This window comes from Zootoca vivipara, chromosome 13 (assembly GCF_965207765.1).
Source record: "Zootoca vivipara chromosome 13, rZooViv2.hap1.1, whole genome shotgun sequence".
Taxonomy (NCBI): domain Eukaryota; kingdom Metazoa; phylum Chordata; class Lepidosauria; order Squamata; family Lacertidae; genus Zootoca; species Zootoca vivipara.
The window spans coordinates 52826959-52887906 of record NC_142596.1 but is presented as its reverse complement, the minus strand read 5'-3'; the positions used below and the strand labels follow the sequence as shown (position 1 = coordinate 52887906).

The 60948-nt window shown below is 49.3% G+C and overlaps 1 protein-coding gene across 2 annotated transcripts; it reads right to left on the bottom strand.

Annotated features, from left to right (window-relative positions):
* Positions 1-261: 261 nt before the first annotated feature.
* FSCN1 (fascin actin-bundling protein 1) lies at positions 262-42746 on the bottom strand. 2 transcript variants are annotated; one of them, XM_035131927.3, is made up of 5 exons: positions 41631-42746; positions 7581-7737; positions 4821-4945; positions 4062-4229; positions 262-3334 (listed from the first exon to the last, which is right to left on the bottom strand). In XM_035131927.3, exons 1-5 carry the CDS (start codon positions 42454-42456, stop codon positions 3132-3134), a joined length of 1479 nt encoding a protein of 492 aa, XP_034987818.1. In that variant the 5' UTR covers positions 42457-42746; the 3' UTR covers positions 262-3131. The 2 variants fall into 2 exon arrangements, with proteins under 2 accessions (XP_034987818.1, XP_034987819.1); XM_035131928.3 differs by having other exon boundaries at positions 4821-4942.
* Positions 42747-60948: the final 18202 nt, after the last annotated feature.

Below are 60948 nucleotides of genomic sequence, written 5' to 3'. Positions count from 1 at the left end.
CTGTCTACACCAGCAGTTGTTGGAATACAACTCCCATCAGCCCTAGCTAGCAAGACCAGTCTGGGTCAGAGATGATGGGAATTGTAGTCCAAAAGCAGTTGAAGTCCAAAGTTTGGGAAACCCTGGTCTGCACTGAGCAGCAGCAGCTTTGAATGATTTCTGAGGTGTGCTTAGTCAAACCAGAAACACTTATGGTATATATTGGAGGAGTTTTCTTTGGCAGGGGGAGGGGGGAAGAGAAGAGAAGAGAAATGACACGTGTTTGTTCCTTATCTGAATGCAGGTTTTTAATTTTGTCACTTCTCCATTTGAAGCTTGTTATACAAATGGCACTTACAAAAAAAAATCAAGGAGGGAAAAACTTGAACCAAATATACCAGAACGCGAGTTGTTGTTTTCTCAGAGCCACAACAGCCAAGGAAGGAAGGCAAGGAGGATTCTCGGCTTTTAAAAAATCGTTACATGGGAGAAGCCAGCTGGGGTTACAAGTTTCCAACAGTCATCCATGATATAAGGGGTTTTGGGGTAGGGGCACAGCATGAAGTGTGAAGGCCAGCAAGTGTTGAAGGTTTTTTTTTTGGGGGGGGGGTGGCAGATACTCCGCCCCCCGGCAGCCACCCCTGTTCCCAAAGCTCTGTGTGTTTCCCTTGAGAATTCCCTGGACTTCACCACTCCCAAAATGTCCTGATAAATCCACGTAGAGCTCCTGGGCCAACCCAGAAGGGACCCTCCTTTCCTCATAAGGCAAATCATTCCAGTTGCTTCAGAATTTAGCACCAAGCGCAGAAAAGGCCCCTGAAGGTGGCAAAGGGTGCAGGGCACGTTTAAGGCAGGTAGCGTCCTCCCGCCTTGAGCAAAAGGAGGGCTGGTGCTTTGAATTTTGGCAACAGGAAAACCCAAGCGGGCTCCAGGGGTGCTGATGGTGAGGTGGAGCTTAGTCACAAAGGGAATCTTTTCCTCCCTCTGCATTGCATGGGAAATTGGGGGGCTGGAACAGGCAGAGGCTGCCCAAGCAAAGAGCCGCAACTGGCACCATCCAGATGTTTTTGGACCACTTGCCCCGGCCAACGTGGTCGAATGACGTCGCAGCAGGTGATAGCTGGGGTGCCAGACCTCTGGAGGGCCCCGGGTTGGCCGGGGCCAAGGGAAAGGAAGGGACCCCCCAAAAAGGCAGCCAAGAAGAACAAACCAAGGTACACAAGACTTTTCCCAAACTCCCGAAAAGGAGTTTAAGCAAAGCGCTACAAATGGATGATACAATACTGCAAATCTAGTAGAGACAGTGGAGGTCGGCTCCTCGGAGAGAGCATATATAAATAGACAAGAAACACGCTGTTTGGTCACTTGGGTTGCCCCAGGAACCCCACAAGCAGAGCAATCGGCTGGGGGGGCAAGAGGGGGTTCAGAGCAGCCTTGGGGGGGGAAAACCCTGGAAGAGGCACGCGAGGGGCTGGGGGAGCAGAGAAGAGGTAGCCCCCCAAGCCGGGAGAGCGATGCCTCCATTCTGAAAAACCGCTTGAAGAGCGCTTAAGGGGTAGGGCAGATATTCCAGTTATATTGAGGGGGGGGGAGGAAATGTGCTGTGCTATTACTGTGCAAAGACTGCTAATTTTTTAAAAAGGCTGTCTGTTTCTGTGAATCGAGCGGCAACTCGCTTCCCCCACACGGTCCAGGAAGCGGTTGGAAAGCGTAGAGAGCCCCCTGCTCAAAGACCTCTGCAACGTGGGTGTCACCCCCCCCCCCATTTCACCACCTTTCCAGGCCTCTTCCTCTCCCCTCCTCAGCCCAAAGCTCCGCTTCTGCACCCACACAAACACGACTGAGATAAAGACTCTCCTTTGAGGCACAAAGTCCCAGCCAGGAGAGGGTCACTTAGGAAGAGGGAAACGACACCGTCCGTCCGTGGCTCTCAGGCCAACCACTCCTTTTTGTGAGGCACAGAGGAGTTAAATAAAGGTCTTTCACAGCCCCCACCCCCTATCAGAGGCAGGGAAGAGGGACAGGGGCAAGATCAGGTGTGCAGTTTGACATCTATCAGATGCTGTCATGGACAGGCAATAATTTCACAGGTAGCTGTGATTCCCTTCTATTATTATTATTATTATTATTTCGAGATATCAAAGACAGTAATATAAAAGAGGGGAGGAAAGGGGCTCTAACAACAACTTGCGGCTCCCGAGGGACGCGGAGAGGGAGAGTAAGGCAGTGGCACAGCTTGGCAGTGCGGGTGTTTGAAGCCTTTTTACTCAAGAGATGCTCCCTGGGCACTTAAGCGCAACAGAGGGCGAGCTCTTCCTCAAGCTCAGCCCCCGACGAGATGAATGACTTAATAGTGGTCCACCAAAAGCAGCTCGCTAATTTTTAAAAACGGGGGCAAAGCTTCTAGTCCTCATTAACTGTACTTAACTCGCTGGCCAAAGTCGGTCTCTAAACTAACCCTCTTGACTTATCCCACACACACCATCCATCTCTCTGTTCCCCCCAACACTTCATGGGGGGGGACAAGGTGTGCCAGAAGACGACCTCTCTGCCTGAGTAAGGAAAAGGGAGTATTTATGAAAAAGTCAAGGAGGAAAGAGAGATGGACAGATCCTGACTGGCTACAGAAGAAAGGAGACCCCCTCCCCCTTTTTCAGGCTCATCCACATGGCCAGCATTGAACCAAGAAAGCAGAAACAGCAGAGGCTTCGCTAAACTAGCTTCTTGGCCAATTCAACACTAGAATGGCCCCAGATCAATGGCATCAGGGGAGATGCCAATAGAGGGGGTGGCAAGGGCTGCTCTACTTTAGGGATTTATTCCCTTTTAAATTCAGAGGACCAGGTTTGGTGTTCCAGCAAAGCAACACATACACATACACACACACACCCCGCAAGTAGTGCCCTGTTTTCTGCAGGTTAATCACATTTTTCCAGTTTCAAAGAGACAAGATCAACCCAAAACTTCGACGGCGGGAGAGAAGCAGCAGGACAGCCGGGGAAGGGAGCCTCTCTGTTTTAGGAACAGAGGCAACCGAACAGGAAAAACAGCAGAAATTGGCAACTGAAAGTGAAGAGGAGAGACACAGAGAGGGAAGGAGGGAGGGAGGGAGGGAGAGCTTGGAACCAAGAGAGGGAGGTGCTAAAGTGCATTTAATACTCCCAGAGAGTGGAGGGGTCGATTGTGTCGGCAGAGGCTTTGAGGACGCCGGCATGGTCGCCCTTCAAGTATTTCCCGTTGACTCTGATGGCCACCTTGTTGTAGTCGCAGAACTCGAAAAAGAAGTCCACCGGCGTGTCGCTGCTGCTGGAGACGGAGGACTCGTTGCCGACCGTCCAGTACTTCCCAGTGGAATCTGGAAGCAGAGAAGGGAAAGGGGGTCACGCTGCTCCGCGGGGGAAGAACCTTCCTGAAACACGGTGCTAACATGGCAGCCCCCCTGCAGAGGGGGCTGGGGGGAACTCCAGTGCCCAGCAGGGCCAAGGGTCAGGTTGCTGGGAGTTGTAGTCCAGGAACAGGTACCAGAGGTGCCTTGGGGGACACGGAGGGCTGGAAATGCGGCTCCTCTTTTCAGAAGGAAAGCAGACGTTCTCGGGGAACGTCAATGCAGCCTTGCCTACAACCCAGAGTTTCCCAAACATGGGTCTCCAGCTCTTTTTCGACTACAACTCCCATCATCCCTAGCTAACAGTGTGGTGAGCCAGTGTGGTGTAGTGGTTAAGAGCGGTAGACTCATAATCTGGGGAAACCGGGTTCGCGTCTCCGCTCCTCCACATGCAGCTTGCTGGGTGACCCTGGGCTAGTCACACTTCTCTGAAGTCTCTCAGCCTCACTCACCTCACAGAGTGTTTGTTGTGGGGGAGGAAGGGAAAGGAGAATGTTAGCCACTTTGAGACTCCTTCAGGTAGTGATAAAGCAGGATATCAAATCCAAACTCCTCTTCTTCTTCTAACAGGACCAGTGGTCAGGGATGATGGCAATTGTAGTCCAAAAACAGCTGGAGACCCAAGTTTGGGAAACCCCGGGCTAGCAGAACCAAAGCCAAGCCCCCCCCCTCCACCAAGGAGGAAGGAGTTCCCTACCTTTGATGTTGTAGGCCCCGTCGTTGAACTCCAGCTGGAAGACATCGTAGGAGGAGCGGTTTGAATCCAGGGTTCCTGTCACTTTCCGGCAGCCGATGAAGCCATGCTCCCCCCGCAGAACAATGATGGGCCGGTTGATCAGCTTCATGAGAAAGTGCTCCGTCTCACCTATCCGTCAGGGAAGAAGACAGAAGGAGGGTCATGGGCCAGGAGATGGGTTCAAATTGCAACCAAGGAGATTCCAACTAAAGAGCAGGAAGGACTTCCTGGCAACAAAAGATCTTTGACAGTGGTGAACTCTCCTTCCTTGGAGGTTTTTAAGCAGAGGTTGGGTGCTCATCTGTCCAGGATGCTCGAGTTGCAATTCCTACACTGCAGGGGGGTTGGACTAGATGACCCACAGGGTCCCTTCCAACTCTACAACTCTATAGAGCTTTTTAAAAACAATACTGTACTACTCAAGTACAGTACGCCTGGAAGATCGCAGGCGTAGCTTTCGAGGGAGAGCATGCAAGGCTGATGGTAAACCTCACCTGCTTCAGGGAGGGGCACCTGGAGGTGGGGGCTCTTGTTGCTGGGCCCCCAACCCCCTCGGCTCCAGGTAGCGTGGGCCAATGGTCAGGGATGATGGGAGTGGGGGGGGTCCATCCTCATTTGGAGGAGTCCTGCAGGCTCCCCATCTCTGGTGCTGCTCTTGTCTGCCACTCACCCTGGGCACCCCATGACCGAAGGTCCCCCCCCACGCCACAGCATCCTTACTGGCTGTCTCCACCGTGGCGGCCAGCTGCCCATTCTTCTTTGCCGTGACATATTTGCCGTTTGCCGCTTTCAGGGTGATACGCCGATCGCACCACTCGATGTCGAAGTAACAGTTGGCATTCCTGCTGTGGCAGAGAGAGTGCGTGAACGTGAGAAGCAACAGCCGGCCATCAAGGTTTTATTCTTTTGGGGTGGGGAAGTGTCTGCACATGGCTTGGACCCCCTGACTCAGCTGCTCTGGGGTTCACTTTCCATACAGGGAGTGTGGGGTGTGATACATAAGTAGCACTCAAGTACAACATTCCTTGTTTTCCTAGAGTGGACATGCAGGGGAATGTTTGGTCCAGCCAGTCGAAAACTTCCTGTTTCCTCCTGGCTGGGACATACTTCCTTTGCATGTGACTAGAGGTGGATGTGACTTTACCTTTCCAGGTAACAAAAGGATAAGTCACGCAGCACACCCTCTCTCTTTTGACTTCCTCCATCGTTGGAGCACTTTTTAACTAGAAATGCTCTGTTGGCTTTCAGCCAACAGAGGGCACTGGGATTATCCCCACATGGGATAGATCCACACACATACATCTGTAAGTGCAGTGGTACCTCTACTTACGAATAACTCTACTTACGAATGGAGCTCCATCCGCCATCTTGGATGCAGTTTACCGGTAGATAGGGTTGCTTCGACTTACGAATTTTTTCTCCCAATGCATTCCTATGGGATTCGACTTACAATTTTTTTCGACTTACAAATGTGCGTTTGGAACGCATTAAATTCGTAAGTAGAAGTACCATTGTAAGTCTGCCTTCAGGGATCTAACTGTGAACTGAATGTGAGTAAACTTCTTTTATATACTTTAATCAAGATTGTGGCGTGTTTATTCTTTTAAGGGAGATATAAGGGAACTTACCAGGAACCTAATATTGAGAGGCTTACACAAGCCTGCAACCAGCTACCCACCGTGCATTTAAAAGGGCAATGTAAAACTCTTGTAAGGAACTTGCTAGCGCAAGTTAGGAAGGATATTAATAAACAATATATCCTCTCATGCCTCCCTTAACATTTCCTCGGGGAGAAGTGGGATTCTCTGTGCAGCAGTATGCAGCCAACCTCGATCTCCTCAGAGGAAAGCAAGTGCTTGGTCTGCACACGGACAAGACAGCGTTGTATGGCAGCAGCTGGAATTTTACACGCCACCTGGATCTTCCCTGGTGATCAGGTTTCCAGACTCAGGTGACAATTCCAAGGAAGCTTAGATTTCTCTTTCCAAAGAGGTAACCCTCATTAGTAGGGACGCGGGTGGCGCTGTGGTCTGAACCACTGAGCCTAGGGCTTGCCGATCAGAAGGTCGGCGGTTCAAATCCTTGTGACGGGGTGAGCTCCCGTTGCTCGGTCCCTGCTCCTGCCAACCTAGCAGTTCAAAAGCACGTCAGAGTGCAAGTAGATAAATAGGTACCGCTACAGCGGGAAGGTAAACGGCGTTTCCGTGTGCTGCTCTGGTTTCGCCAGAAGCGGCTTAGTCATGCTGGCTGCATGACCCGGAAAAACTGTCTGCGGACAAACATCAGCTCCCTTGGCCAGTAAACAGAGATGAGCGCCACAACCCCAGAGTCGTTTGCGACCGGACTTAACTGTCAGGGGTCCTTTACCTTTACCCCTCATTAGCCTCTCGCAGCGATGACACCAGCAAGAGTTTTATGGCATCTTCAAATACTAACTTATTATGGCATATCCTTTCATGGACTTTGCTTTTGTTTATTTGCATTTGGTGAAGGAGACTGTAATCAAGAAAAGATTATGCCATAAGGATGATAATTCTCTAAGGTGCCACAGGAAGACTGTGTGTGTGTGAGAGAGAGTGAGAGTGAGAGTGAGAGTGAGAGTGAGAGAGAGAGAGAGAGAGAGAGAGACCCACATTCCCTATTCATAAATTGGGAAAGGGATTGAATTCAAAGGCTCTCCTAGTCCCGTGGTTTGTCTTATGCCCATCGAGACCAGGGCTTTTAGTGTGGTGGTACCTTGCCCCCTTGGAATGCGCTTCCAGCAAACACCAGACAGGAACCTACCGTATCACTTGAAATTCACCTGCTCACTCAGTCTTCCCTGGAAGAATGATGAGATTCTCTGATGCCCTGCTCTCCTCTATGGATTCATGATGCATTTCGCATTTGTTTTATTGACATAATGCTGTGGTTGGTTTTGTGTTGTTCACTACTACCACAATTTATTTTCTTTTTAAAAAAGACATGGGGTATAGAAATTATGGCACTCAATAAGTAAGTAAAACAGCAACGACAGCACATCACCTCCTTTAAAGGTAAAGGGACCCCTGACCATTAGGTCGTCGTGACCGACTCTGGGGTTGCACGCTCATCTCGCATTATTGGCCAAGGGAGCCGGCGTACAGCTTCCAGGTCATGTGGCCAGCATGACAAAGCCACCTCTGGCGAAATCAGAGCAGCGCACGGAAACGCCATTTAGCTTCCTGCTGTAGCGGTTCCTATTTATCTACTTGCACTTTGAGGTGCTTTCGAACTGCTAGGTTGGCAGGAGCTGGGACCAAGCAACGGGAGCTCACCCCGTCGCGGGGATTCGAACCGCCGACCTTCTGATCAGCAAGCCCTAGACTCAGTGGTTTCACCCACAGCGCCACCTGGGTCCCATCACCTCCTTTAAAAAACCCCAAAAACCTCATATCCTAAACTATTCACAGGGATGCCCCAAAATCTCATTCAGACACATGTGCCTAAAAGAGGACTCACTTAGTGGAGGCTGTGGATTGCACCCCCCCATTGGAGGTCAGTGTCCAGTATTTCCCAGTATAGGTCCGGAAGGTGCATTTCTTAGTATCTTTGTTGATTTCCAGTTGGAAGGTTTCCTGGTCGCTCTCCTCATCCTGATTGGCAGAAAGGTCCATTCCTGAGAAAGGAGGGAAGGGGATAATGTTTAATGTTTCAGGGAGGCGTTTAATGTTTAATAGATTACTGTGTTTTATTTTTCTGTTGGAAGCCGCCCAGAGTGGCTGGGAAAACCCAGCCAGATGGGTGGGGTATAAATAAATTATTATTATTATTATTAGACAGAAAGAAAGACAGAGAGAAATGGCCTCCGTCAACCATCAAACCTATCGGGAGGCCTAGATCCCTATACGCTGCTTCTTGTACCAAGTAGAACTGTGCACACTTGCTTCCGAATTGTGGTATGCCCAGGCGCAACTATAGCTTGCTGTAAAGACTCACAGAAGTGTAGAGCTGGAAGGGACACCCAAGAGTCATCTAGGCCAACCCTCTGCAATGTCGGAATCACAGCTGAAAAATCCCCAACTCAAGCCAGTCAGTCTCTTGCCAACCGCTGCAGGGCAAAGAGGATTTAAGAGGAGCCTGGAGCCGCCTAAAGGATGCCTTGCAAAATGAAACCTCAGCAGTTATTTTCAGCGTTCTCTTACCACCCACTTTGGGCTGTGTTTGCAACCAAGCTGACTCAGAGAAGACCTGGTCTGGGAGCACCAGGGGCCTCAAAAGTAAAAAGATACATACAAATTAAGACACCGGCCTAGAGGGGGCCCCCCACCCCACCCCAGAGCGTGAGACTTCAGCCAGCAGCTGCCTCTGGTTTTCCAAAAATCCAAGTCCTTGGCGCAATCTTGGAGGTTCTTGTTTGCTGCGAGAGCTAGACATAACAAGCAGGGCTCCCAGGAGAGAGGAAGCCAAGGCAAAAATTTGCTTCGTCAGCAGATGCAGGCTCCAAAAAAAAAAGGAAAAGAAAAGGAGAGAGAGAAAGCAGCTTTCCAGAGCCGGGAAAGTCTCCACCTCCACACGTTTTCCAGAGTTGCAATGCAAACCCCCCTGTTCTAGAGCACTTGCAGTGAAGACAAGCGTCAGAAAATTCTGTGGAACTCCCACCCACAGGAACCAACCTTCTTGGGGCCCCTGGGATTTCTGAGTGAGGAAAAAGGCAACCCCCCCACCTGACCAAGGGGTGGGGGTTGTGCAAGCATCAGAGGAAGACCTTGGGGTAGCAGTGTGCCCCTGGGCGCCACGCTGACAGCCCCTGCTGTGGAGCCTTCTGGGACTCCACTGGCCCTGGAACTTTCAAGCACAGGATCCAGTTCCCTCTCATTCCTTGCTGTTAAGTCATTGGTGACGCAGATTCACATCAGGCCAAACGCCATACTGGTTCTTTGCCCCATTCCCACCCCGAACCACCACACCTCCACAAACACAAGCCTGGAATTAATTTTGGGAGCCATCCTGCTGCTTTGGAAGTCAGCAAAACCACAAAGTTTCACACTGAAAGTCCAGAGCCTCATTTGGGAAGCAGGGAGAAAGCAACGGAACAGGACAGCAACTGTGAAAATCTGTTTTGTGGCTGAGAATGCAACCCTGAAAGAAGTGGAGTCAGTGGTGCAGGGTTGCCAGGCAAGGAGCATCCTAGCCCCTGAGATTTTTAGGCCCAAACCTGATACCTAGGAGTGGCCCCAAGTGATGTCACAGGACGGACCCTGGAGACGGAGGTTAATTGGGAGAAGGAAGCAGAGGAGGGCCGATCTCGCTGAGTGTTGTGATGCCTGCATTGCAAGGGGTTAGACCAGGCATCCCCAACCTTCGGCCCTCCAGATGTTTTGGCCTACAACTCCCATGATCCCTAGCTAACAGGACCAGTGGTCGGGGAAGATGGAAATTGTAGTCCAAAACATCTGGAGGGCCAAAGGTTGGGGGTGCCTGGGTTAGACTAGATGACTCAAGGGGGCCCTTCCAACTCTGAATCTATGCTTCTACGCTAGAATTTGCAGCCAGCTCCTGATCTGAAGGCTTGCAAGCTGCAATGCACAGTCTTCTTGGCGATTTTAAAATTCTTATTAAGGGCTTTCTCACTTCAGGTCAGAGCTGGAGGTGTGGCAACCCTAAAGAACGTAGGAACCTTTTCATCTGCCAAATCAACTGCTCGGGGAGAAGCCACTCCCAACCACAGCAGCTGGGGGAGCCCCCAAACCTGCTCTCCCTGGGGCTGCGCAGACTGCAGTCCCCCCCCCCCCCGTGTCTCCATGTGGCTCCCCACTCTGTGGACACGAACTCCTCTCCCATCCCCCAAGGCAGCCCAAAGCTGCCTTTCAAGTTCCAGCTCCACAGCTGGAGCTCATTCACATCTGGGAGCTGAATAGGCCAGTCAAAGAATGCAGAAGTCATGCAGACGGGAGGAAGGGGGGGGGGAGAGGCTGGTTCTGCCTGGTGTCTCATGTAAATGGGATGTGGGGGTCAGGGGCTCCACGCAACCCGGACCGGGTGAGCATTTTCCAAAAGGGCTTCCAATAAGTGTCACTGCTTAAAATGATGCCCATTGCAGAGATGGGGAAGGAACAATAGCCTCCCCTTTGGACGCCACCTGGGCAAGGCTGTTCATCTGCTCTGCATCTTTCTGCCAGCAAAGCCAGGAGAATTATGTCCCTAGATTTCACTGGGTGGCCACTCAGACTAAAAGAACCAACAGATTCGCATCTTCTGATTTCCACACAGAGGTGTAAATTTGGGAATAATTACTATCAATACAGAAAAGAAACATGTTTTGTCCTAGCAGGGTGCCTAACCCCCCTCCCCCTCATGCTTGCAGCTAGTTCCCATTTGCAAGGCTCGCTCAGGGAGGTCTGCAGTTGAGGCCACGGCAGAGTTCTTCTGCAATGGGGACCCCCGGCCCCTCAAGGCAGATGCGTCTGAACTTGCCTTCTCAACCGAGGGGGCTTCTCTTTCTAAAGGCACATGGCTAGAAGCCTGGTGCACATTGGGAGAGGTTTCTCAAAACTGAAAATGCCATAATGACCAGGAGGGGCTCAACTTGGATGGCTTTAGAAGAGGATCAGACAAATTAATGGAGGAGGGGGCGATTGAGAGCTCCTAGCCAGGTGGAGGAAGCCATGTTTCTGAATCTCCCAGGGGGAGAAAGTGCTGCTCGTGTGCTCAAAACGGGCTTGTGGGTTTCATAAATAGCACCTGGTTGGCCCCTGGGAGAAGGGGATGCTGGATTAGATAGATGGGCCCCTGGCCTGACTCTTGCTAAAGGGGAGGGGAGTAAGAAGATCTCCAATCTGGGGACAATCTGGGATGCAGGAGAGAGACAGCCCAAGAACAGCTTTGGGAAAGGGAAGCCGAGACAAGAGCAGACAGCTGCAATGGAGGGGGGGGGAGAAGACCTGAGCTGTTTCCACAGCACAAAGGCAGCTGCTGGATTGCCTTGGGAATAAGAGGCAGCCGGAGAGCTTTAAGGAATGGGAATGTTGCTCCTCTCTGTTCCAGCAAGAGAAGAAAGAGGAGGGCAAGATCACGGACTCAACAAGTCTCCATCCTTGACTATTGGTTTGTATGAAGCGGCAAAGCTGCTATGGCTGTGCTGGTCTGTTAGCAGCACCCACCGGACAGACAGACAGAAAGGTCCCCAGCTGAGCACCTGCCCTGTAAGGAGCCCTGGCATCTTCAGGTGGGGCTGCAGAAGACTCACTTCCCAAAACCCCCAGAGAGGCGTCACCATGGGAGACCAGGGCTGGGGACCTGGTGGCCGTCCATAACCGGTATGTATTGTCACCCCTGACCATTGGCCATGCTGACCACTAGGCCTGATGGGAAGTTGTAGTGCAACATAATCCAGAAGCCACTCTGCTGCTCCCCCTTGGCAGAGAAAATATGGAGCTAGACAAAGCAGCTTCCAGTGTTCACCCACATGCAGGAAGATCATTTGTTGTTCTGCTCCTTTCACGGCTTTTATTTACTGCCCGTCCTACTGGTCATCCCAGAGACCAATTTGGCATATGGCCATTTGTCCACCAAGCCGGTACCACCCAGAGATGCCAGATTCTCAGACAACTGACATTGTGTTGTTACACACACACACACACACTTTTATTCTAGGACGGGCACTATAACAATAGCAAGTTTAAGGCCTTTCCATTGGCACTGTTTATTTGCACAAAATTTGGCCATTATCCTGCATCATTGCTTTTTTAACTGTAAAAAGTCCCACCAGAAAATGACAGATGATTATACTGGAATGAAGATGATAACTGGCAAGGTCACATAACCTCTGAGAGAACAAAGGGCAAGGTAACCTTTTTTTTGGCAAATATATCTGCCAGAGAGCTCAGGAAACCACAAGTCTGGCAGCTCCCTTCAATGACCAGGGGTTCACAGAATTGCAGAGTTGGAAGGGATCCTGAGGGTCATCTAGTCCAACCCCCTGCAATGCAGGAATCTTTTTGCCCAAGGTGGGGCTCAGACCCACAACCCTGATTAAGAGTCTCGTGCTCTGCAGGCTGAGTTGCCCCAGCTGAACAAGGAGATACAGCCACCCAAAACAATCACTTCTTTGTTTTGACTTTCCTGTGCATCGGCTGGTTTCATCTTAGAAAGTGCTTTGAGGGTATATTTCTGCCTCGTTTTATATCTGCCAGAGCAGAGACCCAACGACTTTCAGAGGGACCCTCACCTAGGCAAAGGGCCTGAAAAGTCCCTCTTCACTCCCCCTACAGAAGAACAGACTGCAATTCCTTGCTCCCAACTCCATAGTCGAGGCAGGCACCCCTGAGATCTTGGCACCGGGGTGGGTGGGAAGAGGCCCTGGGTTGCTCACAAATCCTCCAGCCCAAACCTTTGGTTCACCTCCTTATGAACTGCTTTGCAACCCTGATAGGTACAGTGGAACCTCATATTTCAAGCATCTTGGAAATCGAACATTTTGGAACCCGAATGCCAAAAACCCGGAAGTAATTGCTTCCGTTTTCGAATGGCTTCCGAGGCGCATTTTCCCATTTTCACCATTGAAAATGACATTCTCTCTTTATACTGCCTATAGCTCTTTGGGGAGAAAAAAAAGGAGGGATATGAATGCCATGAAAATCATTATTGGTAAAAACAATTTCCCTAGCCATAGATAGGAGAGAAAAAGGCACTAGAGATTTTCCTGTTTAGCGCTGCTTAGGGAAGCAGTTTTTGCAACCAAGATCTTAAGGGATGCGTCACTTTAGCGAGTAGCTGAGAAACAAGACTCAAGAGTGAGGCGACAGAGAGAAAGGCTTCAGGACTCGCCAAGGATTTCCCGAGCCCCTGCCCCAAAAGCCAGCCGGGGAGTTGGGTTACATGGATTCATCGGAAAGGAATGCGGCCAGAACTGCAGCGAGCATCCTTTCGAAGATGGCTGAAACCTGAAACGGTGCAGGAGGGTCAAAAAAAAAAAGGCAAAACCCTGACTCTGCTAGCTTGCTGGCCTTTCATGGACCAGCAAGTCTGCACAGCTGGCTCTAAACCAGGGGTAGGCAACCTAAGGCCCGTGGGCCGGATGCGGCCCAATCGCCTTCTCAATCCGGCCCACGGATGGTCCGGGAATCAGCATGTTTTTACCTGAGTAGAATGTGTCCTTTTATTTAAAATGCATCTCTGGGTTATTTGTGGGGCATAGGAATTGGTTCATGTTTTTCCCCCCAAAATATTGTCTGGCCCACCACATGGTCTGAGGGACGGCGGACCGGCCCACGGCTGAAAAGGGTTGCTGACCCCTGCTCTAGACAACCCAAAAGGACCCCTCACCCAAGGGGGTCCGGGGAGGTGCAGCCCCATGGAGGGTTTTTTCCAGGACTGGACACAACTCTTCCATCCAACATCAAGCCAAAGGTCCTGCCCTGAACCCCTAGGGACACAGAGCAAGAACCCAGAATCTGGTCTCACCCAGGCCAGAGTCTGGCTTCCTGCAGTGGCCAACCAGGTGCCCACAAGCAGGACCTAAAAGAAAACTAACGGGTGTCACCAGACCCACGTTCTGCACCTCCGTTTGGGAGCTGCCATCTCCTCCTGGCTCCGATCGCTTCACACCTCTCCTGGCTGCCCCCTCCCCACAGGAGCCAAGGGGGAGAAGCCCAAAATGGCACCTCCTGCCTCTCGCTAACCCACACGGATCAGGTGCGCAGCCTGGGAGTCATTTTGGACTCACAGCTGTCCATGAAGGCGCAGGTCAATTCTGTGTCCAGGGCAGCTGTCTATCAGCTCCACCTGGTACGCAGGCTGAGACCCTACCTGCCTGCAGACTGTCTAGCAAGAGTGGTGCATGCTCTAGTTATCTCCCGCTTGGACTACTGCCATGCGCTCTACGTGGGGCTACCTTTGAAGGTGACCCGGAAACTACAACTAATCCAGAATGCGGAAGCTAGACTGGTGACTGGGAGCAGCCGCCGAGACCACATAACACCGGTCTTGAAAGATCTACATTGGCTCCCAGTACGTTTCCGAGCACAATTCAAAGTGTCGGTGCTGACCTTTAAAGCCCTAAATGGTCTCGGTCCAGTATACCTGAAGGAGCGTCTCCACCTCCATCATTCTGCCTGGACACTGAGGTCCAGCACCGAGGGCCGTCTGGCAGTTCCCTCGTTGCGAGAAGCCAAGTTGCAGGGAACTAGGCAGAGGGCCTTTTCGGTGGTGGCGCCTGCCCTGTGGAACGCCCTCCCAACAGATGTCAAAGAGGAAAACAACTACCAGACTTTTAGAAGACATCTGAAGGCAGCCGTAGGATTCCTATGCAGAACCTCCATGGACAGGGACAGTCTGCCTTAGAATAGTGGAGGGGGCAAGTTTGCTTCCCTTTGGGGGCATCTGGCTGGCCACTGGGAGGACAGGAAGCTGGGCTAGATTGGCCTGATCCCGCAAGGTTCTTCGTAGGCTTAGCTTCATGGCTAATGCAGCCCAGCTGCCTCAAGCCCCAGGATTTTACCAGCCGGCAAACCTGAGCCCAGTGGTGTTTTGGTTCTCATTTTTATTATGTAAAAGGTGTGACCGGAAAGTTTGGTGAATGGCCACAGAAATCGGACAGTGAGAAATATTCGAACATACATGCCTCACAGGCCTTCAAAGTACCTCCCCCCCCCCCCCCGGACACAATGCACCGTTGACAACGTTTGCAGAACTGTTGGAAACTTCTGGAGAAGTCCTCTTTTCGTACTGCTTCCAGTTCCCCCATCACAGTGGCTTGGACATGTGAAATGTTGGAAAAATCTGTGCCCTTCCAGTGCAGATTTCAGTTTTGGAAAAAGAAATCTGGTGGGGCCAGATCGGGAGACTATGGAGGGTGGGACAACTCAGTAACCGCAGTAACAATTTCACAAGGAATATGCAATTCTTCCGCCATGGATAAACACTGATCCCACATCAATAACTCACATTTGGTGCTGTTCTCCTTGTCCACGGTCTGCCAGACCAAGGGTGATCTTCAATAGTTTGCCGCCCTTCACGGAAACGCTTAAACCACTCTCACACACACTGTCCTTCGAGTTACAGCTTCATCTCCATACCCAACTGTGAGCATTTTGTGGATTTCCGATGCCGATTGTATGTTCGAACATTTCTCACTGTCCAATTCCCAATCACACCTTGTATTTTGTCTTTTTCATATTGTAATTTTACATTGTGAACCACCCCAAGATCTATGGGTATAGGGTGGCATACAAGTTTAATAGCCTGTGCTTTCACCTTTTACCTTTCCATGAGGACGTGAGACTCATTTCCTGTTGCTGCCTTTGGAGCACAAGAAAACCAGCAGGAAGGAAGGCAGCCGCCTGCCTTGACATGCCAACTCCCCTCTACCCTGTGTGTCTCAGACACGTCAAGAAATCCGTACCAAGAAGCATCGGATTCTGAGGCTCTTATACATTTAGGAACATCTGCATATTATTTCTTATTTCACTTGTCACAGAAGGGCATAGACGCTACGCCACGCCCCAAGTCCCAAATACCTGACTGTGCCAGCTTCCAATGTAGGTGCTGCTCAATGCCTTTCAGACATACCATGAGGACTAGCAGCTTGGTTTTAACAAAAGCAGAAACCTTAACGGGCGACGGGGGGGGGGGGACAACACTAGCTCACGCTTCATACAGAAAGGCCCCTGCTTCAGTTCCTGGCACCTGTGGCCAAAAATGGCTGGGGAGCGGGTGATGGAAAGCCCAGGCACAGGGCCTTCTCGGTAGTGGCACCCGACTTGTGGAACGCCCTCCCATCAGATGTCAAGGAAATAAACAACTATCTGACTTTTAGAAGACATCTGAAGGCAGCCCTGTTTAGGGAAGTTTTTAATGTGTGACATTTTAATGTATTTTAAATCTTTGTTTGAAGCCACCCAGAGTGGCTGGGGAAACCCAGCCGAATGGGCGGGGTATAAATAATAAATTTATTATTGTTGTTGTTGAGATAAAGCCACTTCTGAGATGGGGAAATTAAAGTCAATTGGCACAGCCAGAGCCACATTCTGTCCTGCTGCAGCAAATGAGGCTCCTGCCTGCAACGAAGGGCTGGCTATTCTATTTGCCAGGCCCATTTACCAGTATTTCTCACCTTTCCCAACTAGCATTTCTTCCTCAATGGAGTCCGAAAAGAGAGAGGTTCCCCAGGGGTCTCTCCAGCCGCCAGCCAGAGCTGCTTCAAGGCTTCTGCCCCCCCAAACAAAGGGAGATTCATGCCCAAGCAGCCGCTTCAGCCGTGATCTCCCGATGGAGATCTCCCCAGCCCCCCACATAACCTGGGCTCAAGCACTTTAATGGCTGCAAAGCACAGCTTCGAATCGGACCCGGAAATGGACTAGCACCCAGTGGAGCTCTTGCAATTCGCACATTGCTTTTCTCCCTGAAACCGGCTCCGATCAGCAATCTGACTGCAGCATCCTGGACCTGCCAAAGTTTCCAGACAACTTCCAAAAGGCTGTGCTCCGTTCTAACTTGCCACAACAGTGTACATCTGTAAAACACGTTCCTCTTAAGTGATTCACTAGTTAAGTGATTTCCTCCGAGGAAATTTAAAGAATTTTTTAATAAATGTACACAGGGTATTTATTAATGTCAGACCTTTGCCCTATCTAGCAGTGTGGTATAGTGGTTAGAGTGTTGGATCGGGACCTGCGAGAGACCAGGGTTCGAATCCCGGCTCAGCCATGAAGCTCCCCAGGTGTGACCTTGGGGGCTGGTTGCTGCCTCTCAGCCTAACCTACCTCACAGGGTTGTTGTGGAAATAAAATGAGGAGGGGGAGGAGGAGGCACTCCACCTTGAGCTCCTTAGAAGGAAAGGTGGGATATAATAATGCAACAAATACATAAAAATAATACTTGATAAATAGTATTGCCTAGAGACTGGCAGTGGCTCTCTCCGCCGTTTCAGCCTGCAGCCCTCTTCCCCTACAGCCCTCCTCCCAAGCCAGAAGGGCATGGTTTTTTATTTCCCCGGGACGCCTCTCCAAGATGGATCCCTGGAGCGCATCTGCCGATAACAGCAGAGTCAGACTTTTAATTACCCGTCTTGCCAAGGTCAGGCGGAGCCTCCTGAGAAGTCGGGTGATTTCCCGTCTGGTATCCACGCAAGAGTGGCAATTAAAGAGAGAGAGATAAGACACTTAACTTGCCTTGACCAGTTTCTGAAAAGGTTGAAGGAAGCTGTGGGAAGTGGGGCTTGCAGAGAAGGGAAGGGGCAGGCTGGGGCATCAAACAGCAGCGATTGAAGGTACCCCCCCAAGGGTCCTCTAGCCCCCCCCCACAGCGCAGGTTGTTTGTCTGTCACATGAATTTCAAACCAGAAACCATATTGGGCCAGATTCTGGAGGGAAGGGCTGAGGGCCCAGCTGCTCTCCCCAAATTACGGTATCCGCTAAGAGCATCCCTGCCGGATGAGACCACAGCAGCTGGATCGCCCTCCTGTGCAAATGGCACACATTGCAGGGGGTGGACTAGATGTCCCTGGGGGGTCCCTTTCCCAACACTACAGTGACTGGGCCCCCTCTTGGGGACGGCCCAAGCACCTGCCCTGGAGGGCACCAGGTCGGAGGAGGGTGGAAGAAAGGTCGAGCGTCAACACAAGAAATGGGAGCTGCAGAAGAGAGGAGCTTCAAGGCCTAAACTGCGGATTCTTCTGTCAGTCCGGCTCAGCACCTTCCAAGCTGGGCTCCAGGGAGCAGCAGGAGACTCCCCAGAGTTTTCCAGCAAGAGCAGGATTGGTAGACCAGCTCCCTGGACCAGCTGGTTGGCTATCTCCAAGGAAGGATGGATGGCGGCTAACAGATTGAGGTTGAATCCCGACAAGACAGAAGTACTGTTCGTGGGGGACAGGAGACGGGCAGGTGTGGAGGACTCCCTGGTCCTGAATGGGGTAACTGTGCCCCTGAAGGACCAGGTGCGCACCCCGGGAGTCATTTTGGACTCCTAGCTGTCCATGGAGGCGCAGGTCAATTCTGTGTCCAGGGCAGCTGTTTATCAGCTCCATCTGGTACGCAGGCTGAGACCCTACCTGCCCGTGGACTGTCTCACCAAAGTGGTGCATGCTCTAGTTATCTCTCGCTTGGACTACTGCAATGCGCTCTACGTGGGGCTGCCTTTGAAGGTGACCCGGAAACTACAACTAACCCAGAATGCGGCAGCCAGACTGGTGACTGGGAGCGGCCGCCGAGACCACATAACACTGGTCTTGAAAGACCTACATTGGCTCCCAGTACGTTTCCGAGCACAATTCAAAGTGTTGGTGCTGACCTTTAAAGCCCTAAACGGCCTCAGCCCAGTATACCTGAAGGAGCGTCTCCTCCCCCATTGTTCTGCCCGGACACTGAGGTCCAGCGCCGAGGGCCTTCTGGCAGTTCCCTCGCTACGAGAAGCCAAGTTACAGGGAACCAGGCAGAGGGCCTTCTCAGTAGTGGCACCCACCCTGTGGAATGCCCTCCCACCAGAGGTCAAAGAGAACAACAATTACCAGACCTTTAGAAGGCATCTGAAGGCAGCCCTGTTCAGGGAAGCTTTTAATGTCTGGTGGATTTCTGTATTTTGATATTTTGTTGGAAGCCGCCCAGAGTGGCTGGGGGAGCCCGGCCAGATGGGCGGGGTATAAATAATAAATTATTATTATTATTATTATTATTATTATTATTATTATTAAGGAGCCGCAGCAAGATCTCATAGATCTGGCGTGGAGAAACAGGCATCCCCGAAAGATCTCCCTGACATGCAATGCCACAAACCTGCAGGAGGTTTTCAGCAGACACAGAAAGAGCTCGTCGATACTTTTGTTGCGATTCCTGCACTGCAGGGGAGCTGGCCTGGGTGACCCTCGGGGGCCACAGTTCTAAGATTCCCCCAGTGTGGGCTAGAAAACAAACCCCACAGGGGCGGGATCAGTCAAGGCCTGTGCAGAACTGGAACGGGTCTCTCAGGATCACGACTCGCAAGAGCAACAAGCCCTCAGAGCTCTCCGCTTTGCTCCTGGGTCCAAATTGGCGCCCCAGATTCCCTCCTGAGTACAGCTCCTCTCAGGGGCAAGCCGTGACAAGTCTCTGGCAGGGAGGAATGGCAAATGGCTCTGGGGGGGCCACAGATGCATATCCTAGAGGGAGCGCGATTCCACGGGGAACAGGACAATTACAGGCCCCGCTGAGGATGCCCTGCTGGTTACTCCTCAAAGCAAGGAGCACATGGGAGAGAAAAACTCAGCTGCCTCTCCGGAGTCAAACCGGCTCAAGGCTCCCAAAAGTCGATTAAGCAGGAACTTAAACCTCGTGCATTTTTATATACAGTGAGAAGAGACCGCCTTGTCTGGTCACTCCTAAAGAAACCCCTTGGACTGGAGCAACCGTCTTGCAGGTGCAAATGGGGAAAGATTATTATTATGGCACAGATCATTTAGATCCCTTCCAATCTGGGTTCAGGCCTGGCTGTGTGACCGAGTTGCTTTTGGCCGCCCCTAACAGACGCCTCTGCAGAGAGCAGGGCGGGGGGGGGGGTGCAACCTGGCTCCTGCTTCTCTGTAGCTTTCAATGCCATTGACAATGGTGTCCTCCTGGATTAGTTCTGTGGGTTGGGAGTTGGGGGCTCTGCGCTTCTGGTCCTACCTATGCAGCAAGCGAAATCCGCCAGGCGCCTTTCGCACCTGGCTCTCGGCCACTTGCGACCAAGTGAGGATGCCGCCTGACGTCTCGGCCATCTGGAGATGCATGCCTAGGGATCCTTGGATCTTGCCTGTTTCCCCACACTAACAACACATCCTGCAGAACTTGTCTGTGAAATTTTATCTGCTCAATCAGAACGAATTTCAGGAATCAAAAAGCTGTATGGAAAAATACAACTTTCGAGCAGCCTGGCAACTAGGCGTTCTGTTTTGGCAACTTTAACCTCTGTTTAAGAAGCCATTTGATGCCTAGCTTATATATCTAAGTTTATAACCCTGTGCCTATGGTACCAAGTCTAGAACAGCATTGGGAGAGGGCTTTCTGGCCTTCCCTGGAGACTTGGGTGCCCACTCCCATCGCAAGCACAAATCATGCATTTAAGTTTCCGGGATTTGGGGAAAATGCAGAGATGAACCTCACCTGGGAAAGCCCCTCTTCACAAGAAGTCCTTCCTCGTGAACCTACTGAGAGTTACTTGAGAGTGTCAACAACCTACACCAGGCTTCCTCAACCTCGGCCCTCCAGGTGTTTTTGGCCTACAACTCCCATGATCCCTAGCTGGCAGGACCAGTGGTCCGGGATGCTGGGAACTGTAGTCTCAAAACATCTGGAGGGCCGAGGTTGAGGAGGCCTGACCCACACAAAGAGGTGATGCAGCTGGCATTGAAAACTTTCAAAAAATCTTTTGTTTCACCAGAGGCTCCCAAGGCAGACTACTTTGATGCCTTGCATCAGCTTGCAGGATTTTCGACAGTTTGCTGGCAACTATGTAGAAGCAACTGCAGTTCTGAGAAAATTCAGAGCGATTCCCCTGGGACTGCCAGAGCCCCCCAGGTCCTCAAGCAAAGCCGGCTGCTTCCCCCTTTCCCCAAGGCCTCGCATTCCAGCCAAGTTCACCCTTGTCAAGAGTTTTTGGCGGCCCCCGCAGGGCCGGCATCACCACCAATGCCAGCATCGAGGCAGCTGTGCAATCGGGTGGATAATATGATAATTCACGAGGCTCCTTCCCAGATTGGCGGCTCAGCCGAAATTAACCGGACAACAGCTTGTGGCCTGCTTGCCACCTGCTGCTCCCCAGGAGCTGTGAGAACAGCAGTGGCAGGAAATGAGGTTCTAGTCCAAGTTGGGCACATTAGTGATTTTTCACACACACACACCCTTCCCCCCCCCACCCACACAGAGAGAGCACTATCCCCATCCCATGCTTGTAAGAGGCAAAGCTTTTAAAGACATGCAGCTCTCAGCCACCCTTCATAGGTCAAGGATGGGGAGTATGTGCCCTCTAGATGTCCACAACCTAAGAAGAGTCTGCAGGATCAGGCCCATGGCCCACCAAGCCCAGCACCTTGATCTCTAAGGGGCTGAAGAACGGCAAAGCAGGAACTAGGATCCGGACACACAAGAGCCCTCTCCCCCTTCCTGTGGTTTCCAGCAAACTGAACTACAACACCCACCATCCTTGGCCACACAAGCGAGGGATGAGGGACTCTTGAGTCCAACAGCCTAGTCTGGAGGCCTCTGTTCCTGCCTGCCTTGTCGAAGCCACAATCCTGCCATCTTGCTCCAGCAAAGTCTTCTGTGCCACTCTTCTGCATCCTGCTAGACTAGCCAAATGGAGGCGTTTGGGGACACATCCAGCTGACAGGCGGCAAAAAAATTAAGCCAACTCACTGGCACGTGAGATAGAAGAGGGGGCTGGCTCAGGTGGCTTTCAAAGCGGGGCTAAGTCACGGAAGAGGAAGATGGGTGCCCATGCAACCCCAGGCTAAAAGAAACCTTCCCTGTTCAGAGCTAGCATGTGCTTCTGAATTCCACCTTCAGGGAACGTATGAACCTGGCTGCAGGATCAGGCCAAGGACCCCTCTAGCCCAGCATCCCTATTTTCACAGCAGGCAGGCAGCCAGCCAGGTGCCTATTATGGAAACCCCACAGGCAGGATTCTAGCAAGAGTTCTTGCTGCCTTGCCTTGGGGCACCCAGCTGGCCATGGCAGGGGCGGGGACAGGAGGCTGCGTTAGTGGTCTGATCCTGCTCAGGGCTGTTCTTGTACCCTTCCATCTGCTCAGCACAGAATCGAGGTCTTGGGCAACCTGACAGACGCCAGGCAAATGCAAGGCAAGAAGAACCAGCTGCACAAATACAAAATGGGGGACACCTGGCTTACTAGTGAAAAGGATCTGGGGGGACCACAAACTTAACATGAGTCCACAGTGTGATGCAGCAGCAAAAAAAAAGGTAATGCTTTTCTGGACTGCATCAACAGAGGTCTAGTGTCCAGATCAAGGGAAGCCAGGGCATCGCTCTCATCTGCCCTGGTCAGACCACACCTGGAATACTGTGTCCAGTTCTGGGCACCACAATTTAAGAAGGGTGTTGACAAGCTGGAAGGTGTGCAGAGGAAGGCAAACAAGATGATTCAGGGTCGGGAAATGAAGCCTTATGAGGAACGCTTGAAGGAGCTGGATATGTTGGGTGTGTCCAGCCTGGAGAAGAGAAGACAGAGATGATACGAGAGCCATCTTCAAATATCTTAAGGGCTGTCAGATGGAATAAACTTGTTTTCTCATGCTCTGGATGCGGGGGTGTCCAAACTTTTTTCAAAGAGGGCCAGATTTGATGAAGTGAAGAGCCATGAAGGCCGACCAAAGAAAGTGCCAACCAGAGTTGTTGAGCTTTTTTCGTTTAGGATTTCCCCCCAGGAAATAAACTGCCACAGGGGCCGGATTAAACCAACTGGCAGGACCCCAAAACAGACTTTGGCCATGCCTGTCTGGAGATTAGGACTCGAACAAATGGCTTCCAGTGACAAGAAAGGAGATTTCGGCTCAGTATCACAAAGAACTTTCTGACAATACAGCAGACTCCCTCGGAAGGTGGTGGCCTCTCCTTCCTTGGAGGTTTTTAAGCAGAGGTTGGATGGCCACCTGTCATGGATGCTTCAGCTGAGATTCTTGCATTGCAGGGGGCTGGACTGGATGACCCTTGGGGTCCCTTCCAACTCTACCGTTCTGATTCTAAGACTCACCTTCCACATTTTGCAAAGAGACCGAGGTGTGTTCCTGGATGTGTTCCCCTGTAGCTTCAGGGAGAAGGGCTGGGTGGTTGGAGAGTCACGTTCCGCTGCGCTGGGTGGAAACCGGCTGGTGCGGAAAGAGGGGGAAATGTGCAACACCTTCTGCGTCACCAGGACCCAGAAACAGAGGAAGGCTAGATGGGGAGGTGGGAAAGGAAGGGAGCCACTTTGGGGAGAGCCCTGCTCCACACAGGAAGAGCTGGGGAGGGAAGGGCAGGGGCAGAGGAAGGTGAACATCTGGCAAACGGACTCAGACAGGAATGGCAGCCAAGGCTTTCCGCCCCAGGGGCTCACACAGGAGAAGGTGCCTTGCTGCGGCAACCCCCAACAGCCAGCGAGGAAGGAAAGCCAAACTTCGAGTTAACACTTTCGTCTCAAACAGAAACTGCAAGCAGCGCCCGCCCCACAGACTCCCATAAACCCAGAGATCTGGAATCGTGGTGCAAGTTTTAATCTGTTTCTAGTCTCTTGCTGCTTCTTTTTTTAAAAAAAATGTTTTAAATACAGTAGTTGCTCTGAACTGCATTTATTGATAATTTTATTGTTTTATTCTCTTTGCGAAGCACTCTGAGATTCCTGTGGTGTCGAGTTTTGTTTTGTTTTTACAATCGAGCGGTGTATATGTTTTACAAAAAAAAATACAGTGGTAACTCTACTTACGAATGAAGCTCTGTCTGCCATCTTGGATGCGGTTTAGATAGGATTTTTTCTACTTACGGATTTTTAGATAGGGTTGCTTCGACTTACGAATTTTTTCTCCCAATGGATTCCTATGGGATTCGACTTACAATTTTTTTCTACTTACGAATGTGCGTTCGGAACGCATTAAATTCGTAAGTAGAGGTACCACTGTATGTGGAAAGCACAATGTCACTTAAAGGACCTGAACGATTTCCCTTGAAGCGTGAATCTGTTTTGTTCTGGATTATTTTATTTGCCGTTTTAATGTGTTGTGCCAGTAGGGTGACTAGACGGCCACAACCTGGGGTTAAGGTGTCATTTGGTGATGGTCTTATATATCTGAGTTTCTAACGCTGCGCAGGAGGAGCCTCAGAAGTACCTGTCCTATTTCTTTTTTGAAAAATCCCAAGGAGAGGAAGAACTGCCCAAACAGCCCATTGAGAACAGAGCATCCTAAAGGGCCACAAAAATCTCCTCCAGACTGTTCTCGGGGATAATTCTGAATGGAAGCTCTCCACCCTGCAACCCTGTTACAGAACCCACTTTGTCTTCCCTTGTTGCTGAAAGCTAGAAGGCTGTTCTGGGCCCCCAAGAGAGCCAGTTTAGAGGGCACCCACATGCCCTCCTGCTGAGTCAGCCCTTGCTCCGCACAGCCGCTGACACCAGCATCGTTCCCAGAGCTCTCCCAGCGCCACCAGCCTTGAATGGCAGCCAGCTCCTGTCACTGAAGCTCATCTCAGTATGCTGAACAGTCTCTCCACTTCCTGTGGGGAGGAGCAGCCCACCCCAGAGCCCCCCTAAACCTGTTTCTGTTTTCTGCCCGAAGCCCATCCTTCTTCCATCCTAAGAGGCGTCCCATTAAAGGGGAGGGGGCCCGGCCGTAATGAGGGGCAGATGCTCCAAGGACCTTCGCCATCTGCCAGGCTCCGCTACTAATTAGGAGACATGATGGGCAAGTATCTCATCCCCTTTTCTGCTCCAGACAAAGGCCACCCACCAACAGCGTCCTTTGGAACCGTGCTGGGGAATGAAGGGTGACGAAATGGCATGCATGCTCGGGCGATGTTCGGGTGTGCACATCAGAGGCGCAATCTCATGTGTGTCCCGGCGTGTGTGTGTGTGTCTTGTGTTCTTCCTGGCCAGTCCCTCCAAATGGTCCACCGCTGCCCCCACAATCCTGGATCATATTAGGGCTTTGATCTGTTGAAAAGGCATGGGATCCACAAACACTCTTCCGAAGTTCTTTTTGCAATGCTGGATATTTCTGAAAGGCGAGTAAGAACCTCAGGGTAATCCAAGGCAGCTGAAAGCAGGATCCCAGTGCAAATCCATGTCATTCCTATTACTTTGCACCACAAACAATGGAATAAAGGGTCCGTGCATTACATGACATGGAATTAATTTGCAGGGCGGGGAGGTGGCAAGGAAAGTGAGCCCCTCCTGTGCTAGCAACCATCCGACTGCACATGAATGGAAAATCTGTAGGGAAACCAGAGGTTCCTTAATCATTCCGGAATTCATGTTCCAATATGCATCCCCCTCCCCAGGCAGGCACACACACACACAGAGGTTGCAGTCTAAATGGCAACAGACCAGCCTTTCCGGGATTAAGATCAGGAGCCCATCATCTCATTCCCAGCAGCAGCCAATCAGAGGCTTAAGGCTCTCCCAAACCCCTTTGTCCTGACCCATTGTTTCAGGACAAAAAAATGCTTGCTTTACAGCTACTGAAAACTTCCAGCTTCGGAATGGAATTGCACCCTGAAAACTATGTACGGTATCTGCAAGTGGAAGGTGCAGGGAGCCCTTTTTGCGTGGACCGCAAGGCTGCCTCTCTGCAGACATATTTCTTCTGCAACTTTCCATTCATCACCTGCCAGGACATCTACTTCAAGAGGATGCAAAGATCCATCCTTTCTTCACCAGCTGAAACATCATCTGCATGGAATTCCCTCTCACCTAGGGTACTGTCATGCCACAAAGAATCTGGTGTGTGTGTGTGTGTGTGTGTGTGTGTGTGTGTGTGTGTGTGTGTTTACTTATCTCCCTGCCACCAGTCCAAGGAACCACAACCAGTAAGATAAGGGACACACTGTGCAATCTAAATGGTTATGGTACGTCTACACTAGCCAGAGAGCTGGAATGAGGTGGCCGTGTATAATTCGGTTTCTTCGGCGTGGCCACACCCACTCTGGCCTTTTGGCAAAAAGAGGTCGTATCACCACTGCGGATGTAGATCACAGAGCTCATCTCACTTTGAAAAGTGGGACCAGCAGGCACAGAAGGGAACAGTCACCTCTTATGCATGCAGAACGAAATCCCGATTTTCCAGTATTCAGAGAGTAACCATTTGAATATTAGTCATTCCATCACCAATGAATTGGGCATTGCTTCCCAGAGACACAAAAGGCTTTTTCATGGATCAGAGCAGGGGGTCCCAAAGTGGGCAGGATCACACCCCAAGGGGGTCACATGGCAGGGGTGCTAAGAGGCAAGGGGGTGGTAGGAGGGTGCCCCCCCCAGTGCAGTGATCACTCATTTAAAATTGACCAGACTAGAACCTAGAGCAAAACACCTCTTAGCCTCATATTTTAAAATTTTACTGCTCTTCTCGCTTTCAAGGCCACTTACTTTGGGTGGCTGGGGAAACCCAGCCAGATGGGCGGGGTATAAATAATAAATTATTATCTCATTAGTTCATATTTACAATGCTGAGTTGTCACAAGATAACCATTTTTTAAACTTCTTTTTTTGCGTTTTGATACAGCAGTATACAAATATTTTTAAAACCAATATTGGAAATAGCTGGTGTCATGGATCCAATTCCTTCAATTTCATTAAACTCAATACTCTCAATTGAATTTTGAACAAGTGTGCCATTAACTGTTACTGCCTTGAATTATACTGTGTTATCACCTTGCTGCAAATCGTGATATTGAAGAATGCTTTTTTTATGGAGTTTGGGTCACTGGGGATAAATTCATGGATCCAAGGGGGCAATGCTCCCCCCCCCAAGTTCAGGAACAGCTGGATTAGAGGGAACCCCAACCCAAAACCCTACTAGCGACAAGAGAGGTGAGCGAGGATGTTTTGGGCAGGAGACTTTTCAGGTTTGCCTTTAATCACACTGTGGAACAAATCTTCTCTCTCCCCCCCCCCTGCTTGTGGGAGGGGAGGGGGGAAACCCAGCCAGAAGAACAAATGGGTCCCAGCTGCAAGCTCAGAGCACAAGCCACCACTGTTGATTCACTGCTGGGTAAGATTAGCTGCAGGGAAACAACCTCTCTGGTTTCTGAAAGAGAAGGAGGAGGAGCCGAGATTGCATTGCAAGGAATTGCTAACTGCTATTTACTGGCCATGGTGGAGTTGTGGGTTATTGCTTTTCTGTTGCCATTTCTTCTACCTACCTTTGGGAGGAAAGGGGAGGGGGGAAGGACAAAGGAATCAACCCTCAAATCACAACAGGAAAAGGGGGGAAGAGAGAGGGGGGTGCAGGCAGCAGGCAGGATCACATCTTCCCATCACAGAGCTTTCAAACTGAGGTCCAGCATTACCAGGCAAATTAAAGAAGGAAGCAATGGTAAAAAAGAAGGCAGCTCCTTTTTAAGGTCGGGATGTTTGCTCCAGAGAGCAAAGATTCACCCAAGTTTAGAAGCGAGTTTTGGGGTGTGATGGGGGAGAGGTAGGCCACACTCTATGGTCCTCAGGTATTTACAACAGGCAACAGGGAGAGGGACAATGGCAGCTCAGGACAAACACAGCCAGACCTCCTTGTGCCTCAGCTGAGCTTCAGAACACAACCCTCATGGCTGGTAGCTTCTCCTCCTTGAATTGGTCTCATCCCCTTTTAAAGCCATCCAAGTTGGTCACCATCGCTGCCTCCTGCGGGAGGGAGTTCCGCAGTTTAACTCTGCCCTTTGTGAAGAAGTCCATTATTTTTATCTGCCCTGAATCTTCCAACATTCAGCTTCGTTGGGTGATTAACTGCTTCAGAAGGCTGCAGTGGGTGTGTTTGCTTTTGAGAGCAAATAGGGAATGATTCCAGTAGATCGTGCAGTACAGCAATACAGAAGCTGCAACGCCCCTTCATGTCTGTTGGACTACAACTCCCACCAGCCCCTGCCAGCGCAACCCATGGCTTAGAATGGCGGGGGTTGCCCCCTCCACCTGCTCCTGGACCACTGGCGTAGGGGAGGGGCTTGTGCTGTTTGGCAGCTCTCTGAGCAGCTTGCTGGGAGTTTATTAACTTAATGGCTAGGAAGCTATTAGTGCCACCCTATGATGGCAGCCGGCCTCTCATCACATGGGAGGAGGGGGTTCTTCAGCTTGGGACCGTAGAACTGTAGAGTTGGAGGGGACCCCCAAGGGTCATCTAGTCCAACCCCCTGCAATGCAGGAGCCACAACTGAAGCATCCCTGATGGGAAGAAGATTTGGGGTGGGAATGTCAAATATTTGGCCGCTGTCTCACTGACCCCAATAGGCATGAGTGAGAGACTTTTCTGTCCCTTGTGAAGCAGGTTGTGTGTGTGTGTGTGTGTGTGTGTGTGTGTGTGTGAGAGAGAGAGAGAGAGAGAGAGAGAGAGAGAGAGAGAGAGAGAGAGAGATCTGACTTGGACTGTGATGGGTGCAGTTGGTTGAATTTCCCTGACGCCCTCCCTGTGCCATCATGTCCCCCACCTCCTTTATTAAAATAAATCCTCTATGCCATGGGTAGGCAACCTAAGGCCCGGGGCCCGGATCCGGCCCAATCGCCTTCTAAATCCGGCACCTATAAGGATGCCCACACATGATGCCCGAGGTCTTTGCTATCTCTTCTAGATACCCTGGCATGCTGCATTATCCGCCTTGGGAAAGATGACACGCCCAGGCCTGTCTTTAAGAGACGATTTTGTATATATAAAACCCAAAAAGCCAGCATATTAATAAATGGAAGAACAACTAACAAATTAAACATCGAAAGGGGCACCAGACAGGGGTGTCCCCTATCACCCATCCTTTTTATACTTACATTGGAAATATTATTTAAAAACTTGAGAGAAGACGAAACTATTAAAGGAATCGTGATTGGAAATAAAAGATTCAAGGTAAAGGCCTTTGCCAATGATATAATCATAACTACTGAAGATCCACTTCGAAGTATCCCCTCAGCAATTGGGAAAATTAAGGAATATGGGAAACTAGCAGGGTTGAAAATAAATTATGAGAAAACTAAGATGCTAGTGAAAAATTTGGAAACGAAAGAAAAACAAGAATTACAAGAAAAAACAGGCCTAAGAATCGACAAAAGATTAAAATATTTGGGTATCCAAATGACAATTAAAGGAATTGATTTGGTACAGGAAAATTATAAACAAACCTGGAAAAAAATAAAGGAAAATTTGGAATCATGGAATAAGTTAAAATTATCGCTTATGGGCCGAATTTCATTGATCAAAATGTGTGTGGTTTCTAAAATGAATTATTTATTCCAAAATTTACCGATTCTGGGGGGAGAATTTTTTTTCAAAGAATGGAAGAAAGACATTGTAAAATTTGTTTGGAATGGGAAAAGGCCGAGGGTAAAATATACAATTATGATAGATCACAGAGATAGGGGAGGTTTCGGATTACCGGACCTCGAAGTCTATCACGATGCGGCAGCTGTTGCATGGCTCAAGGAGTGGATGGAACTTAGAAATACAGACCTCTTAGACCTGGAAGGTCAAGGGCTGGGTTTTGGGTGGCACCATTACCTAATGAAGGACAAGATAGAAAAAAGGAATTTCTTCATGTTCAATTTAATTAGGAAATTGTTATATTTGGTCTGGCAAAAATATAAAAGGTTCTTTGAACCCAAGACCCCCTGGTGGGTTTCACCACTGGAGTTAGTGGCAGTAAAGAGGACCAACATGGAAACTAATTGGCCCACATACAAAATGATATTGGAAGAAAAAGAGGGAACATTAAAATTGAAAGATTATTCAGAGATAAAAGATTACATGACCACCTGGTTACAGTATTTTCAAATAAACCAAAGATTTCAAATTGACAAGAAAATAGGCTTTGAAAGAGAACCATCAAAATTGGAGGAGATATTATTGATAAATAAAAATAAATATATAAAAAATTTATATCAAATAATATTGAAATGGAAAACGGAAGAAGAGATGACAAAAGAGTTTATGATTAAATGGTCCCAAGATTTGGGAAGACCAATTTCGGTACAAAAATGGGAAAATTTATGGAAACGGGACTTAAATTTCACAGCGAATTATGATTTGAAAGAAAACGTCTTAAAGATGCAAAATAGATGGTACTTGACACCATTAAAAATGTCCAAAATATACCCAGGGGTCAGTAACTTATGTTGGAGATGCAAAAAAGAAGTTGGTTCATTTATCTATATGTGGTGGAACTGTAGCGTAATCAGGGGTTTTTGGGAAATGTTATATAAGGAGTTAAAGAAAATATTGAAATATTCTTTTAAGAAAAATCCTGAATTTTTTTTTGTTGGGAATGATGCCGGAAGATATCAGACCAAATGACAGAGGTTTAATCAGTTATGCCGTAGCTGCCGCCAGACTGTTAGTTGCGAAAAATTGGAAAATCCCAGAAATCCCTAGTAAAGAAGAATGGCAAATTAAGTTATTCCATTATTATAATTTAGCAATTAGATACGAAGAAGTTAAAGGAACAAGTTTAGAAGAAGCAATCAAAATGTGGAAACTATTTAATATGTATATTAAAGACAAAATAGAAAAACCAAATCTCATCTCAGATAAATAACGATTCTATGCTGGAGAAATAAAAATACAATGTAGATTATCAATCTATATAACCTATGATAGTCTGGTTAGCACGAATTATAGTATGTAATTTATATTTGGGGGGGAAAAGGGGATGAGCTCAGAACAGGACGTGAAGTAAGCGGGGGGGGGGGGAACAAGGGAGGGAGCTGTGGGAGGGAACGGGGGAAACCAAGACAATGTAACATCTGTACTACAATTGTATCTGTTTTATTTACATGTAAATGTTTTTTTTCATTTTTGAAACCAATAAAATTTATTATAAAAAAGAGAGATGATTTTGAAACCCCTCGATTCAAGCCATATTCCCCTAAAATTCACAATACAATTCTGTATTCAACATTGCTTCATCTGTGCATCTCTGTCTCTTTCTCCACACACACACACACACAGGGAGAGCAGTAGTGTTGTGTAGTGGTTAGTGCTGGATTGGGACCCAGGAGACCAAGGTCCAAATCTCCTACTCTGCCATGAAGCTCACTGGAGGACCTTGGAAGCCAGTGTAGGGGCAATCTATCTGGAAGACAATTGTATTTCGAGGAGTCTAGTGATCTGACATGGTCATCTCTCCTTGCCTCTGTTTACTTCCCCTCTCTATCTCTTGTTAAAGTTCTTTGATGGCTGAGAGCCTCTTTAATGTATAATCTGGTGGAAGGAAGAAGAGATAGTGATGGCTACCTTCTGACCTTGTTACAATGTTAGACATTGTTTGTAGGGGGCTAGCTAATTAATAATCTGCACTAGCTAGTCGGGCAAGGCAGGTAGGCTAACAAGTTAGCATCTATAAATCGGATGGTTTTGGGACATGGTTTTGAGACTGATCGAAGGGCCGTGCAAAGAGGGGTCAACTCGCCACTTCTTGAGGGCTTCTCAGTGGCAGATTGAAGTGCTTGCTTGCTAATGTACATAATGCTTGCTGTTTAGAAAACAAAAATTTTAATCTTCTCTCTCGCTTGTGTTTGTATTGCTTCTGAATCTCATGAAATGAACGCCCTTGCATTTGGCAAGACAGACAGCCTGACACTCTTAGCCTAGCCTACTTCACAGGGTTGTTTGTGAGGACAAATGGGGAGGGCAAGAACTATTTACACCACCAGGAGGAGCTCCTTGGGAGGAATGCAATAAATCGAGAGAGACCAATGCTTTCACACCTAGCACCCAAAGCTAACCATTGCCAGTGCCTGTCTAACTGGGGCGGGGAGAGTATTCCACAGCCACAGAGGTGGCTCCCTTATTAAGAGTACTGGTAGCCCAGACTTGGTACAAATGAAAGGGCCCATCTAGAACCAATGGCCCATCTTAGTCCAGCATCCTAATCTCTCCCTGGCCAACCAGATGCCTCTTTGAACATAGGATTTGAACTGCAAGAGTCCTCTCTCCCCTCCTTTGGTTTCCAGACACTTGAATGCAAAGGCATGGTTGTCTCCAACTGGAGGTGCACAACATAGTCATTATGGTTAGCAGCCGTTGACAGCCCTCCTCCTCCTCCTCCAAGGGAATGGGAGGTGGAAGAATGCTGCCCCCCTTTTGCATCCGCAAAGAGGTTTGTCAAGCAGCTCACAAGAAGGCACAGAGCTGAGAACAGCCACATTTCTCCACCCAGTCAAACCCACCAACCTCTCCCTCTCTCCCCCCCATCCTCCATCACATCTGGTTTTCCAAAGTGACAAAGGACTGAAACAGGAGCCTCCTCTCCCGCCCCAATGAGCCCCCTCTGCAACTAAGCTCCGAAATCGCCTCTCTTCCCACCATCACAATCCGGCCCTTGTTCTCCCAACCTCCCTCTTCTCCCTCCCGCCAGACAAATATTTCACATCTGCCAGAATCGAGAGCCCAACAGCTCTTGTCAAGAGGGCGGAGGGCAAATGGGTGGCGTCCAGGCAGCCGCCCAACATGGCCTCTGGTTGGCAAAAGCAGTGCAAGGAAAAACATAACCGGAGGGAAACTGCAGCAGATAAAACCACACCCCAATTCTACCAATCGCTTTGCAAGCCCAGAAAGCTTGTAGGCCAGGCCACTGGCCACCCATATTGCGCAATGCAGCTTAAATCTGCGCCACTGAAGCATCACAGCAAACAAAGATGGCTGTCGGGGGGCCCTTTTTCTAAAGGTCTGTGGCCTTCCAGATGTTCCCTCCAGATGTTCCTCACAGTAGAACCCCGAGTGCGCAAGGGAATCAAAGCTACTCTTGCAGAAAGTAGCTGGCAATGCTTGAAAATTTTATGAAACCTTAAAAAAAAAATCGGTCTGCCATCTTGTTTCAAAATGGCACCCGAAGGTATCCAAATGTACACCAAAATGCTGCTCTCCGATCTTGGGAGCTGCCACTCAAAATCAGGTGGCAATATCTTCAAAGGCACCCCATGCAGTTTGGAAGGGTTTGGTCTGCCATCTTGTTTCAAAATGGCAACCCATGGTGTCAAAAAATGCATACCGGCACCTGCTCTTCCAGCCAATGGCATCCAAATAGAGACCAAAAAACTGGCTCCTCCATCTTGGGAACCTTCCTGCTAAATTTGGCAATGGTATCTCAAGAAGTGCCCAGATGCATGGAGAACAGAGAGGCAAACCATTCTCCAAAACAGAGGTTGGCAACCTAAGGCCCAGGGGCTGGAAGCGGCCCATGAGTGTCGCTTAACCGGCCCATGATCCACCCCCGAACCGAGCCGCCCGCTCGGCGAGTCCCCGTGCGCTGCGCTACCCAATGTCTGAATTTTATCATTGTGGTGGCACTGGGTAGCCGTTCCATGGAAATAATAATAATAATTTATTATTTATACCCCGCCCATCTGGCCGGTTCTCCCCAGCCACTCTGGGCGGCTTTCAACAGAAAAATACAACACAATAATCTATTAAACATTAAACGCCTCCCTGAACAGGGCTGCCTTCAGATGTCTTCTAAAAGTCTGGTAGTTGTTTTCCTCTTTGACATCTGTTGGGAGGGTGTTCCACAGGGCAGGTGCCACCACCGAAAAGGCCCTCTGCCTAGTTCCCTGCAACTTGGCTTCTCGCAACGAGGGAACCGCCAGAAGGCCCTCGGTGCTGGACCTCAGTGTCCGGGCAGAACGATGGAGATGGAGACGCTCCTTCAGGTATACTGGACCGAGGCCATTTAGGGCTTTAAAGGTCAGCACCAACACTTTGAATTGTGCTCGGAAATGTACTGGGAGCCAATGTAGATCTTTCAAGACCGGTGTTATGTGGTCTCGGCGGCCGCTCCCAGTCACCAGTCTAGCTGCCACATTCTGGATTAGTTGTAGTGGTTGGACTTACACTACTTGTGGGGCAGTTCATTAATCCAGCCTGTATAATATTTACTGTACATGTAATTTGTTAAGATAGAGTTGTACATTGATCCACTCCATATTTACATCATCTCCAGGCCTTGTTTTGCACATGGCACCTTAGTATGTCTGTTGTTTGAATGGTTACTAGCTAGCCTATCTCTATTCTAGCTATTATTCTAGTAAATTTGGTTTTATACTTAATAGCCAGTTTCTGGTGGTAGTGTTTTGTTAAGAAACATCTCAAACCACACTGCCAGTTTTAATCACAGCCGCTAACACCCCCCCATAATACCTAGAGAAAGTTACACACCCCAAGTAAATGCACACACTCCAAGATCAATGCAAACAGCTCAGTCTTGGCGCTGAAATTGTAAGTGCCACCGCCACACATGCTTCCAAGGAGAGGGCGTTCTACAAGCAGGATACCACCACTAGGAGGGCCCTTTGCCCTCCCCTCCCCAGGCTGCTTCTTGGCTACCAGTCCCATCGCTATATAGAGCGCTAAACAGCTTAGGGTCCGGCTTCCCATCCTGGTGCCTCTTGCTGCCCTATCCTGCCTATGACTTAGAAAAGGGCCATTGCACAAAGGTGGAGCAACTGCTTGGCCTGCAGAATGTTCTGCATCCAATCTCCAGGTAAAACCCCTGTCTGGAACCCTGGACTCAGGGCTGGCAAGGCTGATCTCATAGAATCACGGCAAAGTTGGAAGGGGTTTCCCAAGGGTCATCTAGTCCAACCCCAGTGCAAGGCAGCTTGCTCAGAGATTTGAGTATGCCAGGAGGGCCCTTTGGGCTGTGCCAAACAAAGGCTGGGCTACCTACCAGGACTCTTAATAAGTTAAGTCTTCCTGGTGGATAGAGTGGGGTTGAATACAAAACTGGACTGTGAATTTGAGAGGAAGTGATTTAGCTCAGTAGCCAAGCAAGTGCCTTGCATGCAGAACGTCCCAGGTTTAATCCTGCTGGCATCTCCAGGGAGGGAGAGACTCCCGGCCTGAAATTCTGGAGAGCTGCTGCTAGTCAGTGCAGACACAACTGAGCTAGGCGAGTGCAATGGCCCGACTCAGTCTAAGGCAGCTTCCTATGGCCCTAGGTGCTTTCCATTTATCTGTGGCTGTTTCTGTGCGGCTTTACATTTTGCGACTCACCCGGTGATCACTGCGTGGCAAAGGACGCAGGGTGTGCATTTTGCAATCCTTGGCTCACCCACTGACTGGTCTCATCTCCTGGCACAGGGAGGACAGGACACAGAGAGACCTGCCTACAGATATCTGGCTCCGGCTTTTAAGGCTTTCTGGCCCTATGCCAGCACTTGGCATTTGGCCTGGAACTGAACAGGCAGCAAACAGGCAAGCAATGGACCTCCTTTAGACCCTCTGCGTTAAACACACAATTCTATCCAGCTTTGAAACAGTTAATGATCCGGCAGCTGTAATTTGCACTAATTGCAGCTTCTGGGTAATTTTCAAGGGCAGCTCCTTTTGCAGTTACCAGAGCCTGAGTCCCAGGGCCAGTCTATCCTTGCTGAAAGGACTCCACTCCCACCAGCCCCAGTCCACGTGGCCAGTGGTCAAGAGGGCCAGGATTACTGGTGAATCTTCTGTGCCCTGGCAAGTGAGGAGATAAGGAGGCTTTCAAGTTTGTTTGTGACGGTTTAACATGGAGGAAGCCGGAAAAATAAATCAGGGAAAGGCTGGATACTGCTTGCTTTTTCTTTGATAGGGTTCCTACTTCACCCGAACACTTTAAAGGCTAACGCTTATTTGCAAGACGGTTTGCATATCTAATTGAAAGCTAACAGTTGCATTTCATCTGCTAGAGCTCATTGTGTCTTACAGGTTGAAGCGATGAGTCAGAAGCAAAGACCTCTTGAGTTCAATGGAGCCGACACCCAGGAAGAGCAGTCAGGGTGATCCTAATAAATTGAGAATTATGCTTTGGACTGCTGCTCTTTGCTGTGTGCCTGCATGGGAGAGCCAGCATAGTGCAGCAGTTAAGAGCCTCGGACTAGGACCTGGGAGACCAGGGTTCAAATCCCCATCAGTTGGCCACAAAGCTCACTGGGTGTGAATTTGGGAGCCAGTCTCTGTCCCTCCCAGCTCAACCTACCTCACAGGGTTGTTGTGAGGGGTTAAATGAGATGGGGGAAGAACCATGTGCGCCAACTTACAGGAAAAGGTGGGATATAGATGCAATCAAATAAATATATAGGCACGTCAAGTTTTACGGCCACCCCACCAGGAGAAGGGGACGTCATGAAAGGAGCCCATGGCACCTTCTATCTAACTTTTGCTTGAGAAGATCCTGGCATTTTCCAAAATGGGAGGAGAAACTGGAAGAGGGTGTACAGCAAAGGGACAGGACACCCCTCCCTTGGAATTCTCGGGAGGACCTCAGAAGCCCCACAGAACTCAGAGCCTTGCAACCTTGCCAAGCATTTAGAGCATGTCTTGTGCACTGCCTTGGTGGTTCTTACAGGAACCCTGCAAGGTAGGCCAGTCTTACTTCCAGATTGCAGGGTGGGGCTGAGACTGAAGAAGCGGTTTGCCTGCAGTCGCCTCCTGAACCCGAGGCCATTGCTTGATCTGAGAGATCCCTACTGCAGCCGGCTCTGGAAAGGGGCTCTGGCCACATCTCTCTTCACGGCCACTCAACAAACTGCGATAATCCGATAGCTCACTAGCATTGATGCATCAAGGCAAACATCTGTCAAGCACAGAATCTTGCATTCTTCTATTCTCCCCTTATTCGGCTAACAGATTGAGATTGAATCCTGACAAGACAGAGGTACTGTTTGTGGGGGACAGGAGGCGGACGGGTGTGGAGGACTCCCTGGTCCTGAATGGGGTAACTGTGCCCCTGAAGGACCAGGTGTGCAGCCTGGGAGTCATTTTGGACTCACAGCTGTCCATGGAGGACCAGGTCAATTCTGTGTCCAGGGCAGCTGTTTATCAGCTCCATCTGGTACGCAGGCTGAGTCCCTACCTGCCCGCGGACTGTCTCGCCAGAGTGGTGCATGCTCTAGTTATCTCTCGCTTGGACTACTGCAATGCGCTCTACGTGGGGCTACCTTTGAAGGTGACCCGGAAACTACAACTAACCCAGAATGCGGCAGCCAGACTGGTGACTGGGAGCGGCCGCCGAGACCACATAACACCGGTCCTGAAAGACCTACATTGGCTCCCAGTACGTTTCCGAGCACAATTCAAAGTGTTGGTGCTGAAGGAGCGTCTCCACCCCCATCGTCCTGCCCGGAAACTGAGGTCCAGCGCCGAGGGTCTTCTGGTGGTTCCCTCGCTACGAGAAGCTAAGTTACAGGGAACCAGGCAGAGGGCCTTCTCGGTAGTGGCACCCACCCTGTGGAATGCCCTCCCACCAGAGGTCAAAGAGAACAACAATTACCAGACCTTTAGAAGGCATCTCAAGGCAGCCCTGTTTAGGGAAGCTTTTAATGTTTGATTTCTGTATTTCAATGTTTTGTTGGAAGCTGCCCAGAGTGACTGGGGGAACCCGGCCAGATGGGCGGGGTATAAATATATTATTATTATTATTATTATTATTATTATTATTATTATTATTATTATTATTCTGAGTCGTTTATAGAGTCCTGTACAAGGCACTCCTCCTTTTATCCTCCCAAGAGCCCTGCGAGGTAGGCTGGGCTGAAAGACAGGGGTGCTTTGTGGCTAAGGAAGGATTTGAACCTGCGTCTCCCCAGTCCTAGTCTTAACTGCTGCACCACCACCCCCCGGCCCAGCCAAGGTTATCTGTAATTTTTAAGAACTCTCCAGCAAAATACTTGCTTTTCCGTTCCTAAGTAGCAGGCAGCCACCATCAATCTTGCATGTGTCTGCACACATACTTTCTGCAGCCAGGCAGGCTGTGCCCCCATAAATCCCCAGGGACTCTGTTCTTCCCCACCTTGTGTGAGGACTCTGAGGGTCAACCCGGCTGCAGGCATGCAAGCCCAGAGACAAAAGGCGGGGCGGAGGATAGGCTTGGCATGCAGCTGACTCAGCTGAAGGGCTGGCCAGCAGGCGCAAAGCTCCCTTTGTGCTACTTCAATGTAGGTCAGCTCAGAAGTCGGCCACTCAGCTCAGACTTTCAGCTAAAACCCATTCACAGAACTGTGTCAGTTTCAGGCTCCAGCAAAGCCCAGCTAGGCTGGGGAATTGCGGAGAGGCGAAAGGATTCACAGCACACATGGGGAAGATTCCCCCTACCGTATACCTCTGAAAGTACATTCAATGCATGCGACTTTGCCCCCAAGGAATCCTGGGAACTGTAGTTCCAGCCGCACGGAGCTACCCTTTCCAACTACAGCTTCCAGGATTCTTTGGAGCAAAGTCATGCGCTTTAAGCATTGACTATCACTTGCATATATACTGTGTTCTGCACTACACTCTGCCTGCCCCTCGCCCCCCCCCAAAAAAATCAGTTATGGATCCATGCCACAATTCTCTAGGTTATAGGGTGGGGTGGGGAGAAATCATGTTGCTGTTTGGGTTACAGAATTCAGCTTCCTTCGTCCTTTCAAAAATCACGTTCCTAGGCCTCATGATTCATACATGTTGCAGAATTCAGATTGCCCGAGCGCAGAATTTTAAGGGTTTGCTGCACTTTTTGGCCTAGCCCAGCAGTGGCCAATGCAAAAAACCAAACAAAATGGAACTGCTAAGACCCTCACATGGCTCCTTCCACCATAAAGACAGGCTGTTTAATGAGATTCTGTAATTCTTTTTAAGGGTGGGGAGAGTGAATTGCTTCCAGAACTTAATCACTGTCTTTCTAAAAAAGAAAGAAAAGGGAGGAGGGGTGCCTGCTCTGATGGAAGGTTTTCTTGGTGGAATTAGCTGCCTTTGATCTCCTGTTGAGTCAGCTTTTTAAAGGGAAAATGAGCCAGAGATTTCTAGGTTTAGGAAAACCCTGACAGCAGAGATGCAATTAGTCAAAAGGAAAAAGAGAGAGATCTGTAATGCCCCAAGGCAGACCATCAATAGCCACAACCGCCTACCCCAAATTTTAGAACTAAGTAACAGGCAGAGTTTGCTCTTTTCTTCAGAGAAGCCATGGGGCTTGGGGGGGGAGGGAATTTTTGACCTTTTGGTGCCTCTGTACCCATCCCAGAAATCACATACAGCAGGCATGTCCAACAGGTAGATCGTGATCTACCGGTAGATCACTGGATGTCTGTGGTAGATCACCGGTAGATCAGTGGCTCCCCCCAAAGAAGCTAAAAAACTTTGGCTTCCCTAAAAAAAGCTCAACATCTTTGCCCTGCACCCCTAAAATGATCTGAACCACCAAAAACAGGTCTTTCCTTCCTAAAAAAAAGAAAAAAAGCTCAACGTCGCTTTTCTCTTCCCTAAAGAGGTTCAACAACTTTTACGTGAACCCCCCAAAACAGGACTTTCCTTCCTAAAAAAACTCAACAACTTTGACCTGAACCCACAAAAAGGGGGTAGATCACTGCCAGTTTTTATCTCTGTGAGTAGATCGCAGTCTCTTGGAAGTTGGCCACCCCTGACATACAGCATGAATCTGAAGGGAGGGGGCATTTCTGTCAGAATAGAGATCAGTGAAAGACCTCCTCCTCCATTTCACTCCTTGTAAAAAACAGGTGCTACAAACCCAGCAGGCAGCAGGGGGGCCGGGGGGGGGGGAGGAAACACACTTTGGAGGGTTGGCAATAAAGCTATGATACAGCTGCACAAATCAGGGTGCCGGAAAGAAGCAAAGAGAGGGAGAGGAAAAAACATTTGGAAAAGGAGATCAGGAGGACTAGTGGCTTGCGTTGCAATCAAACTCAACCCGCCCCCAAAAAATCACATATGTCCCATGAGGCCGTCTGCTGCGGTTTCCCCCACCCACAGGTCATGCACAGAAGAGGGGGCCCATGCTTTGTGCACAATGCGCCCGAGAACAAACCTAGCACTACTAACACAACATCCCTTCGATTTAGGGATGATTTAGGGAATTTGATCCGGCAGTCCTATGCGGGGAGGAGATAGAGCACCCCCCCATTTAGGCAATTGCGCAGCTGGTGGAACAGGACAGCTGAGGAAGAGGCAGAAGGCAGGCCTGGGGTGGGTGGGGGGCATAGAGAGAGAGAGGGAGTGGTAAAATCATGGGGGGAGGGGGCAGCATGCAGGAAGAAGAGGCAGGAACAGTGATGCTGCTGGCTGGGGACCATGTGCCTGGGGAGGATGTGGGTGGGGCGGGGACCTGTGACCAGGCGCGCATGTGCGCAGACTTGCTTGCTCACTCCAGCTGCTCACAGATGCTGCTCTGCTTCCCTGCATTGCACAAGATTAAGACAGCTAATTGGTGGGGGGGGCAGTGGGACGAGGATCTGGGAGAGACCAGGGTACCAATCCCCCCCCCACTCACATGTGTGATCTTGGGGGTCTGCCACTGCCTCTCTCAGCCTAACCTACCTCACAGGGTCGTTGTGGGGATTCAACAAAAAGCAGGGAAGAACTATGTGTGCCAACCACCTTGAGCTACTCAAGAGAAAAAAGGTGGGCTGTAAATCTTGAAAGGATGGCCCCTCCCCTTATGGTGCACAGAGATGCTTCCACACCAGCTGGTACACCTGCACTTTTTTGGGGTTCTGATTCTGCAAATACTACCCCCCTCGCATCTTAAATTGATGAGATATGGAGGGTGGGGGAAAGAAGGCCATTAGACTTCTAGAGGGGGGCGAAAAAAAGGGAAGAGAGGGGGCTGCTGCAGGGCTACCTACCGGTACAGAATTACTCTGCTGAGCAGAAGTTGGAGAGTCCTGTGTTTCCCCCTCCCCTCCTAGTTGCTAGCCCACCAGGGCTCTGCTCTGGGTGGGGGTGGGGGCACGTCCTGCTTGGTTCCCTGTTGGGCTTCCCAATTGGGGCACCTCTCACTGAGAGAGCAGGATGCTGAGCTAAATGAGCCCCCTTTGGCCTGATTCAGCAGGACTCTTCACATGTTCTCATAGAACCTCCAGGTCCAGGAACAGTCTATCTAGATTCTTATGCTCTATGGTGATGCGGGACTAGGTGGGCCTGATCCACCAGGCTCTTCCTAGCTTCTTCACGGAAAGAAGGCGGGTTGGCGAAGGAGACAAAGCGATTCTGTATTGGGGGTGTGTGTGCCCATCTTGCAATGTCCTTTACAGTGAGCACGGAAGAAGCCAGGATCTCCGCCCCTCACTGTTCCCTTCCGCTCCCCGTTTCCCATTCACAAAGGGCTTGGTTTGGATCAAAGACATTTCGGAAGCGCAGGGAGGACGAGGACGAGGCCCCCTCCCACCGCTCAGGAGAGGCCCAACCTAACAATTCGTGGAGTGCCGCGTTTTGGGGGAAAGGATTTCCCGCCCATCCCGTCGCACAGGGGGGAAATCCTGCAACAAGATCCCCTTTGCTGCCCCCCCCCGCAGGAAAACGCAACGCGCCCTCCGCCTGGGGGGACAAAGTTCCGTTTCCCTTGCCGCTCCCCAAGGACCGCTCCGCCCATGCGCTCACCATTCGAGGGGCTAAACCCCGCGATTTCCACGTCTGAACTGCCCCCCTCCAGAAAAAGGGGGGGCTCCTTAGAAACAACTTATTGTAAAGAGAGGCGCTCCGGCCGCGAGGCATCAAATGTACCGTCATATGGAGAGCGCAAGTTATGCACGCGTGGAGTTACGCACGTGTGAATCAGCATAAACGGCGTGGGGAAAGGGAGACAATGACGCCTAAGGGAACATGTTCCCCACCTCCAGCCGCGAGCGAAAGAACGAACTTAGCTCTGCCGCCTCCCGGCACGTGTGAATCAGCATATACGCGGGGGAAACAAAGGAGGAGAGCCCAAGCCGCCCATGGGAACGTGTCCTTCCCTCGAGGGAAAACGCAACCCCGGGGCCCGCCACCTACACGTGTGAAGTAACGCAATGTGAATCAGCATATATGCGGGAAAGCAGAGGAGGAGGATAGCCAGCCCGGCTGGCCAAGGGAACGTGTCTCCCGCCAACCGCTAGGGAACACGCGCACCCGGAGCCCGCCCGCTGCACGTGTGAAGGGCCTGGGCTGCCTCACCTTGCCGGATGGAGACGTTCCTGTCGTTGGCGGCGCGCAGCACGACCTGGGGGCTGCTCTGCTCGAGCACGAAGAGCTCGTCCTTGCCCACCTTGGCGCTCTTGCCGGCCTTGAGGGTGCCGCTGGGGCCCGAGGGCGCCAGGTACTTGCCGTCGGCGTCGCGGAAGGCCACCTTGCCGGCGCGGAACTCCAGCGTGAAGCCCGCGTCGGGCTCGGGCCGCGCCACCAGCTGCCCGTCGCGGCGCAGGAAGCGGTGGTCGGCCGTCTGCAGGCTGTAGCGCTGCTCCTGGAAGACGAGCGTGACGAGCGCGTCGAGGCCCCACGGCACGTCGCGGTCCACGGCGATCTCGTCGCGGGCCGCCGCCAGGTGCGCGTAGCGCTTGCGCGTCACGCTGAAGATGTTCACCTGCGGGTGCAGCGCCAGGTGCACGCTCCACTTCTCGGCCGCCGAGATGCTCTGCGCGAAGCACGACAGGCGGTCCTCGGTGCCGCCGAAGAAGCGACGGTGCGGCTCCGACTGCAGCGACCAGCGCCCGTCGTCGTGAGCCAGGATGACGAAGCGGCAGTCGACCGAGGCGGGCGCCTCGCTGTCGCAGCTCACGTGGCCGTCCTTGTCGGCCGCCAGGTAGCGGCCCAGGTGGCTGCGCAGGTACACGGCCGTCGAGTCCTCGGCCGCCTGCTCCAGCGTCCAGATCTGCTTCTTCTTCAGGCTGGGCGCGGACGCGTTGAGCTTGAAGCCGAACGCCTCGGCCGTCAGGTACTTGTTGCCGCAGTTGATGAGGCCGAATTGGATCTGGAGCGACTCCGAAGTGCCGTTGGCCGTCATGGCGGGGCGCGCAAAAGCGGGGCGAGAGGGGGAAACGGCGTCGGGCGGGCGGGCGGCTGGCTAGCGGGGCCCCTTCCTCGGCTTGCCTTTGTCTGGCTGGCGGCGGGCGGACCAGCTGCTGCTGCCGCTGCTGCCCCCCTTCTCCTTGCCTGGCCTGGCCTCGCCTTCCCCCTGCCCGATTCACAAAGGCCGATTCACAAAGCCCAGCTGCTCCTGCTGCTGCTATTGCCACCCTCGTCCCCTCCGCCGCCGCCTCTCTCTAGCGCGCGGGTGATGTCAGGTCCCTTCTTTAATAAGAGACGGAGAGAAAAGGCGACCCCGCCTCCGAGGCGCCTCAGACGAGAGGGGGTGGAGTCCGCGCACGGAGGGGGCCTCATCCGGAGCTGCCGGGCCCTTTTCCACCCACAATGCAAAAGGCTGATGCACCCCCCCACCCCCCAGCAAAGAGGAAAGCAGCCGCACACGCGCGCACCCCCCTCCTTCCGCGCGCGCCCATCCCCAGCGCATCTGGGCGCCTTTCCTGCGGGGCGCGGGGCGCGCCGAGGGGAGCTGCGTGTGCTGCAGACCCGAAGCTGCGCAAAGGGCGAGGGTGGGAGCTGCTTTCCCGGGAGTAAGTCCCGTTTGGAGGCACCGAGGCTTGCTTCTGAGTAGGAGCGTGCCGCTGGCTAGGCACGCTGTTACCTGGGAGTAAGCCGCGTGGGAAACAATGGGGCTTTTTTAGGGAGGGAGATCATGACCATTTCGAAGCAGGTCAGAATGAAGCCCTCGTCTGCTTTCCCGGGGGAGAGCACATCTCCAGCGTTTGTTAGGCTTAGGCTATCAAAGCGCGCGCTGGCAAGCTGCAGTCTTGGTTACAATATACGGTATGTATTAAATGACTGCAGTTGCGCACTGCAATCCTACGCAGATCTAGTCCGAGGCAGAGCCCACCATTTGCAGGCAGGAGGGGAGGGGGCCTCTGGTTCTTTCCAGCACCTCCCTAAAACCCTGGAGAGGGAGCCCATGGTCACCCAGCTCCCATCGTCCTCCACCCAGCTTCCCACCCCAGGAGATGGAGACCAGGAATGGGGACCCTTTGGTTCTCCAGATGTTGCTGCACTACAGCTCCCATCAGCACCAGCAAGCATGGACTAGTGGCCAAGGGTACTGGGAGTTGTAGTCTGACAACATCTGGCGGGCCAGATGGCCCCCCACCTGGTGTAGCTCATACTACATACCGGTACTACTCATATCATACTTTGCCAATCAGAAGGTTGGCGGTTCGAATCCCCATGATGGGGTGAGCTTCCATTGCTCGGTCCCAGCTCCTGCCCACCTAGCAGTTCGAAAACACGTCAAAGTGCAGGTAGATCAATAGGGACCGCTCCGGCGGGTAGGTAAACGGCGTTTCCGTGCGCTCTGGCTTCCATCACGGTGTTCCGTTGCGCCAGAAGCGGTTTAGTCATGCTGGCCACATGATGCAAAAAGCTGTCGGTAGGCAAACGCTGGCTCCCCCATAGTCACCTTTGACTGGACTTAACCATGCAGGGGTCCTTTTTCACTGGCATGAAGTCTCTTCCTGAGCTCCTGAGTCTCCTTGTTTTCAATGGAACTGACTGGTATTTGTGGGGGCTGGGATTGGAAGCCTGTCAGGGCCCTGGGGTGACAGGACTCCAGCTCCCATCAGCTCAGTCATTTGAGGAGGAGTTGCTTAATCCAAATGTCATGGGTTCGAGCCCCACATTGGGCAAAAAAAATCCTGCATTGCAGGGGGTTGGACTAAAGAATCTTCATGGTTCCTTCTAGCAGTACGATTCTATGATCCCTGACTGTTCTTCATCATCCTTGGCCTGCTCCTCCTCGAACCCTAGCCTATTAGCCATCCTCCAGTCCTCTGGGGCCGCATTGAGGAAGTAAGTAAATAAGATAAGATAAGATAAGAACGGCCTGCTAGATCAGGCCAGTGACCCATCTAGTCCAGCATCCTGTTCTCAAAGTGGCTGCAGGATTGAGCCCGTGAGCAACTCTTGCCCCTTCTGCAGCTTCCAGCAACTGGGAGGCAGAAACATTGTTGCCTTCAATATGCCAAGACCATATAACACCGGCCCTGAAAGACCTTTATTGGCTCCCAGTATGTTTCTGAGCACAAATCAAAGTGTTGGTGCTGACCTTGAAAGCCCTAAATGGCCTCGGCCCAGTATACCTGAAGGAGCATCTCCACCCTCATCGTTCAGCCCTGACACTGAGGTCCAGATCCAAGGGCCTTCTAGCAGTTCCCTCCCTGCGAGAAGCAAAGTTACAGGGAACCAGGCAGAGGACCTTCTCGGTGGTGGGACCCTCCCACCAGATGTCAAGGAAATAAACAACTATCTGACTTTTAGAAGACATCTGAAGGCTGTTTAGGGATGTTTTTAATGTTTGATGTTTTATTGTGTTTTTAATATTCTGTTGGCCACTGCTCCCCTTCTAGGTGACACTCCTCCAGGTGTTTGGAGAGGGCCATCACCCCCCTTTCCTTCTTTAGACTAAACATACACATTTAGGAAAACAGAAGCTGCCTTATAGAAGTGCAAGCATTGTGCCATCCAGCTCAATCTCATCCACACTGACTGGCAGTGGCTCTCCAGAGTTTCAGATTCAGCCCTTCCTGGAGATGTCCAAGAAAGTACTATATGGGGCCTTTAAGCATCATCCCTTTTCCTAAGACTCATTTCCTCAACCCCTGAGCACCTTTGTGGCCCTCCCCTGGGCCCACCTCAGTTTGCCTATACCTTTGTGAACCTGGACTGCCCCGAACCTGCCCCAGTCCTGGCTCCAGATGCTGTAAAGAGGCACCAGGCACCGATGCCCAAACCAGAGTCATGGCCTTGATTCCTGGCTCTTTGGGAGAGGGGAACGTGTTGCTTTTAAGCACAGACAGCTTTCTTATCGGCAGTCGTGAATGTTGTGTTCTGCCAGAGCACTTCAAACAAATGCAGACCCCACACACAGCTGCTTGAGTTTTCAACACCGTAACAAGCATCAGCTGGTGCTTCTTGCAGATTAAGGTGCTGTTAAAGGCACAGGAGCAGTTGGCAACTCTGGCGAGGGACTCTTCAGTTGTAAAGATGCAGGAACGAGAGAGTTTTGATTCTCCTAGCTCGCTCTGGGCCTCTTTCTGACTCCACATGGCCGTATTCACAGGACATCCTTTGTTTTAGCTTTGTTTATCCTCCCTCTCAACCCCTCTTTTGCAAATAAAATCTTAATTGGACTAGGATGGCTGCCAGGAATGGATGGAATAAATCCAATGGATTTGGAGAACAGACATTTGAAATTTGGCTGCATTTGTTTGTCAGTAGAAGACTAGCAAGTCAACCTCCAGCTCTCCTCGTGAGTAGGAAGACTAGGTGGCTTCCTGATGTCTTGGGGCTGCTCCTCAGACATTCTCCAAGGCCTGCGAGTGGTCAAGCATCTATGGGGGGAGCAAAAGAGTCATTGGCCATGTAATATCATACAAACATAGAGTTGTAGACTTGGAAAGGGTCCTGGGGGTCATCTAGACCAACCCCCTGCAATGCAGGAATCTCAAGCATCCACCCCCTCCGGCATTTGTGAGAAATCAATACTTAAGTGTAGCAGCACCTACACTTTGGAACTCCCTGCCTGTTGACACCGTCACTATATCCTTTTTAGCACATGCTGGAAACATTTTTGTTTAGACAAGCCCACCCAGATGCTTAGAAATTCGATGCAGGTTTTAATCTGTTCTTAGTCTTCCGTTACTTTAACCTTTCAAATGTCTTAAATTCTTGCTATTTTTTTTATTGCTAATTTTATTGTTTTATCTTTTCATGCAAACTGCTGCGATGGTTTGTTTTTCTTTACAGTCAAGCGGTGTCTACGTTTTATGAAATAAAATGAGGTAAATAATTTTGATTTGGGATCTGTATTATTTTATTGGGGGGGGATGGAGTGAGGAATTGTGGCATATTCAGCACCCTCTTTTGTCAAAATGCCTGGGAGCTCCTGCTGGAGTGAATGGGAAAGGTTCAATTCGCTTCTCATGTACAAATTAATATATGTGCAGGGACTACTCAGGGAAGGGGATTGACAGCTGAACAATGCTCAGCTCCCCTTCTGGCCTGCTAATTGGCTGCATGCATTAATTGGCAGAAGGGGGTCTGAATGAACATGTGCATTGCGAGTTTGCTACGTCCCATTCTGGATGTGTCAATGGCAAAATGGAAATACAGGTGAAACTCGGAAAATTAGAATAGCGTCGAAAAGTGCATTTATTTCAGTAATGCAACTTATTATTTTTTCTTTTTCTTTTAATTTTTACAAATGCTTTCTTTTGGAAATTCCACAGTAATAAAACAAATAGTTACAAAAATAAACATTTCATTAATTACATTCCATTTATAATTGACCCGCCTAAGGACAAATAATTACAATTACAACAAATAAAGGCTTCACATATCTTGCTTTGCATGTCATGCATCTGTCTCATATATTGGTTTCACCTTTTAAGTTGCGTTACTGAAATAAATGCACTTTTCGACGATATTCTAATTTTCCGAGTTTCACCTGTACGTCAACCTCTATCAAAGTAGCATTGGGACGGCTGAATGAGGTCAGGATATATTTTGAGGAGTAGAATTATCACTGAAATGAAATCCCATGTTTTTTTATTAGTAGTATTTATCAAATTTGTATATTATTATTATTATTATTAGTAATATTTATCAAATTTGTATATCACCCTTCATCTGAAGCTCCCAGGTTGGCTCACAGCAGAAAAATAAAAAAGGAGAACACAAAATACATAATAAAGACAAGAACAAGTAGAATAACAAGCCAGCTCCTCCTTCCACAAACTTATTTTAAAAGTCATAGAATGTTAATCAGCCGAACTCCTGGTTGGAGAGAAATGTTTCTGCCTGGTGCCTAAAGATATGCAATGAAGGAGACCCTCCTGAAAGTTTGTTTCCTTTATCTGAAGGAAAATAATGAATCAGACAAGGGTTTCCCCCAGTGGTTGGGTCCAGCGGTTGTCCTTGATTAGCAACTGGAGTGTGACTGGTCTGAATCATGGCAGTTTTGCCACTGATAACAATGTGGGGGGGATCATAGGATCCTGACGTGTGTCGCAAGCGTATCTGGCTGTGCATGTACATGGCTGAATGTCCACTCCCACCTCCGGTGCACCATCTTCTGAGGACTGGCCCACCCTCAACTTTGCCCAGGGCCGTCTTACCCATAGGCGCTAGGGGTGCGGGGCACCCAGGTGCCAGGCTCTCAGGGGCACTAGGCTGAGAGTCCGGGGCCCAAGAGTTGAGTCTGGGGAAGAGCCCGCCCATCGGTCAGAGTCCCGCAACGGGCTCTTCTGCGGGCGGCTCTGCGCTGTGAGTTCGGGGCGATTGAACCAGTGAAATGCTGAGACTAGCCGACCCTTTGGGCTCCTTCCAACTTTACAATTCTATGATTCTACAAGGTACAGGGTGCCATATCTCGTGCTTGAGGAAGGAAGGTTTCAAAAAACATACTCACCTGCAAGTTGATCCTGCAAGTCGAATTCCACCACCTCAGTCTAGCAGCCCATTTTGCTGTTTGTTTGTTTGTTGCATAAAACACAGCTTGATTGCAGGAAAAACCCCTCAAAGTGGTTTACCAAAAGCAAAAGCAATAAAACGATCACTAAAAAAATTACAGTCACAATGTAAAACGTACAGAAAGATAAAGCCACAATAGAATATACTGAAACTCATACAAACTTTCACAGCATCTGGGTAATAATAATAATAATAATAATAATAATTTATATCCTGCCCATCTGGCTGGGTTTCCCCAGCTACTCTATGCGGCTCCCAACAGAATATAAAACAACACAGTAAAAACTTCCCTAAGCAGGGCTGCCTTGTATTCAGCAAGCACTGAAAAGAAAAAAGTGAAGGCGTCTGCTTGATATCAACAGGCAGGGAGTTCCAAAGTGTTGGTGCTGCTGCCACACTAATTTTAATTGCATTGATTTCCTTTTTTCCCTCCAAGAAGCTCAAGGTGACGAACAGCATTCTACTTCCCATTTAATCCTCACAACAACCCTGTGAGGTAGATTAGGCTGGACCGGCCAGGGTGATCCTCAGTGAGCCTCCTGGCTGAGTGGAGATTTGAATCCTGGTTTCGACCAGGTCCTAGACCAACACGAACGAATTCCCCAAAGGAACTAAATGTGGATTTCTTAACAAATCCCTAATCGTGTATATATTTGGTGTGCGCATGGAATGAGTCCCTCTGCCTGCCTGCTCAGAAGTCGGCTGCATCAAATTCAGGAACCGCTTATTCCTAGGTAAGTGTGCACCAGATTGCAGCCTTTTAACAGATTTTGATAGCTGTCCCCTCTCCTTGCCCATCAACAGGACAGGGAAAGATAGATAATTCTATCGGCAGCTGACAGATAATTCCCAGCAGTGTCATCATATGGAAAATCTTGGGATCCTTTAGAGGGAACTGCAACAATGGAGGTGGTATAAAAACAGAGAGATGCCTGTTTGCGCTGGAGGTGCCCTGATAGCTAGTCCAAAGAGACAGGCACTCTGCACACCCAAATGTTTGCTCTAGTTCCTTCCGTTTATCTTCCTTATTTACTTATTCTTAAAACATTCCATGCCCAGCTTTAATTTCAAAGCAATTCCAGAGTGGATTGCAATTAAAACAACAACAACCCAAATCTACACACATACTTCGCTTGCCAGGGGGTGGAAATAGCCATTTGTGTTGTCTGTCAAAGCATGGCTCTAATCCATATATCCCACACTCCGCCAATTTCTTACCCAAGAAAGACTGCCTCTCTGTCATCAGATCTGGATTGCCCAATAAGGATAATTCAGCACGGGCACATGGACCAAATTGTAGCTTTCAAGCCAATCTAGACCAAGCCTCTCCAGTAGCTAAAATTGAAGGTGGTAGATGTATTTTCTTTTTATTATATTTAGATTCCAACACTGGCCAGGCAAAGAGAGGTTTTAAATAAACCATCTCTAAAATTGCCCCTATTGGGGTACTGATAGATGGAGAAACTCGCCAATCATTTGTACGAGCTAACAAATACTCCTTGTGTTATCGGCTCATAGCTGCCTATGTTGCATGTTGCATTTATTTATCATTTATTTCGTAAAATCTATACACTGCTTGATTGGTGGTTTTTTTTAAAAAAAACTGTTTGCAAAGATATGAGAACAATAAAATGATCAGTGAAAAAGCAACTATTTAAAACGTTTTTTAAAAAACTCAGGAATAATCTAAAAACAGATTAGAACTCACATCAACATTCTACATATCTGAGTTGGCTTCCCGAAAAGAGTACATTGAAAGCACCTTCCTGATGTCAATAGGCAGGAAGTTCCAAAGTGTAGGTGCCGCCACATGAAAAAATTGAATTCTTACAAATGTGGAAAAGAGGTTATGTGGCACCTATAACAATGCTCCTTCCAGTACAACAGGGTTGTAGGTCTTGTCTTGAGCAGGAGGGTGGTTCGGGTGGCCTCCAAGCTCCCTTCTGACTCTCCAGTGCGACTCTTTTTGACACGTTTCAGCTTTTCCTCACACAGAAAGTACGTTACTCTGAATTTCCTGAGAATAATACAGTGGTACCTTGGTTCTCAAACACCTTAGTTCTCAAATGCCTTGGTTCCCAAACACCGAAAACCCTGAAGTGTTCCAGTTTTCAAACGTTTTTCGGAAGCCAAACGTCCGATGTGGCTGTCGGCTATTGTTTCCGGGGCGCCTGCACCAATCAGAAGCCGCGCCTTGGTTTATGAACATTTCGGAAGTCAAATGGACTTCCGAATGGATTAAGTTTGGCGCTTTTGTTTTTGCTGTTTATTTTGCGTTTTTGTTTTTGAGGCTTTTTCAGTTCATTTGTTTTTGTGACTGTGTGGAACCCAGTTCAGCTACTGATTGATTGATTGATTGATTGTGTGACTGCGGCAATAGATAAAGCCCCCCCCCATCCAAACAATGACTATCATCAGAGCAAGTAAGAAAAAAAAAGTAATTTTAATTTTCATCATCTACAATACTGTCTCATTTATTTTATAGTACAGCACATTGATTATTGCTTTCATTTTATGGATCAATGGTAAAACTCATGTTCAATTGTTGTTTTACGGGTTGTTTTTTAAAAGTCTGGAACGGGATAATCCATTTTGCATTATGTTCTATGAGAAAGCATGCCTGGGTTTTGGAATGCTTTGGTTTTGGAACGGACTTCCGGAACAGATTTAAGTTTGAGAACCAAGGGACCACTGTAGAATCATGGAACTGTAGGGCTGGAAGGGACCACGGGGGTCTAGTCCAGGCATCCCCAAACTTCGGCCCTCCAGATGTTTTGGACTACAATTCCCATCATCTCTGACCACTGGTCCTGTTAGCTAGGGATCATGGGAGTTGTAAGCCAAAACATCTGGAGGGCCGCAGTTTTGGGGGTGCCTGGTCTAGTCCATCCCCCCTGCAATGCAGGAATCCCAGCTGTGCCTGTGGCTCTTCCCTTTCCACAACCGCTTTCAGGCATAGGCAACCTTTGGCTCTCAGATGTTTTGGAACTACGACTCCCATGATCCCTAACTAACAGGGCCAGTGGTCAGGGATCATGGGAGTTGTAGTTCCAAAACATCTGGGAGCCAAAGGTTGCCTATGCCTGCTAGTTAATGTGCCCTCCTGCCCCCCCCAAGTTTCCCCAAGCCAGAGCCACCCGAAACCCGCCATGAAACAGCAGCATCAAAAGTGGAGCTGCAAAACCTCCCTGCTCATGAGGCAGCTGCCGCCTCCTCCTCCTCCTCCTCCTCCTCCTCCTCCTCCTCCTCTCCTCTCCTCTTTCGCTGCCTCTACATATCACAAAATCTAGCCAAGGCCACTTGCTGTGATCTATAGAGGTGGACTTGTCCAAACTCTGGCTGCTGGCTGAAAGGAAGCCTCCCTCCCCTCCCATGTCTCTCCCCTCCCCACAACCCCACTTTTTATCTCAGGTTCCACCTGGATGGCCCTTTGTCGTCTCTGGTGAAAGGAGACCATTTGTCAGTTGCGCAGCCAGCCTCCTCCTCGGCTTCCTCCTCCTCGCCTGCTGCAGCTGGGCTCTCCTCCCACCAGCCCCAGGCGTTCCAGAAAATGCAAAAGCTGGAAAGGAAGAAGGGCTTGAGGAAGAAGGGGTACACCTGGGGACCCTTCTCTGCAGTGAGGTCGTTTTGGACTCATAGGGTGGCCAGACCTCCAGGTAGGCAAGTGGAAGGTGTGTATCTCCAGGTGGATAAGAGGATGATGAATCATAGAATCATAGAGTTGGAAGAGACCACTAGGGCCATCCAGTCCAACCTCCTGCCAAGCAGGAAACACCATCAAAGCATTCTTGTTGGTTTGGGGGGATGTTGGTCCTCATGATTCCTCATGATTATTTATTGTTTTTTGTTTCGACTACGTTCTGGGCACCACAGTTCAAGAAGGATACTGACAAGCTGGAACGTGTCCAGAAGAGGGCAACCAAAATGGTCAAAGGCCCGGAAACGATGCCTTATGAGGAACGGCTTAGGGAGCTGGGTATGTTTAGCCTGGAGAAGAGAAGGTTAAGGGGTGATATGATAGCCATGTTCAAATATATAAAAGGATGTCATACAGAGGAGGGAGAAAGGTTGTTTTCTGCTGCTCCAGAGAAGCGGACACGGAGCAATAGATTCAAACTTCAAGAAAGAAGATTCCACCTAAACATTAGGAAGAACTTCCTGACAGTAAGAGCTGTTTGGCAGTGGAATTTTCTGCCAAGGAGTGTGGTGGAGTCTCCTCCTTTGGAGGTCTTTAAGCAGAGGCTTGACAGGCATATGTCAAGAATGCTTTGATGGTGTTTCCTGCTTGGCAGGGGGTTGGACTGGATGGCCCTTGTGGTCTCTTCCAATTCTATGATTCTACGTCAGACCAACACAGCTACCTACCTGTAACTCATGATTCCTGTCTGAGTCCCTTCTAATTCCTGGGGTCCTGGGTCCAGCAAGGGTTCGAATCCAATGGAACCAGGTTTCATTGTGAGGGAATAGCTGGAGCAACCCCCTATGTACGGTAACACCATTAATATCGCAAAATAAGTTGCTCTGTGCCAGAGAGCAAATGGGTGGCCCTCATTGGGCAGTTATGCTGGACTAGAGAGACAACAGCAGAGAAGCATCTGAAGGCAGCCCTCTTTAGCGAAGTTTTTAATGTTTGATGTTTTAATGTGTTTTTAATATCCTGTTGGAAGCCGCTCAGAGTGGCTGGGGAGGCCCAGCCAGATGGGCGGGGTATAAGTAATAAATTATTATTATTATTATTATTATTATTATTAAGCAGAAGTGAAAGCCATGGTTGGGTCATGCTTGATGCCGAGGCTGGGACTAGGCGAGAAGCAATACCTTTTGGGGTGTTAATCCTCTGACCCCCCCCCCAATCTTGGGCTCAGGTTGTATCTATGTGTGTTGTTGTTGTTTAGTCGTTTAGTCCAGTGTTTCTCAACCAGTGTGCCTCCAGATGTTTTGGGACTACAACTCCCATCATTCCTGACCACTGGTCTTGCTAGCTAGGGATGATGGGAGTTGTAGTCCCAAAACATCTGGAGGCACACTGGTTGAGAAACACTGGTTTAGTCATGTCCGACTCTTCGTGACCCCCCTTCATGGATCAATGCCTTGTCATGGCGAAGGGGCTTGCATAACTCAGAGAAGCTCTGAGCTATGCCATGCAGGGCCACCCAAGATGGACAGGTCATAGTGGAGAGTTTTGACTAAATGTGATCCACCTGGAGAAGGAACTGGCAAGCCACTCCAGTATCCCTGCCAAGAAAACTCCATGGACAAAGACATCTATGTGTAAATAAAACCATATATAATAAAGACACCACAGTCTCCGCTGTCTCTCATTCTGTGGAAACCAAACCCTCGGTAGGCTCCTAGAACCCCTGGACTCACTGTTTGGAGACTGGGGTGGAGTAATCAGGTTGTAGGTTTTTTTGGGGGGGTCCTTCTGGATGATGGCCTGAGTCCCTTCCAATTCTTGGGGGCCCTGTACCCAGTGAGTACTATTAGATTCTATTGCTGGACTAGTTCTATTAGATTCTATTGCTGGACTAGTCAGATGAGTGCCTTTGTAGGACGGTGGCCTTAGCTGGCTACTTGTGGCCTCCTCAGCACCCCAAAAGAATGAGCTGGGTTGCAAGAGCTGGCTCAAAGTGCTGGGGGCCTCCAGGCTAATGGGTGGGCCTGTCTTCCCTCCCTCTTCACCTACCAGTAGCTTCTAAGTAGCAGAACAAGAAGAGCCCAAATGAGGTGTGTAAGATGGGCTGGAAACAGGCTGGAAGCTGCAGACATAGAGACCCGCTTGCTCTGTGCTGGATCCAAACTGTGACTACTACTACTACTACTACTAATAATAATAATAATAATAATAATAATATTTATTATTTATACCCTGCTCATCTGGCTAGGTTTCCCCAGCCACTCTGGGCAGGTCCCATCATCATCATCATAGATAAAACTTCAAACATTTAAAACTTTCCTAAACAAGTCTGCTTTCAAATGTCTTCTAAAAGTCAGGTGCTGTAGTTGTTTATTTCCTTGGGAGGGCTTTCCACAGGGTGGGTGCCACTACTGAGAAGGCCCTCTGCCTGGTTCCCTGTAGCTTCACTTCTCGCAGTGAGGGAACTGCCAGAAGGCCCTTGGAGCTGGACCTCAGTGTCCGGGGAGAATGATGGGGGTGGAGACGCTCCTTCAGGTATACTGGACTGAGGCCGTTTAGGGCTTTAAAGGTCAGCACCAACACTTTGAATTGTGCTCAGAAACGTACTGGGAGCCAATGTAGGTCTTGAAAGCACTGGTGTTATATGGTCTCGGCGGCCGCTCCCAGTCACCAGTCTAGCTGCCGCATTCTGGATTATCTGTAGTTTCCGGGTCACCTTCAAAGGTAGCCCCACATAGAGCGCGTTGCAGTAGTCCAAGCGGGAGATAACTTGAGCATGCACCACTCTGGTGAGACAGTCTGCGGGCAGGTAGGGTCTCAGCCTGTGTACCAGATGGAGCTGGTAGACAGCTGCCCTGGACACAGAATTGACCTGCGCCTCCATGGGCAGCTGTGAGTCCAAAATGACTCCCAGGCTGCACACCTGGTCCTTCAGGGACACAGTTACCTCATTCAGGACCAGGGGGTCCCCCACACCTGCCCGCCCTCTGTCCCCCCAAAACAGTACTTCTGACTTGCCGCCCTCCATCCTCCAACCGCCTCCAGACACTCACACAGGGCCTTCACCGCCTTCACTGGTTCTCATTTGAAAGAGAGGTAGAGCTGGGTATCATCCGCATACTGATGGAGAAGCAACACCTTTTGGGGTGTTAATGCTGCCAGACCCTCCATCTTCTGCTCAGGCTGAATCTATGTGAAAATAAGCCATATATCATTAAGACACCACAGTCTCCGCCAACCTTCATTCCAAGGAAATCAAACCCAGAATAGAAGCCCTGGATTCTCTCCCCGCTAGGAGATTGTGGTGGCAGGTAACAATAATAAAAAATTAAGAAGGCTGCGCATGCACCTTGCAAGCTTCAGCCCGCTAGCAGCTGGTTGCAAATTATAGCACAGGCATTCTGCCCTGAGGTCTCACCTTTGGGCTCTGAAATCTCAGGTGTGGGAGGCTCCTCACCTGGGAACTCTTCTCGCACAGGAACAAGGGGTGTGGCAATGCTTGTGTTTGACTTCCCCTCCCGCTATTGCAGACCCATGTTGCCAAATTTATATCAGTCATTCATGGGGTAAAGCTTCCCTGCCCTTTGCCGCAAAGCACTGTTGCTCTCAAAAGCGCTCTCTCAGGGGATCCCAGTATCTGAGTGTTGCGGTAACTTGGAGGTCCCACGATGATCTGCCACACCGTCCTCTTTTTTGTATTTGGGTTATGGGAGGAAGCCTTTTTAGGCTGCCATCCTTTGTGGCACTTACCTGGGAGGGAATAAACGGGGCCTGCTTTCGAGTAGACACGAATCGGCCAATCCTTTTCTCTATGTTGGGATGCAGATATTACAGGGTGATTTCTTCTTCTTTGCCCCCCCAGTGACAAAAAGAGCCTCAAACAGGGAGCCAATCCAGCCAGGGCTGCAGAACAAAAAGGCTTTTATGGGCCACTCTGCACGTGTGATGTCCTGAAGTGACTTGATATTCCCGGAGGAATTTCAGGCTATTAAGGTTCCTCCACATTTGCTCATAAGCCTGTGAACTGACTTGCAGCTTTTCCCAGGACAGACCGGAGCACCCTCTTCCTGCCGCTGCAGCCTGATGGGACCCTCCAAAGGGCTGGGTCTTTGCAGGGGGGGAGCCCCAGAGGCAACAAGAACGCTTTAATGGTGGGTTTATCCTGCTAATTCTCTGATGCATCTCCAATGTTGTGAGTTTTGTGTGCCTGGAGGGGAACTCTGGTGCTGTGGCACAGCAAAAGCAGGTTGAAAAGAACCCCAGGACATTTGCAGTGTGGAAAATGGCGGGATTTCAACAGGGGGCTAGGGACACAGTGCCAGATAGAAAGGAAGTACGGCTTCCTCCCCAAAGACTTTTGCAGCTGCAAATGACTTCAAGAATAGCTCTCCTGGATCAGACCAAAGGGGGGACCATCGAACACAGCATCCTGTCCCCACTGTGGCCAAACAGATGCCCCAGGGAAACCCACAAGCAGTGGCAGGGCGTATGCCCGTACTGTCCAGAGCAGGCGCACTCCCGAGGGGGGTGGGGCACGTAGGGTGCCCTCCCAGGGGCGGGGTAGCCACTCGGGTGCACAGAGCGGTGCATGCGCCCTGCAGTCGGGAACGGAGCGAGCCGCCGATGGAGGACATTTGGCGCACCGTCTGCCCGCGACTACCAAGCCTCCCCCGAGCTTTCAAAACAAGGGGGGGGGAATGCTGCCGGCAAAGTGGCGCAGCTCCCCCCCTTACCCTGGCAGCTCGGGGTAGGCTTGGGAGTCGCAGGTGGGCAGTGCGCCAAATGTCACCCCCCTCAGCGAAGACACCCAGGGCGGTTCACCCCTACCGCACCCCCCTTCCTCCACCCCTGCCCACAAGCTGGGGGTTTTTTGGGGCGGGAGGGGGAATGCACCCAGTGGCAGTAAGTGTCAAGAAAGGGCAGGATCAAGAGGGATTGTTGTGTAAGCATGGCTTCAAAATTTAGCAGTGGGTGGATGCGGCTGAAGTGGTCATGTGAACACACCCAGTATCTCAAGATGCTGACAAAAGGAGAGTTTTTTGTTTTGTTTTCTTTAAAGCCCAATGCATTTCAGCCTTTTGCTGAGGCCTTTTTCAGGGGCTGTAAAAAAGGACGATACATCTCAGAGACAGTCAACATTTAAATCGATTATATCAGGGGTGGCCAACTCCCAAGAGACTGCGATCTACTCAGAAAGTTAAAAACTGGCAGTGATCTACCCTGTTTTGAGGGGTTCAGGTCAAGGTTGTTGACCTTCTTTTAGGGAGGAGGAAGCTACATTTTTGGGGGGTGCAGGGCAAAAACGTTGAGGTTTTTTTTTAGGGGAGCTAAAGTTGTTGAGCTGCTTTGGGGGGAGCCAGTGATCTACCAGTGATCTACCACAGATGTCCAGTGATCTACCGGTAGATCACGATCTACCTGTTGGACGTGCCTGGATTATATGTACGAATTGGATATAAGTCCTCATATACTTGTTCAAAATTGAGGGGGGGGGGTTTAAAATCTGCAGAAATCTCTGTTAATTGTATCACTCTTTCACTTAAAGGAGCAACTGGAATTACCATCTGAAAGCAACAAGTTACGCACATTTTCTACAAAATCATAAGCAGGTTGTGTTAATTTGTGATAAGAAATCAAGGACTTTCCTTTGCCAACACACTTGCAAGGAAGTCCAAGTGAGGATCTCCAAATTCTGTCCCTTCCGAGGGAGGAAGTACCCCCTCCCTTCTCATCAAGCCCATTGGGGGGGGGTGTCAGAGCTTCCCACTATTTTTATTTTCCCTGTTTCTGTCTTCAACAAGAACTTCTTATCACCTGCATGTAGCTTTTCCAGAGCCCCAAACTTTTAAATGTGGTACAGAATTATTTTGTAAGGTTCTCCCCCCACCTGCTAAATATTTTTCTTCTCCTTCTGCAACCCGCAGCTTCCCTTCAGCCTGCCAATCTCTCTCTCCCTCCCCCTCTGCCCTGCATGGAAATGTTGGGAGCCCTGTGCCTCCTGATTCCTCTAACATCTGCGGGATGATGTTGTGCAAAACAGGAACGAGCTGAGAGGCACAGATGGTTTCCCTCCAGGAAGTGCTTCTGTCAAAGGGAAACAACACTTCTGTTGCACTCCAAAGGATATGGAGATATATATATATATTCTCCCATTTGTTTTACGGGGCAGTTTTATTACCATGAGCCTTCATCCTGCTTCCATCCCAATTTCCTTATGGGATATTTATACAGCTTCACATTCTTAGCTCATCCCATGCTTCCCGGTGGAATTCCCCATCACTTTCCTAACTGCAAAAAGTGTGCTGTTGCTGCCGCTGTTTTTAAGTGGATTCATTGTGCTGGGGGAGCAGAGAGCTTTTAAAAAATAATTTACTTTATTTTTATTTCATGCTGCTTGATTTTTGGAAAAACAACAACAACAACCACCCTCAAAGCAGTTTGCGAAAAGAATAAAACAATAAAAGGGTTGGTAAAAGCAATGAAAACAACTGTAAAACTTTATATGAGGCCCTTCTTTGTGTGCCTCCTCCACGAAAGGTCTGGAGGGTGGGAACATGAGAAAGGGGCTTTACTGTGGTGGCTCCCTATTTGTGGAATGCTCTCCCCAGGGAGGCTTGCCTGGTGCCTTCATTGCTTTTGGAACCAGGTGGAAAATCCCTCTTCTCCCAGGCCTTTGACTGAAAACAATCTTTGTGTAGGGAGGTTATTATTTTGTTTGTTATTATGTTACGTGTCTTTGTGTTTTTATACTGTCAACCGCCCTGTCATCCTCGGATGAAGGGTGGTATAGAAATGTAATAAATAAAACTTTTTCGGGCCTCTGCCCATCACCTCCTGGCAAATAGAAGGGGAAGATATGGAGGCAGTGAGAGATTTTACTTTCTTGGGCTCCGTGATCACTGCAGATGGTGACAGCAGTCACAAAATTAAAAGACGCCTGCTTCTTGGGAGAAAAGCAATGACAAACCTAGACAGGAAATCAGCCCTGGGTGCTCACTGGAAGGACAGATCGTGAAGCTGAGGCTCCAATACTTTGGCCACCTCATGAGAAGAGAAGACTCCCTGGAAAAGACCCTGATGTTGGGAAAGATGGAGGGCACAAGGAAAAGGGGACGACAGAGGACAAGATGGTTGGACAGTGTTCTCGAAGCTACGAACATGAGTTTGACATTTCCCTTCTTAATACGGACTATAAGATTTTTGCAACAATCCTTGCAGAAAGATTAAAAGGGATTCTAAATAGGTTAATTGGGAGGGAGCAGCAGGGATTTTTGCCAAAAAGGAAAATGTCAAATAATATGAGACTTTTGTTAAATGCCATTGAATATTTAGAATGGAATCCTAGCCAGAAAGCAGCTTTTGTCTTCCTCGATGCGGAAAAAGCATTTGATAATTTGAATTGGGTATTTTTTAAAAAAGTAATGGGGAAAATTGGAATCGGGGGTAAATTTCTAAATGGGATAAATGCAATTTATAGTAAACAATTGGCAAGGTTAATCATAAACGGAGACACAACAGAAGAATTTGAAATAGGAAAAGGCACAAGACAGGGGTGCCCCCTTTCCCCGCTTCTGTTTATTCTATCAATAGAGAGTTTAATAATTGAGATAAAAGAGAATAAGGATATTAGAGGTCTAAGGGTTAAAAATAGTCTATTCAAACTCCGAGCCTTCGCGGATGATATTATGATTATAGTAGAGGATCCAAGCTTTTCAATACCTAATCTCAAGACGAAATTGAAAGAATATGGGGAAGTAGCCGGATTTAAGATAAATAAAGAAAAAACTAAAATGATTGTGAAAAATATAAGGGGGAAAGAATTGGAGAAATTGGAAACAGATATAGGGTGGGAAATAGTTAAAAGTGTAAAATATTTGGGAATAGTAGTTTCGGCAAATAACGTAAATTTATATGAAAATAATTATTTGAGAATGTGGAAGCAGATCAAAAGAGATTTGGAAAGATGGGATAATTTGAACTTAACAATGATGGGAAGAATTGCGGCCATAAAAATGTCAATTTTACCAAAATTTTGTTTTTATTTCAGATGTTACCAATTATAGAGAAAAATGAGGTATTTGAAGAGTGGAGGAGGGAACTAAGTAAATTTATTTGGAACAACAAAAAACCCAGGATTCAATACAAAATCTTAACAGATAGCAAAGAAAGGGGTGGGTGGGGGGTGCCTGATTTAAAAATATATTATGCAGCAGCAAATTTATGTTGGGTGAGAGACTGGATTATTTTGGAAGATAAGGAATTATTGGATATTGAGGGCTTCAGAAATAATTACGGATGGCATGAGTATCTTATGAATGAAAAGGAGAAGAGGTATAGAGAATTTACGGACCACGTAGTGAAAAAATCATTGTTTAAGGTTTGGGAGGAGAATAAAAGGATTTTGGAACCCAAGATTCCCTGGTGGTTATCGCCAACTGAGATAACATCTGTGAAGGGAGGAGTGAGGAAGGGAAGATGGATAACATATCATGAACTGATTGAAAATAAGGAGGGGCAATACGTACTAAAATCATACGACCCGGTAAAAGAAGATTGCACAAGCTGGCTCCAATACAATCAAATGCAAAGTATATTCCAAAAACATAAATTAATTGGCTTCCAAGAGAAAAAATCAAAATTACAAGAAATATTACTCGATAAAGAAGACAAACATATGACTAATTTATATAAATATTTGTTAGAATGGAACCTTAAAGATGAGGTGGTTAAGTGCAGTATGGTTAAATGGGCACAAGACATAGGGAGAACAATCTACAGTGTACAGTGGGATAAATTGTGGTCCGAAAGTTTAAGATTTACAGCATGTACATCAATAAAAGAAAACATAATGAAAATGGCCTACAGATGGCACTTAACCCCAGAGAAAATAGGGAGAATTTACAAATCTGAATCGAACAAATGTTGGAAGTGTCACAAAAATATAGGTACATATATGCATTGCTGGTGGTGGTGTGAAGGGGTGCAGGATTTCTGGAATAAAATATATGAGAAAATGAAAAGTATGTTAAAATTAACCTTTGCAAAAACACCTGAGATATTTCTACTAAGCATGATCCCAGACAGTGTGCCCAAAGATACCGTGTTTCTCATATTATAAGACATGTCTTATATTTATTTTTTCCTCAAAAAAAGCACACACTGTGGATTATTTTCAGGGGATGTCTTATTTTTTCCCCTCCTTCTCCTGCTGCGCCTATCACTATGTCTTATTTTCGGGGTATGGCTTATATTCCTTGAATGCTTGAAAATCCTGCTATGGCT

Excerpts from the sequence above, each read along its gene's own strand:
- FSCN1 (XM_035131927.3), bottom strand. The coding sequence starts at position 42,456 with ATGACGGCCAACGGCACTTCGGAGTCGCTCCAGATCCAATTCGGCCTC. Across the intron at positions 4,230-4,820 it reads CGCCACGGTGGAGACAGCCA|GTGAGACGGAGCACTTTCTC; the intron begins GTAAGGATGCTG and ends CCTGACGGATAG. Across the intron at positions 3,335-4,061 it reads CGGGGCCTACAACATCAAAG|ATTCCACTGGGAAGTACTGG; the intron begins GTAGGGAACTCC and ends CTCTGCTTCCAG.